This window comes from Elephantulus edwardii, unplaced genomic scaffold (assembly GCF_000299155.1).
Source record: "Elephantulus edwardii isolate Elephantulus edwardi_28Jun2011 unplaced genomic scaffold, EleEdw1.0 scaffold00076, whole genome shotgun sequence".
In the NCBI taxonomy this organism is placed as follows: Eukaryota; Metazoa; Chordata; class Mammalia; order Macroscelidea; family Macroscelididae; genus Elephantulus; species Elephantulus edwardii.
In genome coordinates, this window is record NW_006399826.1 from 14470049 (window position 1) to 14542137 (window position 72089).

The following is a 72089-nucleotide window of genomic DNA, read 5'->3' on the forward strand; positions in this document are numbered from 1 at the left end:
GACTCTAAGGAGAACCTTGGTTGCATATAGGAAAACTTTAAAATAACACAAATTAACTTTCCTGTATTTTCAGAAATAAAAATAATTTATAGTAGACACTGATGACTTGTCTTATGTACTAGGCACTGATTATGTTACGATTCTAGAAGACACTGATTACTTGTCATATGTACTAGGCATTTTGATTATGTTAAGATGATTGATCCCCACAGCAACTCTCCAAGGAAAATACTATTGTTATTCCCATTTTACAAATGGAAATATGGAGACACAGGTGAGCAAGTGGCTTGTCCAGGATCACACAGCCAGTGCGAGGCACAGCATAGATTTGAACCCTCATCAGAACAGTGACTTGAGCTGCAAACACCCGCTGATAGATTGTCTTCTCAGGGCTGGCTGCTGGGTAAAGGAGGGAGATGTGTGCACCAACCGCTTTGCCCCAAAACACAGTATCGGGTGCTGTTAACAGAGGAAAATCATCTGGTAGCTAACAGGTTAGAGAAATTATGTGGTTTCACAGGGATTGTGACCTGGGCTTTGAAGTATGCACAGGAATTGGGGCCAATGATGCAGGAAATAAGTTTCTCTTCCTAGTGGCTGAACAAGAGGCACTGCTATCGCTGTTTTCCCTTAGATACTTTGCAATGTGAAAAACATTTTCACAACTTGAACAATGGGAAAGGTGAATAATATTATCCCACTGAGGCTCCTCAAGATTAAACATCTTGCTCAAGGTCACATGGTGGAGTTAGTGGCTGAGTCAGGACTAGAACTCGATGCTGACTCTGTCATTCTCCACTTGCCATCTCAGGCACATTGTTTGGCTGCAGGTTTTGATTCCTCTAAGTTCTGTTTTGCATTGAGAAAAAGCTGTAGCAGTGACTGGAGACAGCTCTGACTCCTGCACAGCCAGGGCAGGCCCTGGAGTCTCCATGGGCTCCACTGAAGCTTCCGGTTCTGTGGCTTTCACCTCCCTGTCTTATCTTCTTCCATAGTGGGGGTTGCTGAGAAAAACTAAAGGAAACTGGTTATTTGGCATCAAAGAAACCCATATTTGTATCTGCACTTGGCACAGGCATTTTGTGACTGATTTCAGACATTTTGTTGTTGCTCAATTCAATCAAAATGGTTTTTGTGTGTGGTGAAACGATAAGCCAAAACAACAGCTTCGAAGAAGGGAAATGCAGTTGACAGACCAGGTTGGTTTGTCTCCATCATGCCAACTGGTTGGTTGGAAGGATTTTGCACCCTTGCTAATCTCCTCTTACTCCTCTGTGCCAACCTCTGTTCCAGACAGTTTGGATTGTTTATCAGTCCCTGGATATGCTGCACATTTCCCCACTATAGTGCTTACACTGACAAATTTCTACTTTAAAAATCCATCTTCTTGTTTTTTGGGCAGTCAGGTGTCTCTGAAATTCTACCCAAGGGAAACCTGTTTGAAGCCTTTCTCTCCAATAGCCCCAAGGTCTTACTACCTCAATAGAGGTCTCGGGTCTTCCAGTGCTCCATTTGGTATTATGCTGGTATTTGGTATTATACTCTATTTGGTATTGTTGCACCTTGGCCAGACTACCCATTCTGCTCATTAATATGTGTCCTCTGTCTTTATCCACAATGGAAAATTCCAGGAAGTGAGAAATCAAGACTCTCACAAATCTTGCCTAATTTGGGTCTCTTGGACATCCTTTGTTATTGTTGATGAGGCTGGTAATGGAGAGATAAGGTACACTAGGTCAATTCCTGGCATGTGTGTTCTTAGATAAAGTTATCTCTGGCTGCGGATGGGTAAATGAAGCAGATGCCTTGACCTGTTGTTGCTGTTGTTGGGTGCCATTAGATCAACTATAACTCAGAGCAACCCTATAAATAGACCTAAACCTTGCCCTGGATGCATCACGCTCATGGTCTCTGTCATTCTCAAGCTTATTTAAGTAGTCACTGTGTCAGTCCATCCACTTGAGAGTCATCATATCAGCCTCAGTTCATAGTGACCTTCGATGCACGGGACACAATCTCTGCCCAATCATGCACTAACCCCATAATCTCAGCTATACTTAAGCACATCATTTCAGATTCCCCTGGAGAATCTTCCTTTCCTTCATAGACCTCCACTGTTCCAAGCATAATGTCATTTTCCAGAGACTGGTCCTTCTTAATAACATTCCCATACTATGTAAGACAATGCAGATCAAAGCTCATAGCAGTTCAATAGCAAGAAAATGGAAGTCGCCCAAATGTCCCTCAACAAAAGAGTGGACTGAGAAATTGTGGTACATCCACGCAATGGAATACTATGTGGAACTGAGGAACAACAATTCCATAAAATACTAACATGAGAGAGTCTAGAGAGTATTATAGTGAGTGAAATAACTCAGTCATATAAGGACAAATACTGCATAAGACCACTATTGTGAAAATAGAAGGATAACTGAACAAGATATGTATAAATATTCAAAAAGGAAAAGGGAAAGAGAGAAGATGGGACCAGAAAAAGGAGAAGGGGAAAAAAAATCAGAGGCATATTAAAGTTTGGTGAGTGGAAGGCAAAGGGGAAGGAATGGGAAAGATCCAATGGGAATTTGAAAAAACAAGGTGTTAATAGGCATAGATCATAATTCTATAAAATACAATGTATGTGAATTATTGCCTATAAAAAGTATATGTATGAACCACAATTGTATGCAAATCATTTTTTTTTAAGTATGAGACGAAGTCTCAGCATCCTTGCCCATCTGAAGCACTCCAGCTGTGCTTCCGCCAAGTCAGACCTATTCATCCTTCCGGTTATCAGTGGTGGAGTCGATAGTCTTTGCCAACACCACAAGTCAAAGGCACCGATTCCTTACTGGTCTTCCATTATCCAATGTTCACATGAAGAATGAGGCAAGAGTTGGCGCATGCTCCTACTTGCAGCCAATTGGCTGTTGTAAAATAACCAGATTATAAAAAATTGTTTTCATAAACTACCAGTCGCACTGGTAACCTTACAAAAAAATCTTTTCCAGTCACTTCACTCTATAGATGACACACTGGGAGCCAACAAGAGAAACTCTGTCCAAATTCTCACAGAAAGTTATGGATGGAGTTGGGGTCAGGTCCTCAGGCTCTTGATGCCTTGTCTGGGCCCCTTGGCTGATCTCTCATCACGCTACTGGAAACCTCTAGGTTGCCTGGCTTTCTGACATTCTCTAGAGGTAAAGAGTTCCTCTACTGCTTCTTTAGTCACCGTTCTATGATTTTATCGAGCCCTGGGTCAGGGTTTTCTTTCTAGAGCCAACAGAAACTCTGATTACTTTATTAAAAAGAGAAATAGTAAAAAATAAAATAGAAAGAGAAATAAAACTCATTGTAAGCTCATATGCTCAGCCTAGTACAAACCACCGTGGGAAACCTAAGAAATATTAGAAACAGCCTTTACTTACAAGATACATGTGGTATAAGCAAGAAGGTAGGACATGTGCACATGAAATGCTAACAAAAATATACAGCAGTAAGTGATAAATGCCCAAAGTGCATTAACTCGAGAACCACTACCAAAAGAATTCCTCACAAAGAGCTTTTCTGCTGAAGTCAGTGCTGAAGTAATTCTGGATAAAAGCCATCTTTGCTTGTCACATAACAAAGCCAAGGTGTGATGTCATTGTTGAAGAAGGAAATTTCACTAAAGTGTCCAGGCCTGGGGAGCTTGGGAGAGACAGGACTTCACTGATGGACTTCCTGGTGGATAGCCATCAATACTGGCTGCTGCTGTCCCCGCTGAGGCACATCCACAACCTTGACTCAGGCCCAAGATGTGTCAACTAAAAAGGCACCTCTACCTTTTTCTACACTGTGTTTTTTATATTGGTGCGTCTGAAATGTCATAATAACACTCATGACAGAGACTGCTTGGAATATCAGTTTATAGCCCAGATAAAAAGTTGAAACACTCAGAACTGCTTCAATATGTCGATCTACTACAATGAAATGTGCAAGGAGCTAGAGTCAGAAAATCAAAGGGGTCAAACTCCCTCAGCATTGTTTAAGCTTAAGGAACTGAGTAACACATTCAAACCTCGAGATGCAGTACTTATGGATGCTTTAAATGATCCAGGAAGCATTAAAAGAAGATGGAAAGAGTATAGAGTCATTGTACCAAAAGAAATTGGTGGACACAGAAGAATTTCGTAAAACAATGTATGAACAAGAGCCTGTGTTGATGAAGGAAGAAGTTCAAGCTACTCTGAAAGAATTGACCAAAAAAAAGGCTCCAGGAATTGATGGCATACCAATTTTGGTATATTTCAACAAACTGACACTACCCTGGATGTGCTCATCAAGTTGTACCAGAAAATCTGTAGGACAATCACCTGGTCAGTTGACTGGAAGAGATCTATATTTGTTCCAGTCCCAAAGAAAGGTGACCTGACAGAGTGTGGACATTATGAAACAGTATTACTGATATCACATGCAAGCAAAATTCTGCTGGAGTTTTTCCAAAAACAACTGAAACAGCACATCAATAGAGAACTGCCTGAAGTACAAACAGGGTTTAGAAGAGGCCATAGTACTAGGGATATTATAGCTAATGTCAGATAGATCTTGGCTGAATGTAGAGAGTACCAGAGGAATGTTTGTGTTTCATTGACTATACAAAGGTATTTGACTGTGTAGCACAACAAACTGTGTCTGACTCTGAGAAAAATGGGAATCCCAGAACACTTGATCGTGTTAATGCGAAACCTATACTTGGACCAAGAGGCAGTCATCAGAACAATGAAAGGAAACCCTGCATGGTTCAAAATTGGGAAGGGTGTGCTTCAAGGATGTGTCCTATCTCCATATCTTCTCAATCAATGTGTTGAATAGATTATCCAGGAGGCTGTGCTCTATGAGGAGAAATGTGGCATCAGGATTGGAGGTAGACTCATCAACAATCTGCGTTATGCAGATGCCGCAACCCTGCTTGCTGAAACTGAGGAGGACCTAGAGCACTTACTGCAGAAAGTCAAGGGCTGGCAACTTTCAATATAGGTTGAAGCCCAACATCAAGAAAACAATTGAGCCAATTGGCAGCATCATGTTAGCTGGTGGAAAAGATTGAGATTGTTAACAGCTTCAGTTTGCTTGGCTCTACAATCAACACTCTTGATACCAGCAGCCAGGAAATTAAAAGGTGAATTGCATTAGGAAAGTCTGCTGTCAGAGACCTCTCCAAAGTACTAAAGAACAATGATGTCAATCTGAAGACTAAAGTGTGAGTAATACAGGCTATAGTCTTTGCAATTATGTGCTATGCATTAGAAGGCTGGACAATGACTAGGGATTATAGAAAGAGAATTAATGTCTTTGAGCTGTGGTGCTGGAGAAGAGTATTGAATATATCATAGACTGCTAAGAGTACAAACAAGTTCATCCTAGAGAGGGTGAAGCCAGGCTGCTCCTTGGAGGCAAGGACTCTGAAGCTTCTTTGACATACTTTGGACGTGTTGCAAGCTGGATCAATCCTTAGAGAGGGATGTCATGCTTAGAAGGGTGGAGTGACAGTGCAAGAGAGGAAGACCTTTGATGAGATGGATTGATTCAGTGACTGGGTTAATTGAGGTTGGTGTATCAGAGACAATAAGCTTGGCACAGGATAAAGCAGAGTTTAGGGCTGTTGTACATAGGGTCATTGTGAGTCACAGGTGACTGGAGAGCATATAACAACAACAAACAACAATCTATCAGTATATTATTTTTGCTCCATTTTTATTCCATTTGGCAACAAGATCAAGGTGGAGTCCTTATGATAAGGAGATAGTCCAAAACATTCACAGTGGAGTGAAGTTTGACTGTCCTTAGCAATCAAGAATGAAGCATTCACCAAAAATAAATTATGTGGCCCAGACATGTTAAATGTACACTCTACTTGTAGCAAAAGAAACTGGTAGCAACAGAAACATTGGACCTATCTGTTAAAAGGTTCTAATGATACACTAGTCTATTTTAATTAGTTTCCATTGGCATTCTTTAAACAATTAGAGAAAGCTGAGTGCTGAAGAAATAGCTTTCATACTCATTTTTTCAGTATATATATTATATATGTGTGTATAAATGTGTACACGTGTGTGTGTGTGTGTGTGTGTGTGTGTATAGTTGTTATTAGGTGCCATCGAGTTGCCTGCAACTCATAGTGACCCTGTGTACAACAACTCTGAAGCCTGCTCTGTCCTGAGCCAGTCTTACTGACTCAGACACCTACTTCCATTGCCCCAGTTACTGTTATCAATCCATCTCATCCGGAGTCTTCCTCTCCTGCACTGTCCTTCCACTGTTCTGAGCATGATGTCCTTCCCCAAGGATTGGTTCCTCCTGGCCACATGCCCAAAGTATGTGAGACGGAACTTCAAAATCCTAGCCTTCAAGGAGAAACTTGGTTTCACCCTCTCTAAAACAGACCTATTTGTTTTCCTGGCAGTCCACAGACTCTTCTCCAGTACCACAACTCAAAGGCATCAATTCTTCTTCTGTTATCCTTAGTCATTGTCCAACTCTCTGATGCATGGCAGGTAATTGTGAAGACCTTGGTCTCAATCTGTCTGTCACATTAAAATTCAGTTCTCTGAAGATCCAATAGTAATGGCCTAACCTAAACTTGTGCACTACTCCCTTGTGCTGACCTTTTGATCCTTTCCAAAGAACAAACGCACCATGAAGAAAGCACAAGGGTACTCTTTGGAGGCAGGGATAGTGAAGCATCAGCTCACTTTGGGCAGGATGTTGGGAGCAGCCAAGCCTTGGAAAAAGACATCATGTTGGGAAAGGTGGAGGGTCGACAAGAGATCCTCAACGAGATGGATTGACACAGTGACTGTAGCAGTGGACTCAAGTATTTTGAGTGGCTTCCATAAAGGATCAAGCATGACCCTGATTTGGACTTTAAACCTGCAGAACTGTTAAAAAACAAATGTCTGTACTTTCATGGTATTTATATTATAGCAGCACCTGGAAACTAGGACACCCCTGGAAGAAAGAACCTGGTCTTGTCTTTGCTCTTTTCTGTTTCTCCAACTTTCAATGCCGTGTCCTGCACACAGCAGACACTTTAAGCAGATGTGGTGATTAATTGACAGCCAAAGTGCTCCCCTAATTACTTAACATTCTGACAGATGGAAAAGATGACCCAGAGATCGTATCTTTAGAATTTTATTTTTTCTGCAAATGAAAATTTAATGACTGAGGCAAGAGGTTTCCAACCTGAAGACCACTGGCCCCGGGAAGACTGGAGTGTCCTTTGCAAGGAGATTTCAGTTGTTCACATGTGTGCATTTGTTTTCTTAAAAAAAAAATACAGCAAAAGTACAAGGATTATCATCTGGACTTTGACAATGAAAAATATTTTCACTTATTTTACAAGACTTCATACTTAAAAATATCAGGATTCAATTTGAGAAAATGTATGAACAAAATAAGACTTTCACTTGCGGAGTTTTCCTAACAAAGGACAGAAAAAAGTGAGAATGACGAAGTGGAGGCCCCCTGGTCCTCCACCTTTGCTGCGGTCAGCAATGCATTTTTGTTTCATCTGTATTTCTGAGCTGTCTCTAGGAAGGGGTGGGGAGGGCTGAGTTCAAGCTTCCACTGACATGAGATATTTTGGGAGGTGTGAGGAAACCTCTAAGGTCTTCCACTGCTCTGCCACTTCTGGCTTTCTGGAAAAGCTAAGCTGACCGTTTCAGCGTCCCTGGGCATTTTTGCCTCTACCTGTTTCTCTGTGTCTCATCCCCTCTATTATAGGATTAGCATTCAGATTGGATTAGAACTCAGCCTACTCCATTACGACCGCCTGTTAACAGAGAACATCTTTTTTGAGACCTTATTTCCAGACAAGGTCATGTTGACAGGGACCAAGAGTTAGAACTTCAACATCTCATCTGGCAACACAATTTATTGAATCCATTAAAATACATGAGCAAAGGCCGCTGCTCCTCTTTCATTTAGGGACATGGGTTGACACTTCACTTATGCGTAGATGTCTACCATGCATCACACGATGCCCTGTTAGAGCAGAATGCAATATGCACTTTTGTGCCATCAGGAAGCCTGCACAAGAGTCCCCAAAGCTTATCCAATAAGCAAGCAAACATGGGGATACTTGTGCTTACTTACCGATCTATAATAACCAGTTTCACGTGGGTTACACCATATGCTGCCTTCTCATGGTGCTTTGTAAAGGTCCTATCACTTCCTGGTTGAATGGACCTTTCAAACGTCCCAGGATTTAAAATAATATTAATCTTGGATGTCATCTAGTACAGCCTCCACCCCAGAAATTTAGACAGCTTCTACTTGAGTTCTTCCTTTGGCCATGAGCTCACCACTTCCTGTAGATCTTTCTTCCTGCCTGAGTTTCATGACTAGGAGAGTCCCTGGTTTTCAATGTCCTCTGTTACCCTGTTCTTCCCCTGTTAACATGCTCTTCCTTCAGCCTACCGTGTCTGGCTCTAGAAGCTCCTGACCTCATCACTCTTCACCCTTCCACCTACTTGAAACTTAGAACTCTCAATTAGACCTGCTTCTCTAAGTCACTAGCCTACAGTTTATTATATTAATTGCTGTGTGTAGCAGAAATGATTTTTACCCCCTGCCAGATTTCCCCTCAGACTTATTATTGTTCAGAAACCATAAAACTGAAAACTGCATTTTTATGACTCCGAGTGACCTTCAGAATTCCAGACACGGCTGCCTCTTTGCTTGGCTATAATATTTTGGCTCATTAATTCCAGAGGAGATATCCCAATTTATAATTTTATTAAGTTTCTGAGGATTTTAAATACTGTGTTTCTAAATATGATGAACTTCTCTCCACCAAATTTTAATTAGGGAGCATATTAAATCCTCAATTAACACTAGCAGTAATGCATATTTAATGTCCAATAACATTTGATCAAGACCCTTTCAGAGAGGGAAAGGTTACGCTATTACGGCTCCATGGTTCTCGATGACCGATAGAGTAGACACATTTTCTTTTTAGTCTGGCTTCCTTTGCCCAGTAGAATAGAAGTCCATTATACTGTATTGGTCAGGAGCACAATTAACATTCTCATTATTAGCTTTCCCACTGGAGTGATCAAGAGTCTTCTGCCATTTTGTACACAAGAGCACAGCATAGATTTTCTGAACAAGTCAGTTCACAGAGCAGGAAGAAACTTTTCTTTTTAATGATGCAATTTATTCATTTGAGTGGAAATATACCAGGTCTTCTGACCAGTTCATCCTGGTTCAACTCCTGCTTAGAATTTGTTTTTCCAGCCCGGATATATTGAATCAGGATCTACACATAGAATGTACAAATCACTGGGATCTTTTTTACATGTACCCTTCTAATTAAGCCCCGAAATATACAAATGCTCAGTCACCATTTTCTTTGTTCGATGACCTTTGTTCTATTTCAGCATGTTTAGTTCATGACCTTGGTTAGATTCCTCACATTGTTTCATCATTCTTTACCGTCTCTAATCACTAACTTTGACCCTCTAGACTTTGTGAAGATCAGAGTTATACTGTTGTCAGTTTGATCTCATGTAGATAATTTTTTAAAAGATCACATTACAAATAGCATACTTTTTATGAAGGAGCTCTGGTGGCTCAGTGTCAAAGGTCGACTGTTCGAATCCATGACCTGCTCCACAGGAGAAAGATGGCAGTCTCCTCCCGGGCATTTAACTGCCTCTGAAATCCCACTGGAGGGTCAGCTATGGGTTGGTTCCACGTTGACAATACACAACAACAACAATAATTGAGTTCAACTGTTGTTTAAAGATGACTTCATGGAATAATTTTGGCTCAGTGTTGAAAGATTATTTCAGGACAATATATTCAGGGGTTCCTCTCTCCAAATAGGGCTAGTAAGTCTAGTTTCTATAAGAATTTAAAATCAGTTCCATACTTTTTTCTCCTTTTGAATATGATTCATCTAGTAGAGTTTTTATTAGAATCATTCAAAATAGTAACCAGGCATCCATCTCATTCTTCTGCTGTCATGGTACTGGAAGTAGTAATGTTTGAAGGCAATTAGACTTGCTGTCCATTTTCATGAAGGATTTTTTAAATCTATATACCATAAAAGTACCACATTTCCTCTTATTCTAATTCATTTCCTTATGCTTAGGCATAACATATTTAGAGTAGGAGTCTGAACACCCCCCCCCTCAAAAAGGACCAGACAATAACTATTTCCAGATTTACATACCACATATTGTTTCTGTGGAAATTACTCAATTTGCTTTTGTAGCATTAATAGAGATATCACCTCATTTCATTTCCATTGGAAGAGACTCATAGTTGACTGTCCATTGGGTTTCTGAGGTTATAAATCACATGGTCATAAATCACATGCCCATATTTACTCCTGAGCAGCTGCTAGTAGTTTTGAACTGCTAAAGAGGTGTGCCCTTTGGATTAGCACAAGTACTGATGAACAGAGTTCTTTAATAAAGATAGAGTAATTTGTAAATAAATGAGCATATACCTATATGTCAGTGAGACCGATTTATGTTCTAGAGTTTCCCTTCCAGTCAAATCATAGATTGGCTTATAATGCCCCAAAGAAACGTGCTCACAAGCAATTAAACTGTGTGACACCAAACTGTCACCATTTGCTCCAAAATGAAGAGTTCACAAGGAGAAGATAAACTAGATAAACAGAAACAGAACAAACAGAATGGAAATCATGAGAATGTTGACATATTGTAAAAAGTGTAACCAATGCCCTGGAACGTGTATAAAACTGGTTAGATGAAAACATAATTTGCTATGTGAATTTTTGCCTAAATAACAATATAATTGTTCTTTTTAAAGTAAGAGAGAAAGAACCTCTATTTATAGACACTGAAATTTGAACTTCTTATCATGTGTGTAGGTCACAAAATACACAAAAGTACGTTGCATTTTGTTGTTATTTTAATTTTTGTTAAATTTTATTAATTTTAATGAACATTTACAGATTTTGGATTTCCATTCATTCATTGTTGCACTATTTTCTCTACCCCCCACCCCCAGTTCGTTCCTCTTTTTTTCCCCCCTTGAAAGTCTGTTTGAATTGTCCCATTGCCACAGTGCTTGTCAAAGCCAGTTCAGATTAATCTCCTTTATCAATGTGTCCTTTGCCATTCCCTATAAGTCCTCCCTGAGTAAGACTTCACCCTGATTCATAAGGAAAAGGGGATGGCGAATTCTCTTAGCCTGCTGAAAAAGGACGCTGTCGGTTTCAGGGTGAAGATGAGACATTTTTACCTTGTGATTTGTCCCACGGCCATAGTTTGCTCCCATGTTACAATGAGGTCAGGAGATAGAAGGGTCTTATTCCGGCTCTGCCATTAGGTGTACAAGGGACTCTGGGGAAAGGCCCTGGGACCCATTCTTTTCAGCTGTAAAATAAAAGTTTGGCCTAGATGGCAGGTAAGACTTGCTGAAGGATGAGTTCTTTCCCCAACTTTGTCCAGATCCCCTTTTGGGGGCCACAGAGCCCACCAATTCTGTTTTACCTCTTCTTAAAGATATTTCCCCTCTGCTACCAGAAGGCTAATTAGAAGTAGGAAAAGTGTAAAAAGGCAAGTCCAGAAGCATCTGAAGCTAGTGATCTTCAGTTTGGTCAGGCAGTAGGTCTTCATTCTTGCTTTGGCTGGAACACAAGAGATTGCTTCCTGGGGAGCTCTGGTGGCCTAGTGGTAAGGAGCTGCAACTACAATCCCAGAGGTGCACGGTTCGAATCCACCAGATGCTCTGCCAGGGAAGGAGGGACAATCTCCTCCTGTACCAGTCAGATCTGATTTGACAGTACACTCACACAAAAATAATAAAATAAAAATAAAAAATTTTTTTTTAAAAAAAAGAGATTGCTTCCTCTGTTCTCTTTAGAACCTTCCTTCTCTTCACAGCTTCTGAGTCTCCATCCAGAAAACCCCTCCAGAGCCCTCTGGCAATCAGGGGAAATCCATGGAATTCAAAAGCAAACAAGAGCCTTGTTGTGGGATGTGGAGGACACAGCTCATGTCTCCCTCCAACTTCCGGCCCATGGCTACGTTCAAGCTGCTAACAAAACCCACCTAAGCTCATTCTAGCCTCCCATTTGACATGCTGTCTCTCAACAGAGAGATCTCTTCAGAGTCTCCTCCTTTACTCAAAGATCAGCCTTCAGGAGAGAGGCATCATTTGGTCATTTTTGTTGAGGTAAAAACAATGATTGAAACCTTTAAACATTGGAGAAATTCTGAAAGAATTAGACGTTGATAACTCTAAAAGTCAACATCATTATTTGCTTGGCATGTGCTAGGAAGTCTTCATAGTATGGTGCCATAAGAATTCAGGTCAATGCCTTAAACCCATCAAGTCACTTTATGGAAGAAAAACATAGTAATCTGCTTCCATAAACATTCCAGTATTGGGAACGTTGTCAGGGCAGTTCTGCTCTGTCTTCTATGAATCAGAAGGGAGCTCTGTTGGCCTGCTGGAAAGAAACGCCCTGCCAACTCAAAGGTGTGTGCTTCAAATCCACCAGCTGCCCTTTGGGTGAAAAATGGTCAGTCTCTTCCTGTGCTATTTATCGTCTATAAAAATACCCTGGAGGGTCAGCTATGGGTTGGTTCCCACTCGACAGTGCAAAACAGTGAATCAGAATCAACTCATGCGCAATTTTTTTGTTTGTTTGTTTGTTTGTGTTTTTTGAAAGCTATCTTACATGTTGGGCTGCTATAAAGGTTGGTTATTAAGTCCACCAGCCTCTCTGTAGGCAAATGCTGAGGCCATTTGCTCCTTTTAAAATTGACTCCTTAGGGGACCTCATGGAGGGCTGCCCTGACTCAGAATCAAGTCAACAGTAGCTAATTTGGTTTAGGTTTAGTATAGAGTTCTTGGTGGCACAGTTAAATGCTTAGCTACTAACCACAAGGTTGACAGTTCAAATCTACCCAGAGTCACTTTGGTCTGACTGTCTATTTCTGGAAGGTCACAGCCGTTGTAAATCCACTGGAGAGTAATTTTACCCATAGGGTCTTAACAAGTCGGAATCAACTCAATGATTCAATCTTGGGTTCAGTACATGCTAAGCTCTGTGTGTGTTAAGCATGTGTATTTTTCTTCCTGAAATTTTGCCGATAAGGAAATTAAAACTTGAAAGACTAAGTAACTTGCTAACAGTCACATCCTATTAAGTGGCAGAACTGGGATTTGAACCCAAGCAGGCAGACTTGAGACCTGTCACTCTTCCCTTCTGTTGCCTTTGCAGTGGTAAAATTTGGAGAGTCACTAAGCAGAAGAAAAATATTTGGAAGAGCCTGCCTGCGCCACGTATCATGCACACTGTGCAGCCGCCTCTCATTTCCTCTGCAGGAGGTTGTCTGTGCCCTCCAGCCATATGCTCTCCTTGCCTCATTCACAATTTGCCAAGGGGGTGGATTCTTTTTTTCCTACCGAAGTCTAGGAGGTGATTTTCCTCAGAACTGTTGGTTCTACCGCCTCCCTTCCTCTCAGGTTGCCTTGCCATCCTCTGCAGTCTGATTCCATCCAGATGGCCAAATAATAACTTCATTATAAAAATAATTGGTTAACTAAAGCTAATATTTATGGTTCGTACTCAGGTTTTTCTCCCCCCCCCACCCCCGAACATAACAAAAACACAACACTTTCAAATGCCACTGGGGCCATATGTTGTTTCCTATCAGTTCTTGACATCATTTGAGTCGTTTGGTTATTTTAGGGTTTCGTGACTGTGACAGCACAAGGTGGCATTTCAGACAATGTTAGAATCACTGAACAAAGGACTGAGGCTTGGAAGGGACATGCAGGTCATCTGTTTCTTCCTTCCCTGTTTTCTAAGCATAATTTCTACTGAATTTCTGGCTTTAGAGTTCCTTCTATGGAGGTTCCTGAACTAGTAATAGAGAGATGGATTTATGAGGAAATTCTCCCTTCTTCTATATGCCAGTGAATATCTTTTCCTGAAACATTTACCCATGTGTACAGGCTCCACTCTCAGGAACAACACAGAATAGGGATATTAAGATGCAGAGACATTCCAATATTTTAAAACCATGATAATGTCATTTGTTTAGATTTCTCTGCTGTGTGGGGAACATTCTCGATTCCTTCAAATGGCTCTCATATAATTTCTTACTCATTTCTTCCCTCTACACTCCAGGGACCCTCTTACTATGGTGGCCATGATTCTCATCAGTATCCAGACATAATGATCTCATCTAAACCTCACAGCTACCCCTAGGAAGCACATTATAATTCCCATTGTACTGATGAGGAAACTGATACCAAGGCGCATGAAATGACAGTTACAAAATTGATTCCTGAATTCTTTACCGTCTTGTCTTTTTAACTCCTTATTGAAAAACCTTACAATTACTAAATGTCAGAGTCACGCATCAAGCCTAGAACATGTGGCCACAGGGTCTGGATTCTAAATCACCATGCTGTATTCCTGCTTCTCGCTTAAGTAAAAACAAGTTCAAAGACTTGAGACTTTAAAACACAAAACCAAACCACAAACAATACTCCTGAATGCCTAGTTTCATTGCTGGATTCATACTTGAAGCATCTCTGATATTTTTTTTCTATAATTATATTTTATTAATTTTCATAAACATTTACAGAGATTTTGGGCTTCCACTCATTCATTGTTGCACTATTCTCTCTACCCTCCTCCCAGTTTGTTCTTGTCCAAATGCCACAGTGCTTGTCAAAGCCAGTTCTGATTAATCTTCTTTGTCAGTGTATCCTTTGCCATTCCCTATCACTACTCCCTGAGAGAGACTTCACCCTGAGTCATAAGGAAAAGGGGATGGCGTATTCTCTTAGCTACTTCCTGCTGAAAAGGGACGCTGTGGGTTTCAGGGTGAAGATCTTCTCTCACTACTCTAAAGGGCCCCTTTGGCAGTAGGAAACACATAGACTATTATGGAGATTGATTTTGGAATTCAGATGCACTCTTATTGATTGTGCTTGGCTGTACATGTACATATCCTTCAAGATGTATCATGGGGGTGTTGCAACCTAGAAGACACAAATTTGACTAACAAGTTATAAGTACATGAGTCCAAAAATTATGGAAAAGTAAAAGAAAAGATTCTTTCATTGTTTTACAAACCCTCCCCCAGGTCCCCTCCACCATGCAGCCCTCGCTCTAGTCTCCTGTGATGACAGAAATACCCAGTTACATCTCTCTTTTAAACGGTTCTCTCCCTCCTCTGTTTCAGTGCAGTATACATTATGCATCTCTGATATTGGGACTTCCCTTGAGGTTCTCACTTGCTAGTTGAGAACCATGGCTTCCAGGTATTGGGAGTCATCAGGTATCTGATAAGCAAAATTAATCTTTTGAGCAAGAGAGTGTCATAATAAAGTAGTATTTTTTTTAAATCATTTGGCAGTTGTGTTTATTCAGAGAACTGAGTGGAAAGAGAGTAGGCGATTGTATACAAAGGGTGACAAACAGGAAATGAGAGGTTGGGTCAAAATGGCAAACAGAAACGAAACCATCTGATTATCAAAAGGGAAAGAGAGTCACCAAAATCTACAGGCCCAGAAGACTTGGAGGCTGAGAAAGTCCTCATGTCATTGAGTTCAACATCATGAATTTTAAGACTTAACGTTCTGGTTCACTTACAGCTCTGTCACTTACAGCAGTGTGACTGTGGACAAGCTGCTTAATATTTCTGTGCCTCAACTGCCTCATTTACAAAATGAATGTAATAATAATAATAATAATAATACCTCCCTTATTGGGTGATAAATACATATATAGTGAATGCTAAGAGCAGTTTCTGGCTTATATATTCAATAAATGTTCACTATTATTATTTTTATTGGTAGGAAATGATAGGAGCAATGTGTTCCCAGACAGTAAGCTAAGATTTAGAGACTTTGGTCTTAGATGTGGTAAGATTTTTTATCTTCTGCAGGCTACCTTCAGAGTAGAAAGGGGAGAAAAACCACAAAAAAACAAACCCTGCTTTTTCAAAAATGATAGCAGCTTCATTTTCAATCAAAATGACGCTAATTACTGGGTATTGACCCAAGAAGAATTTCTCTTTGATGAACTACATATTGCTCTTCAGAAAACCTAGCCAAATCATCTCAAATACCAGGAAGTGTGGGGTAATGCAGCAAATTGGGGGAAAATGTGTATCAGAAAAAATTATTGCTACAAAAATATTTTCAGTAAGTTTGTTCCCTTTCATAAATAGTGTGAATGGAATGCTGCAGCAATCAGCTGAAAAGCCCAATCCTCTTTGCTGTGGGCTAATTGCTCGTCTGGTTAGTGCAGAATTTAATTTGTGCTATTGTGCAGGCAAGGCTGAGAGCGTGAAATAAACAATGTGTGTTAATTTCACGTTTTCCAGTCTACTTAGCCAAAGAGAAAGCTTAGGCTCCTCTCATGCCTCACTCCACTCCCCTCCCCAACTTCTCCTTAGGGAGCGGAGGGCCTGGAGCTTGAAGACCATTGAGGGTGGGAAATTTGCTGACGGCAGGTGTGAGGTTCTTATTCCACAATGAAAGGCTCAGGAAAGCACAGAAACCCCAGGCAGAGAGGGACACACACCGGGAAGCCCCACCAAATACCCATGGCTGGCATCTAGATCTTTCTCCCAAGATAAATAGGCACATGTGAGTCTCATGCAGAGAGCGCTGGTGGCTTGGTGGTAAAGAAAGGTGTGTGATTTGGTTTACTGCCTCTGACAACCCACTGGAGTGTCAGCTATGGATCTGTACTGTTCAACAGTACACAATGAAAACAAAACCAGGTGCATGCAGCTGGATTTCTGCTCTCAGGTTTGATGCCACCACTGCCTCCTTGCTGGAATAGCTTTCAGGAGACAAACACAGCATTATCAGAGTGACAGCATCCCACTACTTGGGTTCTTTTGATGAGCTGGAGAAGATGCCACCTTCAGGATGTGGTTTGAAGAAATTGGTAATGGAGCTGGAGGAAACATTGGCGATAACTCGATTTTACCTTTTTTTCTTTATGATTGACATCCCTCAGACCCAAGGGGAGAGGCAGTGATTAAATCAAACTAATCCCTCTCTACTCTGGAAAGCACCATATTGACTTGAATTTGTAAAGCACCTTCTTGACTATTTTTATTCTACAGATAAACTGTATGTGAAACTTCATGTCAGCTCTTTTGGGCATGTTGTTAAGAGGGGCCAGTTCTTGGAAAAGGATATCATGTGTTGTAAGGTGGTAGGTCGTCAAAAGAGAGGAGGACCCTCCACAAAGTGGACAGACACAATGACTGTAAAGATGGAGTCAAGTATATGGGAGATGATAAGGACAGCATAGGACACAGCAGGGACAGATCTGCTGTTCCTAAGGTTGCTATGGGTTATGGATGGATGGATGGATGGATGGATAGATAGATAGATAGATAGATAGATAGATAGATAGATAGATAGATAGATAGAAAGATGGAGATAAAGATAGATGAGAGAGAGAGAGAGATTAATACATAGCATACAACAACAACATTCAACAAATAATGATGTATGCTGTCATGAGACCAGAAGAATTGGATGGTACCCAGCTAGTACTACTGAACATTTCAACCAAAGATTCTAAGAATCATCTTGATTTAAAGAGAGGAAAAATTTGACACCCAGGCATTCTGGATCCACTGCGACTGGATGAGCCTCCAAAACTATTGCCTTGAGGGCCTTAAACTATTGCCTGGAACCTTAAACAAAATACTCCCTGGAGCCTTCTTTAAACCAAGCTGCACTCTAGGTTAACTAGTCAATAATGTCTGCCATAAGCATTCTGTTATTTTAAAGATTTACTATCTGGGATTAAGTTTATAACAGAAACGCAAGAGGTTAGGTGGGAAGCTTAAGGAAAAGTGAATTTATGTCAACGGGGAAAGAACAAATTGGAAAAGGAGGGTGAGACTGACTATATAACTTTCACATAATCGATGTCACTGTGTGATATATGTGGAAATTCTTGAATCAGTGCATCTTTGTGATGTATATTTTTAACATCAGGGTTTGGGTGGTTTATTGGGGGTTTGTGTTTTGTTTTGTATTGTTTTAAAAAAGGATAATGAGGTATTGAGGGACTTTCCCAAGGTCACACATCTGAAACTTAAGCTTAGGTCTCTTCACTTGACCTTCTCTTCTCCGTGGTTTACTCATCCATGAAACAAAGGAAATATTTACTGACAAATATGCTTGACAGACTCTGGGAAGGAGGGATAGCCATTTTGTGGCAGTGGAAAGGTATGGCTGTGTAAGCTGAAGATTAGGGAGCAAAGGAGCTTCCTCAATATTGTGATGGCTTTCCTGGTCAAGAGATCTAGGGAAAATTATTAGCACTAGCAATCAAGCACCTAATAGTTATATAATGAGGAGCTCTGGTGGCCTAGCGGTAAGAAGGTGCACTGCAGTCCTGAAGGAGTGCACTTTGAGGCCACCAGCAGCTCCATGGGAGAAGGATGGGCAGTCTCCTCCTGTGCAATTAACTATCTCTGAAAATCTGCCGGAGGACAGGGTACGAACTGGTTCCAACTTGACGGTGCACAATAACAATAGTTATAGAGCACCTACTGTGTGCAAGACACTGAAGCAGAGTTAAGAGGCGGGATGCAAAGCTGGATAAGATGCTGCCTAGGCCTTCTGATGTATCATAAACTCGAGAAGATAATAGCAGGAAATTTCGTGTTAGCATGTAGTAATGCGGCCCTGATTGTGTGGAGTGGGTGCGGCTTAGCATTTGAAAGAAGGTTGGCATCTGTTACTGCAGGCTGGATGGAGTCATCATAAATAAAGGAGATTCATGTAAGAGATGATCCCAAGAAGCATGTCGCTGGCCTCCTGGTGATGAAAAATTGTTAGGTAGGTATAATCAGAGAAAGCATCGGGGATCAGACGGACCTGGGCTGGGCTTTCAATGAGAACGTCTCACAGGAGGAGTTGGGTGAGGACTCCCAGTCCAGAAAAGGCTGAGAATGATGGCACCAGAAAAAGCAGGAAAACAACAAACCTGCTCTCAGTCGTAGTCTGATGCAAAGATCTTAAAAAAGGTTTTTTTATTATTATCATTTTTATTATTATTATCAATTTTAATGAAAATTTACAGAGACTTTGGATTTCCATCCATTCATTGTTGTACTTTTCTCCCTTCTCACCCCTCCCCGCCAGTTCTCTCTTCTCTTTGAAAAGTAAAAAAATACAAACTCTTTCATTGTTATACAATCCTTCCCCCCAAGTCCACTCCACTATGCAGCCTTCATTTTGGACTCCTGTCATAACAATAATACCTAATCACATATCCCTTTTAAACCGTTTTCTCCCTCATCTGTTTCAATGCAGTTTACATAGTTTATCCCATCTTTCTCAGTCACCCCCCCCAACCCTGTTATCAATCGTGTTTTACAACAGTGGCACTATGCAGTATTTGTCCTTTTGTGACTGAGATATTTCGCTGAGCATAATGTCCTCCAGGGCATTCATTTTGTATACTATTTCATGAGTTCCTTGCTTTTCAATGCAGTGTAGTATTCCATTGTGTGAATATACCCAGCGTTTCTCTACCCATTCGTTTGTTGATGGGCACTTAGGTTATTTCCAACTCTTAGCTATTGTGAACAAAGCTGCAATAAACATGGGTATGCATGGAAAGATCCTTTGACTCTGATGACAGACAGACTTTGACATTCAAGGACAGAAAAGATGATTGTTTAATTCTTTGTGCAGCAGAAGTTGGGGGGTGGGGGGCAGCATTGCTGGCAGGATGGAGGTTAGAAAACACCATCATCTAATTTTTCCTTGTGACTCTCCTGGACTGGCCCCCACCCCAGAGGAGACAGTGAGCTACTGGTTGACTCACAGTGGACAGGAGAGGGACATAGGACTGGGGATTTCTCTACTCGGGGGAACCCAAGAAGGCTCTGCCCATCTCAGAACAACCTTATATCCTTAATATATACATGTTGTTGATTGCCTTCAAGTCAAGCACGACTCAGCGACCCTATGAACAAAAGGCCTGAAGCCCCTCTACAACTATGGACATTTTTCAAAGTTCTTAGAGTATCCAGAGGGAGGTTGTTTAGGAAGTGGATGCCACTCCTTCTTCCAACATTCCAATCTTATGGGTTGATGGCTCCTGAAAACCTGGTGTGTGGACATTTAGAGGGGGATATTGAGCTGTTGAGGCAAAATCTGCAGAAAGAGATAAACTCATCACTATTTTTAAGAGGGCATCATCCTGTAGGGAGGTAGAATGAATGACAGCGCCCAGGAGACTCCTTGTCACAGGGATACTGCAGAAGACACATTGAAGAGAAGGCAAGGCCAGAGTAGGAAGAACTCAGATGTCAAATTGTCCACTAGAGAGGTTGCATGGGACACATAGCTCATCACTTCACTGAATGAACCAGCCTGTCTGGCATTTCAAATTCCCTGTTACAAGTGGATTTGTGGTGTGTGTTCCCAGAAAGTTCACTGCTCAAGCACTTCTAAGGTCATAGCTGAAGGTTTTCTTTCCATTTAGGGATTCTAGAGGAACTTCTGGTGGCTTAGTAGTAAGGAATTGCACTGCTAATGCAAGGTACACAGTTCGAACCCACCACCAACTCCTCCATGGGAGCAAAATGAGCAATCAACTTCTGTGTAATTTACTGCTCTGAAAACCCATCAAAGGGTCAACTATGGCTCAGTTCTGACTCTGTGATACACAACAAAGGGATTCTGGAGCTGAGAGGGCTTGGATTCTAACCACTTCTTCATGTCTGGACCTCTGACAATTTGTCAGTAGGAGAATTGTGAGAAGAAACGGCAAAGAGAAAATAACAATGCTGTAGATCAACTGCTTTGTTGTCACTGACAATCTTTGTGACCTCAACTGCTCTGTGCATGTACAGAGCTTCCAAGGGCAAGTGGACCGGCAGTCACTTCTGCTCCCTTCCCCTTCTGTTCTTCAAAAACCAGCTCAGAGATACGGTTCCAAGGAGGTTATTTCCAAGTAGCCCATTCCCACCCTTTCCCCCATTGCCATTGGTTTGGAACCAGCTCACCGCTGACCTTCCAGCGGTTTTTAGAGGCTGTAAATCACACGATAGGTTGTTGAGTCTTTCTCCTGTGGAGCCGCTGGTGGATTCGAACTGCCAGAGAGGCGACCCTTTACATTAGCAGTAAAACTCTCTCTGGACTGCACCACCAGAGCTCTCTTGTTTCTGCATTATCCAGGTCCAGTCTGAGAAAGCTTGCATGTGTGGAGTATCCACTCTCTAAAAGCCATGAGCAACATGATTGCAGTGCCTGGTGACTCCCTGTGTGTCAAGAGGCGAACTGTGTGCCTCAGAATTTTCAGTGGCTGATAAGGTTCAAATAAATAAGCACATTTTTCTTCCCAGGTACCTCTGAGTGGATTTTAACGGCCAACCTTTCAGTCAGCAGCAAATGTATTAACTATTTGTACCACCTAGAGGGGCCTAGCATTTATCATGGATTTTTCTCACTTATGTTCATAACAAGCTTCTGACCTAGAACTCCCCCTAGTTACATCCCTATTTACTGGTGGGAAAATTGGAACACAAGAAGTTAAAGAATTTGAGTTCAGGTCACTTGATTCCATAGTTTGGACTCTGAATCACTGTTTTCTAGTACTTCCTACAGCCCTGAGTGAGTGTACTCATTCTTTGATATTAAAGCTATTTTAGATTATGACTTCACACGCTAGACTCTGTGGGAATATAAAAAAACCACTGAGATATAGATATAGATATTGCTCATATTCAAACCTAGACTGGTAACATATTTAAATGTTAAAACATAGCCCATGCATGCATTCCTTCTGTCTTAATATCGACAGATAATTTTTAGGCATCCACGGTGTAAACTGTTAACATCCTTCATTGCTAACCCAAGGCTTGGAAGGTTGTTTCTCTCTAGAGGAACCTCGAAAGAAAAGCCTGATGATCCACTAGAATAACCGCAGAAAACCTTATGGAGCAGACTTCTGCCCTGACATATGGGGTCACTATAAATTGTAACTGGCCAATAACAACTGGTATTGCTGGTTTGTGCCAGGTATTGTAATGAGCTCTTCAGACACTTCTGTGGACCAGAAAGGTCTCAGGCTCTTCCCCACCACAGCTAACTTCCCACAATGGGACTTAGTCCCTTAGTCCTTAAAGAAGTAAGTTTGCAAAGGTCTATAAAATGTACATCTATTTTATCCTCTCCTGGTTGTAGACTTTTCAGGATGTTTGGAAAACTCTTTATATTGTGGATTAGGACTTCTAGAGTTCGTCCAAGCTTTTCTTTAAGGAAATGTATAGTCCTTGGTTTTAGTCCTACGTCCATGATCCATTTTGAGTTCGATTTTGTGTGTGGAGTGAGGTGTGGGTCTTGCTTGAGTTTTCTACAGGTAGTTTTCCAATTTTGCCAGCACCACTTGTTAAAAAGGCAGTCATTTCCCCACTTACCTGAGAAATAAGGTAAGAGGCATCTCAATCCCTGGTTTCAAATCCTACTACACTGCCATGGTGGTGGTCAAGACAGAGTGGTACTGGTATAATGACAGACACATATCAATGGTATAGAATAGAAAATCCAGAAATCATCCCATCTACCTATGGTCAATTGATTTTTTTTGTGCCTATATGTCAGAGACGTGCAATTGGCACAGGACAGAGCAGAGTTTAGGGATGTTGTACATAGGGTTGCTATGAGTCGCAAGTGACTCGATGACATGTAACAACAACCACAGCATTTCTAATGATGTCATATGCAGCACCACCCTTAGCCTGGCCTCTTGCTCTGTCCTTTCCTCCTCTGAATCTGATGCTGTACCTCAGGGACTATGTGGCTCCTGGTTCAGGTCCCCAAACCCTTGACTGTCAGAAGCCCTCCTCCTGGAGCACAGCTTCAGCGTGGTTATTTCCCCCTCCCTAGCCACTGTGGGCGCTAGGATCTGGGAAGTCTGTAAATTGTATACATTATTTCCTTTCTGATTAGGTGAATAAATAACTTGATTGAGACGCGCCTCTTTTGGAGGTTGATGCTGGCAGGCTGCCAGGAGTGGGAGCAGCTGGCAACAAAGGGCCAGGAGCAGACAGTTGTGGGGAGGCCTGGACTGGCAAGGACTGGCCAGAAACAGAGAAAGCAGCTTCTCCTGTCTGCCCCGGGGGACACAAGGATCAGGTTAGGGCTGCCTTTCTGAGCCCTGGGACATCGCTCACCGTTGTCCCTTGCGTTTCTGGGGAACAGCTTCACTTGGTAGGAGTGTACACAAGCTCAGAGCAGCAGACAACAGTAAGACTCCGTGGGGAAACTCCGTCAAGGCTGGTTCCTCTTCTAAAAATGGCCTCGGAAACAAGATAGCACAACCTTGCTTGCTGAAAGGGAAGAAGGCTTGAGACACGTGCTCTATTAAATCAAAGACGACAGCCTCCACTATGGATCACACGCCAACATCAGGAAAACAAAAGTCCTTACCACCGGACGGATAGGCAGCATCATGACAGACGGAGAATCCCAACTTAGGTGCATATGTTAAATTTGTTTGCCAGCCCCAGGTGTAGCTGTGAGGAGCTGTGGTGTGTGGAGGTGAAGAGTTCTGCTGCTAACCAAAAGGTTGGCAGTTTGAACCACTCCCAGGGATAAAGACGTGGCAGGAAGAGAGACGGGGCAGTCTGGTTCTCTGTTTCTATAAAGATTTACAGCCTTGGAAAGCCCACAGGGCAGTTCCTCTCTGTCACTGCCAGTCTGAATCCAACCCGGAGCTGCAAGTATTTGATAATGGTAGATACTGAGAGTTAAGATACTAGAAAAGAGCTCACAGTGCTCTTCCTGCCTGCTGGTTAGTGCACAGATGAAAGGATATTTCTTCCAGTGCAGACATGGTGACCGCAAGAATTCCCAGGAGCAAGATTACTCACCCCAGGGCCACTCAGCATGACCTTACATTGGATTTCCAAACCTGTAAATCTTGACAGGAGGAGACTGCCTGTCTTTCTCCCATTGGAGCAACTGGTAGATTTGAACCGCCGACCTTTTGGTTAATAGCCCAATCCATACTCTGCATAGGATTTTCATCCTTGGAGAAGGACATGCTGCTCAGAAGGACGGATGGACAGCGCAGGAGAGAGAGAGAGAGACCCCAGATGAGATGCATTGATACAGTAACTGGGGTAATGGGGGGTTGGTGTGTCAGAATTAGTGAGACTGACCCAGGACAGGGAAGGGCTCAGAGCTGCTGTGCACAGGGTCACTATGCATAGCAGGCAACTCAACCAATAACATTCTATGACAGGTCTGGAAGCAGGAGTGGCATCCACTTCCTAAACAACATGCGTCCGGAAACTCTATGGACTTTGATAAATGTCGATAGTCGTAGAGGGGCTCCCAGCCTTTTGTTCATAGGGTCACTATGAGTCGTGCTCGACATGAAGGCAATTAACAACAACATACTTTGTAAAACTGGGTACTGTTCAGCTGTGAGAGAGGTTTTGGGCAAAGATCTCATCCCTAGGTTCAGGAGACTATACCATTAAATTGTCATGAGACTTTGAACCAATTCACTGAGGCAATGTGGGTTTTCTGATCTGTTGAATTAAGGACTATAAAAATACTACAAATGGCTTCCATATATATCCTTAAATACGTGTATGGAACTTACTCATGTATTTAGCTCTGATTTCTTGCATCTGTGCGATGAGTTGTTATTGTTATTGTGTACTGTTGAGTTGGAACTGACCCGTCATTGACCAGTGGGTTTTTAGAGGCAGTAAACCTCACAGTAGAAGATCATTTGTCCTCCCACAGAGCAGCTGGTGGATTTGAACCAAGGTTCTTTCAGTTGCCCGTGCAATTCCTTACCACTAAGCTACCAGAGCTCCCTGTGAGTTAAGCAGTGCAGTGGAATCATTCCTGATGAGGAATCTGAACTGGATCAGCTTACCTTTTCATTACTAAGAGTTTTGAGTTCAAAAGTTTGTACCTTGACCCCTGCATAAGATTTTTTTCCCCTAATGTGGGACCAAGGAATCTCATGTTTCCCAGTCTAATGAATAAAAACAGGCAAATGTGTTCACATGAGATTGTAACAAAGAAAACCCACAAGGCTTACTCTCCAAAGCTTCCTGGTGGAGAGATTTCCCAGGATGATGCTGTGTGCTCTTTGGCAAGACTGTCCTTCTACTTCTGTGAGGGTCACGGTACTTGACTCTTAGTGGTGCTGCCCTGCCGATTTCTTGCCATACTTGAGACTAACCTCACCTTGTATATCAATGGTCCTAGCCATAAGATCCTTCGAGATGGCAGGAACTGTCGTCTGTTTCAAGGCTGAAATGTTCTGGACTTTTTAGTTCAGCCCCAGGTAAGGACTCCGTTCAAGTACTTCCAGCAGTGACGTGATTACATCAACTGAGATCACAGTGCCCCTTAGAGGAAAAGGACAGCTCATTTGTTCTCCTTTCTTTCTTTTTAATTCAGTGCTTAGAGAGGTGCAGTCACTCATGCTGATGTTCAGCAATCAGGACACCCCACTATGCCACGTATCCCCTGTTGGGAGAAGTGCCCTTTGCGCATTATCCATGAGAGTGCCTACAGGAAGCCCGCGTGGACTTAAGCTGAGTTTGAACCATGTGCTTTATTGTGGAAAGAATTCCATCCCAGAAGACAGCTCACGCTAACTGCAGCCCAGATAGCACTTGGCTTCCACATTGCTGGCCTCAGTTTCCTCATCGAGTCATGAGATAATCAGTTCAGAGCAGGGGTTCTCATGGAGCAAAGGTCAGCTGCTCCACATCGCCTGGGTCTGTGCTCATGATGGCAGATCCTGGTCTCTTCGGTCTATTCAAACAGAGTAGTAAGAGTGGGGGCAGGAGGCCAAAGTTGGCACCACAACACACTTAGCAGACAATTGCTAAGCATACCGAAGCTGAACAAGCAATAGACTGATGAGCTCTAAGTTTCTGGTGTACAATTTGGGAGATATAAATACTGCGCAGTACACAGGGAACACTAGCGGGGAACAGACATATATTTGCAGCTTGATTTTTTTTTCTTTTCTGTCCCCCTCCATGTGTCCCAGTTCTATTTAGAAAGTGGATGCATTTGAGAAAGCCAGTCAATCGTAGCGGCCACTAAAATCACAGGCTTGTCATAAAGTTTCCTCCAGGCTGTTCAGGAGCGTGAAGCCCCTAATGGTGGGCTTAGAGGGAAGAGAGCCTGCTCTGTTCTGGGAGAGCGAGCGAGTCCCTATAAACAGCAGTCCCGGAATTATCCTCCAGCACCCGCGCTATTATAAAGAAGAGCTGACACAGCACAGTCCGGGGGATGCTGAGTGTAGTGCAATAATCACCGAGGCAGGCAGGCTAAATGCAAAGAGAATATTTCCACAAGCAGCACCTGTACTGAGCAGTCATCCGCTATTTTTAGAGTCACTGCAGAAAACAGAGGGATGTTTGGAGAGAGTCCCGAAGGGCACCTGTCAGGAGGAAGGGGGAGAGGTTCTGGCATGTCCTTTCTGGCTAATTCTTGGCAATTGAGTCATTATCAGCCTGGCTAGTCCGTCTTTGATGGTTTGGGTTGGATTTTTATCTGTTACTCTGAGGTTAGGTAGGGACATAAGGGTGAAGGAATGAGAGGAAGGAAAAGGAAACATAATGGATTAGAGATGCTTTTGGTGGCCAAACACTTCTTGAATAAGTTGTATGATTTGAATTCCACAAGAATAAAGGAACAGTTTTATTTTGAAGCCTTACAAAGCAGGAATGCATGGCAAGTATTTGTTTCTGTGTTTTTATGCAGCTGCAGTGTTGTCGTCCTGGTTGAGATCTGTCCTTGTTCATAAATAAGTCATATCATTTAATACTGCACACACGTCAGTAAATATCCTTGGCTAGAACCTAGCACGTGAAGGCTGGGGCCATTTGAAGAAAATATCAGTGACTCAGAGTGTCAGCTCCCCTTTTTGAGTAAAGAATAACAAGGAACACTTAGTGAGGGCTCACAGAAACATTTCCCAGGGTGAGCCAATTGAAAATTGGCTAATGACATCAACTTCACACACAAGGGTAGAATGAGACTTGCACATCATGCTCTGACACGTGCAATTTCCCATCAAAGCAAGTGCAATCGATCTGGTAAATGTTACGCATTTGTTTGACCTTTCAGGTAGATTCATAACATTTCAGGTCAGCAAATGTCATTTTATGAGCAATCTCCTCCTTTTCTCTCATTTACTATGAAGTTCTCTTATTTCTTGTTCAACTTCTCAAGGAATTAATAGTTGGGCTATACGGACTATAATGAGTTTTCTGTGTAAACCTCTCCTTTTTATGTATAGGAGTGGGGAGAAGGTTTATCAAGGTTTTGATACTTTATCAAGTATTATTATCTCTTTTCAAGATCACATAGTTATTTGCCCCTGAACCCTGGTTACCTGAACCTAGTGCTTTCTCTACTTTATCAGAGACCTCAAGCAACCTAGAGTTGGAAGACCCTTCAGTGTCATCCAGCCTAGCCCAGTATTCCCAATGCTTGAATTGCTAAACTGAAAGTCACTCAAACCTTTTACTCATCGTTTATGAGAAGAATAAAAAAAAAAAATAGACAAGCGATGTAGAGGCCAAGTGAAACAATTTTATAATGGTCCTGCTTCAAAACAAAACAAAAACAAACTTTTCACCTAGCTGTGTCCTGATACACAGTAGTGATGAGGTTGGTAATTCAGAACTTGTGGCCTCGTAAGAATCTACAGAGTAAACCAATTATGATGGGAAGCAAGCTGTGTTTTGTTGTTTTTCTGCATAAATACCAATACTTGGTAGGAGGAGCAGCATCCACCTCCATAATAGCTTGCCTCCGGAAACCCTATGAACTTGGAGAGAGGATAGAAGGACACACAAGCGTTGAGGACTCTCCTTCATAGGGTCGCTATGAGTCACCTGCGACTCGACGACACTTAACAACCCGACACTTAACAACAACAACAAATACCAATATTCTCCTTAATGTTTTCAACTTAGGCAAACACATTGAGATCGTAGGAAGAATTACCTTAATGGAATGATAATTTACAAAGTTGTGAAACAGTAGAATTTGCTTTTCCAATACCTACTCTTATCGTTCCCTAGAAGTGACCCCTTGTGATAAACATCATTCGGCAGAGTCTAACTCCCAGCCATGAGGCTTGCCTCTCCTCTTACTAGATATTTGTGGAACAATTGTTATCAAGTTTGGGAAGTATTTAAAAAAAAAGAAGGGGAAATGGAAGCCTAAGAAATACAAATCACTCAATGACTCACACTTCTCTGTTCTGCTTGTCTTTATTTCCATCATGACCATTTCCAGTTCTGCCTTATACTGGGATGAGCCCCATAATATTGTCATTTTATTTTTTGTTTATCAAGCTGTCAAATACCAGTAATTTCATAAAATCCTATACAATACCATAGGGATGTGCTTTCCTGGGGCCTGAGGTTGCCCTATGGTCTCCAAAGTCTCCCTTTTTCAAAGTGACTTTGCCAAGTAGCCACTCCATGAGTTAAGGTCCTCGTCTTAGTGGACTTCTTGGTTAAAACAGTATTAATACACAGATATGGGGAGCTCTGGTGGCCTATTGGTAAAAAGCTGAGAGGCAATTCCAAAGGCACTTAGTTCAAACCCACCAGCTGCAGAATAAGGATGGGCAGTCTTCTCCAGTGTAATTTACTGCTTCTGAAAACCCAGCTGTGGGTTGGTTCTAATTTGATGCTGCACAACAGTAATGACAACACGCAGCCTGGCTTTCGTTTGCACCTCCCACTACCAGAACTGCACTGTGGGACCTTCCAATTCAGCACTAATAGGTATTGAAAAGTAGCAGCTGCCTCTTTCCACTTCCATGTCCTCTTCTTTGGGATTTCTCCTGCACACTGCAAAACACGTGTATTGGAGATTTCAAATTCAATGACAGTGAGGAGAAGACCAAAAAAGAAAGTGTGGACAAGACACAATCTGAAAGCCCTGCAATTAGTGTGTGTCCATCAAACTGTAGTAAACTCAAAAAAAATATCACCCTGACCATGTTAAAACACCACTTGGGCCATAAGAACATTTCCGTTAGTTCCTGTTGAATCACTGTAAACTACTGTTACCTTTCAGAACTCTAGGTAGAAACCATTGCCATCTGGTACAGCCCCACTCGTGGTGACCACAGATGTGTTTGCATAGAAGTTGTGTTTCATACAATTTGCACTGGCTATTTGGGGAAGTAGATCACCCAACCTTGCTTCCAAGGCATCTCCACCAGGCCAAAACCCACTTCTGTGGAGTTGGTTCAGACTCCTACCGACTCCCTGTGGTTTCTGAGGCTGTAAATCTCAAGGGAGGAGCCTACCTAGCCTTCTCCCAAGTATAGCACCTGAGTGCTATATTTGCACCACCCCGGTACTTGGTGAAGTCACGTGATAGACATGGGATGCCCCTTCTCCAGGCATCCATCAGATCAACTATGAAGGCAGTCACTTACATCTTCTACTTGCAAAGTCAATTTAACCCAAGTGTTCTCACTCTTCACTCTTGTCTCCTCCCAGGAAATCCTTAATAGCATCTCCAGATCCTTCACTTATCTTTCCTCTTTGTTCCAGTCCTCTAAAAGCAAAGGCGTCAAGGAAGTTAGAGTCTATTGAACTTCATCCTGAACTCATTCCATCATGTTGCACTCTCCTAGCTTTTGCAGGACGCCCTCCACAGCCCCTCACCCTATGCTGTCACCCTATCCCCCAAGCAACTCCAGCAAGTCTTGGAATGAAGACTGGCAGCAAATTGACATTCCCTGCCTGGGCTGAGAATAGAATGCAATTAGCCGGGGAAGGTTGTGAAATTTGTTTTTAAAATGCTATGAATATTTTTGCCTCCTAACCCTCACCTCCATGACATCCCCCCTTCCAGCATCTCCCCAAAGTGCCCCCACCTCCAGCAACCCCTTCGTGTAGAGCCTTTGCAAAAGTAAGGTATGACCTTTAGATTGAGACGTTCTCTGTTGCAAGAGTTTGGAATATGTTTCAACACGGTAACTCGAGATCTATTTACTAAACTGTTTGGCACATTCAGCACGTACTGGGTGAATCGTTGGCAGGACTGTGGTACGGTTTTCACTCTTCCCTGATGCATTACTAGACATAAGGTCATCCCAGTCTAGCAAAGATGGGTGCTGCACAGGGCTCATTACCTCGCAGCAAGCCAGCCAAATGAGACCGTGGGATGTTTTCTCTTCATCATTCAAGCTTGAAAGGAAACTGTCAGCCTCCACTTGCTCTTAAAGCAATGAAAATTTAGGTGACAGCGCTCTCATTAGCTCAATGGAAATGAAAGTTTCTGGGCAAAGATCTCCCTCTTTTGTAGCATATTAAAAACTCAACTTCGAGCTGCAATCCAGGAGCCAGGGCATGTGGTGGGTATGAGTTGGGGAAAGGGAGGTGACTGTATTCATGACACATTCTGTATTCCAGAAACTTCTGAGCACAAACAACTTGTAAGCTGTGGGGGAAATAGGTAAGTCTGAGATAGTTACAGGCTTCCAGTGATTCACCTTTGTTGGGAAATGGACATTTCTAGAATACTCTGTTTGTTTGCATGACTATATGAGGATATTATTATTACACAAGTAAATAGTCTTCTTCCTTGGAAAAACTCATGCAGAAGTGCCAAGTGTAAATTCTGATCCTTAGACTTACCACTGCAGAAAAAGGTTTGGTTAATATTTGATGAACCACTTGGATCATGCACACAGGATTATGGAAGACCCAATAATTGCATACATTTGTACAGCACCATAGTCTATGGAAGCAGAGTGCATTATTTTCCCATTTGAGCCTTGTAATAATCTTGTTTAATAGTGTCAGTAGATATTGAGTTTCGGGAATTTTTTTAATAGAAAATCTTAGGCATATTAAAACTGAAAATGACCGCCGGTATAATTTTAATCAGCAGATGCTGGTAAGGATGTTTCCTGAATCATAGAGGGGTCTGATGACAAAACTGGAGCCACCCTCACAATTCTCCAATGTCTTGTTACCCTTACCCCCATTACCCACCTATAAAGTTTGAATCAGCAACTAGGTAGGAGTGGAGGTTCGTAAATTTGTTTTTTAAGGATACTCCAAGTCATTCCAAGTCACATCCCTGGTTGACACCACTTTTCTAGCCCCTTGTTTTGTCCAGGCAGAAATGGACAATGAATACAGTGATTGGACTGGTTCAAAGTCATATCCAATGGCAAAATCTTCATTCAAACCCAAGTATCCTATCACTTAATTGATTTGTTTTTATTTCACACCTTCCTACCACCTTTCTCCTATCCTTGGGAAAGGATATCACACTTGCAAAGGTGGAAGGTAAAGGAAGGAAAGGAAGACCCTCAACGAGATGGATTGATGTAGTGACTGTAACGGGGGCTTGAGTATGCCAGAGGTAATCAGGATGGCACAGGGTAGGGCAGAGTTCAGATCCGTTTGTTCACAGGGTCAATATGAGTCAAGTCATCAGCACTTAACAACAAAAATCACCTTTCAGGTACTGCTAAAATGGTGCTGTTGATTTCAGACCATTTTCTTCTTGACAGTCTGAATGAAAATGGTAAGAGATATACTAAAATAGACTAGATTTGGATAAAGTTCCAAGCCCTACAATTTAAATACACATGCATTTCTACCTGAATATGTGTTGCTCGCAGGTTTTGTTCCTTACCTCAAGATTTGGTTCATATTCTGGACTGTTTGCACCTTTTCTGAACTACAAAAATATTCCTTTGAATTTGGGGATCACATCATCAACAACACAAAATAAACCAGTAATGAAGAGAAAGAATTCCAGAAAGAAGGAGCATTATCTGGGGAAGAGATGCAAAAGTGTTCCTCTCCGCATTTCTTTGCCCTTTTTTTCAAAGCCCTATCTAGTAATCCCAACCTCACACCTCCAAACCAGAGAAAGGAAGGGCCCCTTGGCTTGTTCACAGCAAGAGCTCTCTCTATTAGATTCTAATCTACTTGTCAACATGGCATTGAATGTGTGCCGAATTCTTGTTCTTATGATACCTGAAAAGGGGCCCTGGTGGTGCAGATTAAAGCACTAACCTGCAACTAGAAACAGCCGCGGTTTGAAACAACAGCTACTCCATGATGAAGCAATATGCTTTTCTCAATATCCGTCTTGAGGTGATTTTACTTATAAATGAAGCCAGACTTCTAAGCTTACCTCATTTACATTCCTGGTTGGATAATAAACCTAGATCAGGTTTTTCAAACTCTCTTACCCTCAGTTCATGCCTGTGAAAGAGAGAGGTGCATAAAGTCTCATTCAAACCTCTCTCAGCTTGCATTTTTCCATTCTAATTTTGGCGTAGAGTGTAACATAGTGGTTAAAGGTGAAGTGTCGGAGGACAAAGCATTTCTTTTCCTTACAGACTTTGTTTCTCATTTACTATTTGTTCTTTAGCTGTGTTTGTTGCCACCTGGTCCAGTTCACAGCAATGAAAGGTTTCCTCGTTCTGCCTGCCTTCATGAACCTCGGGATGTCTGAGTCCATTACGGTGACTGTCGTGATGCTCATCCTATTGAAATGTCCCTGATTTTCATTAGCTGATTTTCATTAGTCCTCTACTTAATCAACCATGACATCCTTTTTTTAGAGATCAGCTTTTCCTGAGGATGTGTCCAGAGAAGTAGGCAAATCAAAGTTTTCCCATCCTTGCTTCTAAGAACATTTCTATTCTATTTCTTCTTCTTCTGTTGTTGTTGTTATCGTCATCAACAACTGTAGGAGGCATCTAGTCAATGACAACTCATAGTAACTCTATGAGCAACAGATCTGATCATTATTCTATCCTAAATCATCCACATGGTATCTCCCACGCTCAAGTTCATTGTTGCAGGCACTGTATCAGTCCACCTCACTGAGGGTGGTGCTCTCTTTCACTGAAAGACCGATTTATCAATTCCTTTTGAAACCCATCATGTATTTTCTCTTTATACATTAAGAAGCCCCTGGGGAAGGAGAGAGTAGAGAGTTAACTAGCCCTATTCTAGAGAAAAGATCCTCTGGTTAAAATATTTTTTATTTGAATAAAGATGTTAGCACCATAGTTTCCTATTATAAGTGGTTCTATCTATTTTGTAGCAACTATAGTTTTACTGATATCTTTATCACCTAAAGCATATGCATTCAGAGTCTTTTTCCAAAATTTAGAATCTGGAAACCCACTTTATCATTTTATCAATCAGGTGTGCTCTGTGTTTACCTAGGTTACAAAGGTGGAATTAAAGAAGGAAAGCACGAGAACTAGTTTAAAGGAAGTTCTGAATGAGAAACATAATATTAAGGAAATATTATGCTGTCCACATTTTTCTGAAATAAAAACAAGGTCATAATTGGATAAATACATATTCATATATGGAGACTGGAAAGAATGTTCAAAACAGAAGGACCATAAAATTCAGCAAGTGTGGCTACCATCCATAGGAACTTAAAGAGAACAAAATGGGAGGGAGAATATTGCTCTCTTAAACAAAAGTTCTGAGCTTTCTGTTTGCTATGCTTCTCAGTTCCCCTTCATCCCAGGTCTGACTTCCTCCACCCCTTTATGTTGCTTCTGTGACTACAAGTGGCTTTTCTTCCTGAAGAGGACCATGTCTGCACAGCTGGAAGGGACTGTGACACCCCCACACACAAGACCCCCAGTTAGCATGTCCTGGGGTGGGGAACAGCTTGTGAGCCCGGTCGGACGTCTGTGCTGTGAACTGTCATCTCTCAGTCTCCCTACGCTGCTGTTGATCAATAGCAACCAAACAGCAGGAACAATGTATAGCAAAGCCTTGAAAAGCAGCGCTGGGACTAAAATCAGCCCCATCAGAACATTTCAGAGCTGTACTCGGACCAAGATAACGCGCTGCTATAGCTATCCTTACACTCAGAGAAGAGGACCAAGCTTTGAGATTCATGATGTCCCTGAACCTCTCTCAGGCACCAAGTCAACTCTTCAGAGAGGTATTAGGGCATCACAAAGTGAGTAGCAAAACAAAAGTCCTAAATTGGTTCAAGAATAAATCCCCAGAAAATCTCCCTCCTCTTGCCTTACCCGAACCCGTCGGAGTCCACGTTATATAAGGAGCACATGCTTAGCTCTAAAGATGGAAAGCTGCTGAGGAATGATGGTGGGGCCTTGGGGGAGGGGCCGGCTGGCTTGTATGAAAAGCAAAAGAGTTATGGAAAGCACATTGCAAGTCTTGTTATTTTTCTTCTAATATGTTCCAAACCCAAACAAACTAGAAGAAAAAAAAAGAATGTGTGCAAAAGCAAACCTTAAACCATTTTGCGAATCCCACCCTAGATTTCACATTTCTCCAGTGAGGCTCACATTCCTTTATTCGGATTCCAAAAGTAGAGATAATTTGTTCCAAATGTTTCTCAAGCCGACCAGCAAAAGGGCCTAACGATTTTTCCAGAGCTGGAGAAAACTGTGAAATCTTCTACACTCTAATGGAGCATTCAAAGCAAAAGAAAGTGGAGAGGGAGAAAAGGAGAAGGTGAGGGGGCCAGGGAAGAGAAATGTTTTGATGGTCTGTTTGTTTACTTTATAACAGCTACGGCTCCTTTACAAGGAAAAGGTCTGGAGAGATATGTTGACTGCCAATGGCTTATTTCCCTTGGCAAGGTGGTGTCTCTTCTGTATCATGGAGCAGATTATGATGGAGAAATCAGCCGTGCAGTAATCTATTTCTTGTAAGGTGGTGAGCACGCTCATTTCAGAGTCCTTGGAGATGGCGTGTGTATTTGGTATATTTGGCATATGGTGTATTTGACATATGCTGCTGATGCACCCTGTTCTTGGAGATGACACAATCCCTCTTTTACAGACCTTCAGGCAACTGTTGTTTTAGGTAATAAGGAGCAGGAACTGACTCACAACTGACCCTCTAGCAGATTTTCAGAAGCTCTAAATTGCACGGAAAGAGATTGCTCACATTTCTCCATGAGAAACCTGTGGATTTGAACCACATGCCTCTGGGTTGGCAGCACAACTCCTTACCACTAAGTCACTAGAGCTTCTTTTCAGGCAACTGTCTGCAAATGACAATTCCCCCAATTAATGAAGAAGACCATGTTCCAATGTTGCTTCCACTTGGAAATGAAGTGGAGGTTGACAGCTGGGTGAATTCTAAGGAGAAGTTGAGGTTCGGTGAACGTGGAAGGAAAACATATCCTCACTCTGTCAGCCAACTACCAGGCTCTATTGTCATCCAGTAGTTTAATGAGTGTATGCCTTGTCTCCATTCTAAGAGTCTTGAATTCCATGCATGTGAAAGTATATTTTTCTCTCTGTCTCTCCCATTGTACCCTGTATGGTGCTTAGACTATAACGGTGGTTGATTTGGAGAAACAGCAGACAGACTGAGATGAGTGATAAACTGGAGTTTACTAAATTTGCACAGAGCTGAATAAAACTTAAAGTTACCTGGGCAGATTGTTCTCATTTTAAGTTGGCACAACTTGCAGTAAATGTTATCTCTGATAAGGAGATCTGATTGCACAATGGTTACGTTCCCAGCTGTTCACTGAAAGGCCAGTGACTCAAACCCATCAGAGGATCCATAGGAGAAAAACTTGACAATCTGTCCTCATAAAGATCACAGCCTAGGAATGCCAGTGAGGCAGCTTTAGATGAAGGTCATCAGGAGACAGGCCAGTGAGCTCTGATGACTTGGTGGTAAGGAGCTGTACTTTCTGTCATCGGAAAGGCATGTGGTTCGAATTCACCAGCTACTCCATGAAAGAAGGATGGACAGTCTCCTCCTATGTGATTTGTTGTTGTTGTTGTAGTTAAGTGTCGTCGAGTCCTAGGTGACTCATAGCGACCCTATGAACAAAAGACCTGGACACGTGTATAACTTTCATCCTTTCTCCAGGTTCATACTCACTGGAGGGTCAGATAGGAAACAGTCCCTATTCAACAATGTGTAACAACAACTACTCAGATCAGACCCTGAAGCAGGGCATCATTCTTAGTAAAGCAGAATATCGGTGAAAAGGAGGAAGACCCTCAATGAGATGGATTAATGCAATGATGATGCCAGTGGCCTCAAGCACAGCTGTGCCTTGTTCCATTGTACATCTGCTCATTATGCTGACTTGACAACATGCAACCATATGAGTCAGAATCAACTCAACAACACAATTATTATTACTATCACTGTGGTTACCTTTCGGAGGTTATATAATATGTGCTAGACACAGTGACAAGTGCTGTGTAGACAGAATCTCCTTTAATCTTTGTAACAGCTCTTCAAAGAAGAAATTATTATTTTACAATTGAGGAAACTGAGGCTTAAAGAATTCAGTAACTTTGGATTTCAGTTCTGAAGCTGAGTCAGAGACTCAAGAGATCAAGAGATGAGCCTGGGTATGTGCTGAGACCTAGAAAGTAAACATAATCTTTGGATACAAGCTGAGAGCTAATGTCCAAGTCAGTTCACTCTGTGGGGTCAAGCACAGGACCCACAAGTCCAAAGGCACAGTTGTTAACTCTCAGTATTTGTGTTGCAACAAGACAGATTTTCTCTTGGCTTCCAACTCTGCCACTATGCCTGGCCAGCTGGACTTGAGATTATGCAATTGGTCACAGACAAAAGAAAGTGGGTGGCTCCAAGTGTAAAACTCATCACTAGACTTTGAAGCAGCATTTCAGGGCATGTAGCCATCTGATGGGAAACTGGAAACAACATTTCTGTACATGAGTGATGATGATGCATCGTAGCTGGGATCTAAGGTTGGGGAAAGGACAAGGAACATTAGGCATGACACTCATCTTTGAGAGGGGACTTAATGGATAAAGCAGAACACTCACCCGTCCGGAGTAGGACACTGAAACATACAGATGGATGTCATGAGTGAGCACACACACAAAAAATGTTTTTCAAGCTTTGTACACAGAATGTAAAGTCATGGGTGTGAGAAGACCAGGCATATCCTTTCTTGCCTACTGAAAGCCATCATTCATTACTCATCCTTGGACCCCTGCACTCTTCACCTGAAGCTGTTCCAATTGTCTGAAATGTTTTGTTGAAGAAAGAGCGTTGCATTTGAAATAAAAAGACCACGGTTCTACTGCTACTTAAAGTTACAGAGGCTGTCTCTCTGGGTCTCCAGTTCTTGTGCTAGAAGATAGGAACTCTCTGCCTTACTGAACCCACAGAAATGTCATGGGGGCAAAATTACATGCACACTTACATAACACACTGAAATGTTTCATGCCTTGTATAAAAGTATACTATTAAAATGTGTTGTAATATGTTATAAAACCCAAGGAGCATAGAAATAAATTACTAGCTCAAATTATTGGTAGAAATTTCTGTGCCCAAATTCTGTGAGACATCACTTTTACCACGAAACAGTTTGCACAGCTTAAGAAAAGGTAAAATTAGCAGGTGTGTTTGGTTTATTGGGCAAGTTGGACTGAGTAAGATGCAAGAAAAGACTGAAGTTCGTTTTCCTCCAGCTCTTGGTTTCTCCATCTTTGGGAACTGGTGATCTGGCAGAGCATGTAGTTTTGTTTTGTTTTCCTGCATCATTTTCACAAATCACCACATCTTCTCATTTTCAGAGGTTAGAATGTTGGGTTTCAGTTTTTTTCTTTCCTTCCGCCAGAGCTCAGGAAGAAGTCAAAGAAAGAAGTGAGGACCTAATCTGGTATCTTTTTATCATTCTGTCTCTTCTCCTGCTTGATGGTTTCTGTTTCTGCACGCATGTATGTAAGATCGATTACACTGAGAAAAAGGACCCAGTCTCTAGTGGTGAGTTCTCTTACTCCTCCACCTCGGTCTCTTTCTTTCTATGGCAGATGAACACTTAACAGACTGTCTCATGGGACACTTTTGTAGGTATTTTGTTGACGTTTTCCTTGCTGAGTTCCATCTACAATTGCTTCTAGAAACACCTGAGCAATTTTGAACCTGCCTCCTCATTTGAGTTGCTAGTTGCAAGACAAATTCGAATTTTTCTGCTGTGGATTCCTCCTCCTGGCAAAGTTCTTGGACAAGATCCTTTCTAAAAAGCCCAGGCCTAACTTCTATAGGATGCTGCAGCCTTTGACATTTTCAGATAGGAGGTGGGCACCAGACTTTGTGTCCTCCAAAATCCATGGGATAAGGATGAAGTTCTCTGATGTTTTTCTAGAAGGCCCCTGGCCTTTATGGGGTGTTGAGGGAGAGGAGCCGTAGCTCTTTGAAAGCTTTTCCACAGAATTAGTTTCGCTGCAGTCTTCTCACTCTTAAGGTCCTATGTTACATGGTGAGTTAAGGGAGCTCTGGTAGCCTAGTAGCAAGAAGCTGCACTGCAATCCCGAAGGCATGTGGTTGGAGGCCACCAGCTCCTCTGTGGATGGTCAGTCTCCTCCTGTGTGATTAACTGCCTCTGGGAGGGTCAGCTGTGGGTCAGTTCTGATGCTTCAGTTCACAGCACAACAGCAGGGAGAACAGCGGACTACAAGCTGCAGGCAGAGCCAGTGTACGCCCACTGTTCAAGTAAGCTTCCTTCTGGTCCTTGTCAAGTAGCCCTCCTTAGAATGTGTGAACACCTCACTCCGCTTGCTCTGAGACATGACGCCCTTGTGTTTTTCAAACACAAGCTCATGTTATGATTTTGTGGATATAATCTATACACAGTGGCCTAGAGGCAAGAAGCTGCACCACAATCCCGAAGGTACAGGGTTCGAGGCCACCAGCTACTCCATAGGAGAAGGATGATGGGCAATCTCCTCCCACATGATTAAAATGCCTCTGAAAACCTGCTAGAGAGTCAGCTATGGGTCAATTCCAGCTTGATGGTATATAATAACAACAACAATATCTATATCTATCTATCTACTATCTTCATCTATCTACTATCTATCATTGTCTATCTTTATCTATTATAGATAGGTATAATTATCTCTGATATACTTGAACCCATTACTGTAGTCATTGTGCCAATCCATATCATTGGGGGTCTTTGTTTATTTTGCTGACCCTCCCCCGACTCCCCCACATCTTTCCAAGAATGACATCCCTTTCTAAGGGATAATCTCTCTTAGCAGCATATCCAAAGTATAGGAGATGGCCCTTCATCATCTTTGCCTCCAAGGAGCATTTTGGATACACATTCTCCAAGACGTGTCTGTTCGTTCTTTTGGCAGTCTGTAGGATATTCCCACAGACATTCTCCTCCAACATAACAGCTCAAAGACATCAGTTCTTTCGCTGTCATCTTTATTGTCCAGTTCTCAAATGTGCAGCAGGTCATTGAAAAGACCGCGGCCCATACTCATGTTTATCGTGGCTTTGTTCACAATAGCAAGGAGTTGGAAGCAAGCTAAGTGCCCATCAACAAATGAATGGATAGAGAAGCTGTGGTATATTCACACAATGGAATACTACACTGCATTGAAAAACAAGGAACTCATGCAATATTATTCAAAATGGGTGACCCTGGAGGACATTATGCTGAGTGAAATATCTCAGTCACAAAAGGACAAATACTGCATGGTGCCACTGTTGTCAAATAGGACTGACATCGGGGTTGGGAGGAGACTGAGAAAGATGGGTTCAATAATGTATACTGTATTAAAACAAATAAGGGAGAAAGCTGTTTAAAAGGGATATGTGATTAGGCATTTTTGTCATGACAGGAGTCCAGAGTGAAGGGTGCATAATGGAGTGGACCTGGGGGACGGTTTGTAAAACAATGAAAGAATTTTTCTTTTACTTTTCCAAGAGGGTAGTGTACTAGGGGAGAGGGTTGGGAGGGGGAGAAAGTGCAACAATGAATGAATGGATGGATGGATGGAAACCCAAAGTCTCTGTAAATTTTCATTGAAATTAATAACTTTTAAAAAAAAAGAAAAGAGAAAAATAAAAACAAGAAAAGAAAAGGCAAGACCAGACTGTAGCCTGAATCAGGCCACCTTGGTCTTCAAGCTGACATCATTGCTTTTAAGTATTTTGGAAAGGTCCCTGACAGCAGACTTGCCCAATGCAATACATTTCCTGATCTCCTGATTGTAGGTTCCAAGGCTTCTCATTGTAGAACCAAGTAAGATGACATCATTGACAATTTCAGTCTTTTCTCCATCTATCATGATGTTGTCCATTGGCCGCGTGGTGAGGACTTTTATTTTATGTTGAGATGTGGTCTATACCCAAGGCTGTAGTTGTTCATTGATCTTTTGCAGCAAGCATTTCAAATCCTCCTCCCTCTCAGCAAGTGAAATTGTACCATTTGCATGATGCAGGTTGATGATGAGTCTTCCCCTATGCTCCTGATGCCACATTCCTCTTCACAGAGTCCAGCTTCATGAATTATTTGCTCAACATACATACTGAATAGATAGATAGATACAGACAAAGTATCCCTGGTCTAGGAATATATTTTGCCTGAGCACAGTCAAGTGTTCTGGGATTCGCATTCTTCTCCATGTAAATCACAGTGGTAAGCAACTGCACTGCAGACCCAAAGGCACACGGTTCACATTCACCAGCGGCTTTACGGGAGAAGGATGGGCAGTCTCTTCTGAGAGTGCGATTAACTGCCTCTGAAAAATCGCTGCAGAGTCAGTTGTGGGTTTGCATAGACCAAGACATAAACAGAAATTCTGGTAATCTCTGCTTTCAACCAGGATCCATCTAACATCTGCAGTGATATTGCTGGTACTACAACCTCTTCTAAATCTCACTTGAATTTCTGGAAGTTCCCTATCACTGCACCATTCTAGCTATTTTTTAATGATCTTCACCCATATTTTGCCTGTGTGTAATATTAAAGATATTGGTATATAATTTCTACATTCTGTTGGGTCACTGTTCTTGGGAATGGGAACAAATGTAGCTCTCTTCCAGTCAGTTGACTAGGCAGCTGTCCTCCAAGTACCCTGGCACAGATTGGTTGGTACATCCAGGGCTATGTGTGTCAGTTGAAACATGTCAATTGGTATTCCATCAGTTCCTGGCCTGGATACCATTTAATTTTATTGTACACAGGTCACCATGAAATAGGGGCCAACTCTACAGCACCTAACAGCAATGAGTGGGTGCTGTGCAAACTTCAAAGAAGGTCAGCTCCACTCGATTCTTTCAAGATACATCCATGATGGTGGAAGTAAGGGAATAAGGCCAATGTACACATAGTCAACACTAAGGGAGAATGAAGAACTCAAAGAGGAAGATAAAGTTTCAAGGTTAATGCAAAGACGTTCACTCCTATTGACTGCTGCCATCCTGATCCATGGAAGACTTTCTGAAGTGATAGCTCCTGTAGTCAGCCCATAACTTAAATTAGAATCCAAGTACTGGCAGCAATTTGGGTAACACAAACTTGCACAGGGACAATAGCATAAAGAAGGATGGAGGAGGGAGAATGTGCAGGATGAATTTCTCAGCCACATTTCTCAAGAGTTAACCCACCTTTGGGATCAAGTGTAGCCCTTCCAATCCTCCCTATTAAACTTTCCATTTCAAAGTTCTCTCCTCAAGAATTCGTAAAAGCACAGCTGGGACGAACTGACTGAAGTCTCCTGAGTGACACAGAGTCTGGCAATTAAACATTCAGCAAGGCTTTTTCCAACTCAATTCTGCTTTTCTTTCTCTTTGCTAATAACAGAGTTTAGGGAGGCTTGCAGTTTCTGGTTATCTACTTCCCTGGCCAAATTATACTCCCAAATGTATCAGTATCTACTAGGGAATCACCACCATTGACAGAAAAAGAAAATTATTTACCTTCTCAAAGGATCAAGCAGAGTGGTCTGGAACAGAGAGATGAAAAGATTGGGGGGGATAAATGTCTTATTTATAGTCCTAAAATGCAGAGACTCAGTGACTGAGCATCTCTGAGAATGAATGTGTAGGAGTCACTGCAGTGAGAAAGAGATAATCGAGAAGGCACAATGCAGGGAAGGGCTACTTTATCTAGAAGGCATTTTCTAGGGACATTTACTTGAAATTCAAAGCATAGTTCAATGCCATTTATTTTGCATTGATAGTATAATTTATATTCTACAGAATACATAAAAACAACAGTTCTTCCCCAACTACTGGTCTTGAGAAAAGTTGTGAAACCAGTAAATTGTGATGACTTTCCCCGTGGTTCGTGAGACTCACTGAGTTCTACACCACACTAGAGGCCAGAGGACCACACTCCTGGAGTCCACCCATCCTTAATGTGCCTTGTTAAAAAGAGAGAAAAGAATAATGCCTGTGTTTGTCTGGGTACCAGGACCTTGATTCCATGGGGATGGCGGTGGTGGCCCTCATCAAGCAGCTCCCCACTCGTGGTGATTCCATGCACAACAAAATGAAATTCTGCCCAGCCCTGCTCCATCACCCAATGGCAGGTCATGGATTAGACCATTGTGATCCACTGGGCTTTCGTTGGCTAGTTTGTAGGAGTAATTCTCAATTCTTTTCCTCTTACTTAAGTGGTTCTTTAGAAACCTATGCAACATCGTCGTTCCACACAAGTCTCCACCACCAGGCAGGTGGTAGGTGTATATGAGGGGCACTGGTTGGGAATAGAAATCCCATGTCTCCCACAGGAACAGTGAGAATTCTACCACTGAGTCACCAATACCTCGGATCCATCAATTTCATAAATGACCATTGGGTATCAGTTACTGAGAAAGGAACTAGGCCCACCCAGTCCCAATACCGATTAACAGTACTATAGAAAGGGTTCTAGAACTTGACAAAAATATCTATTGAGATTGACTGATCTCAATTTTAAAATGAAAAACAGAGCTTGGTGCATCCAGTTGTATATGTAATGCAATGCAAAGATACTTGGCAAGTCTTGACCTCTCAGTTTCTTCTTATGAAATGTAGTACTTTAAAAAGGGGTAAAGGGAACATTTCTGGTTTCTTCTACTTCCTATTTATTAGAACCTCCATTGTCTATGCCCCTTGAGGGCGGCCAATGTGGAATTGTTTGCTTTAGGATTTGTAAGTCTAATCGGCAGAAGAGCTAATGCACAAATTTAATCACAGCCTTTACCACCTTCATGTAAATGCATGTCGGCATTATCAGGACTCCACAGAGCCATTGCATTTTGCTTTGCATATTGAATAAGAACAATTTCAGCCTTTCTAAAAAAGATGTTTTAAACACTTGAAAGTAGAGCTAGGGATCATAAGAATATTTGTGAATAGTATGCAATAAACATACGTAACATATCTGTGAAGATTTACTCACATAGAATCCGCCACCACTCAAACTCCAGCAACTTCCTTTATTATGGGGGAAGCTACCAAATTCCCTGGGTCATACAAATAGTTACCATTCTTGGAGATAACCAAAAGATTAGTGGTTTACGTCTACCCTGAAGCACCTCGGAAGAAAGGCCTGGAGATCAACTTCTGAAAATCAACCATTGAAAACCCTTGGAAATCAGTAATTGAAAACATAGAGTAGAACAGTTCTACCCTAGCACACATGAGTCAGAATCATCTCAGTGACAACTGGTACCAAATGCCTGCTTTATCTACTAAAGAATAAGATAGAAGCAAGTCTTTACATGTGCTGAGCATAATATCATGTAAGAAAAATGACCTCTATGGGTCTGTCTTGGCCTGCAGATTTCCTATAGAACTTTGGAGATCAGCTTTGAGGTGTCCTGTTGATGATTCTTGACATTTAGAGCCCACTTTGCCCTGATGACAACTTTCTTTTATCTCTAAACTGGACAGCAAAAAGAGCACCTCTACCTCTTGTTATGAGGAGTAGATGGATGTCATGGATTCCATTCTGCTGGGGTCTATAATTATTGCCTGTGGAAGGAGTAGTCAAGCAATAGATGATGTGTTACATTGAACAAATCTGCGGGAAACAAAATACTTCTTTAAAGTATAAAACCCCCCAGAGATAGCACTTTGAGGACTGAGGTATGCCTGACCCAAACTATAATATTTTCAATTGCATCATGTGCATATAAAATCTAGACAACAGATAAGGAAGACTGAAGAAGTGATGCCTTCGAATTGTGGCATTGGTAAATATAAAATATAGTATGGATTGCTAGAATAACAAACAGATCTGTCTTGTAAGAAGTGTAGCCAACTTGTTCCTTAGAAGGCAGGTTGGTGAGACTTTGTCTTGCTTACACTGGACATGTTATCAAGAGAGCTCTACCCCTGGAGGAAGATGTCATGCTTGATAAGTTAGAGTCAGTGAAAAATAGAAAGACTTCAGAGGAGACAGACCAGCACAGTGACAAGAGTAATGGGCTCAAACATAGCAGCAGTTGTGATGAAGGCACAGAACCACACACTGTTTTGTTCTGTTGTATAGAAAATGGATGTGGATTGAAACCAACTGGACAGCCCCTAAGAACAAGTACAAAAGAGGCTTTAAATGAAAAAAAAAAATTATGGTTGATAAATTGTTGTTAGGTGTCATCAAGTCAAGTATGGCTCTTAGTGTCTCTATAGACAGTAGATCTGGACACTTCCTATCCTGTGTCATAGTCATCATTTCTGGCATACTTGAGCCTATTGCAGGAGTCACTGTGTCAGTCTATCTCATCAAGAGCGTTCCTCTTTCACTGACCCTCCACCTTTCCAAACATAATGTCCATCTCTAAGGAATAGCATCTCTTAGCAATATACTCATTTTTGCCTAATGAAACATTCTGGCTGCACTTTCTCTAAGACTTATCTGTTTGTTCTTTTGGCAGTCCATGGGATATTCAGCACTCATCTCTAGCACCACAACTCAAAGGCATCAATTCTTCTTCTTTCATCCTTATTCACTAGCCTGCTCTCAGATGCATAACAAGTGAAAAGACTATTCTTTGAAAAGATCATGTTCTCAACCAGGCACACCTTAGTCCTTAAAAGGACATCATTGCTCCTCAGTAATTTGGAGATATTTCTCACTGCTGGTACCCAGTGTGTTGACTGTATATCCAAGTAAGATGAAGTCATTCATGTTTCAGTCTTTTCTCCATCTGTCATGAGGTTACCTATTGGTGCAGTGGTGAGAATTGTGTTTTCTTTATGCTAAACTGTAATTCATAATGAAGGCCGTTGTCTTTGATCTTCTGCAGCAAGTTCTTGAAGTCTTCCTCATTTTGAGCAAGCAAGGTTGTGTCATCTGCATAACACAGGTTGTTGATGGGTCTTCCTCTGACCCTGATGCCACATTATTCATAGAGTCCAGCACGTTGAATGATTTACTCAGCATTCAGACAGTGGAGAAAGGATACAACCCTGATAATTACAGTTGGTGGTCATTGGAGAAGGGTACTGAACACCCCATGGATGGCCAAGAGAATAAACAGATAGATCTTGGAGAGAGTGCAGCCAGAGTGCTCTTTGGAGACAAGAATGATGAAGCTTTGCCTTGCATACTTTGGGCATGTTGCTAGGAGGGGCGATTCCTTGGAGAGGGACATAGTGCTGGGATGGGTGGAGGAGCAGCAAAGGAGAGGAACCCTCAACCAGGTGAATTGACACAGTGACCTTGCAATGGGCTGTTGGGGGTCAGAAAACATGAGGATGGCGCAGGATAGAACAGGGTTCAGATTTTTTGTTCATAGGGTCACTGTGAGTCATACTCGACTCAATGGCACCTAACAATGACAAAAGTCTTTATTTAAGAAGACATGGAAATTCGGAGTAGATTCTATAAAAATGTCTTCCAAGGGAGCTGGAATTATTTTGAGCTCTGAAGTAAAAATAAGTAACCCTGAGCTCCCTGGAAAACTTGCCTTGGCTGACTGAGTCATTTCTCCCAGGGGTCTAGGCGGCCAAGGATTTACTGCTCCTCATTTGTACAGAGCCCTCTCCCAGGCAGGGAAGGAGGAGCCGCTCCTGGACTCCCTGAATAAACCGCTCATTTCGGAGGAAGGTGCTAAACTCTGCTGAGTCCTTGGCCAGAAGAGGTAGATGCAGCCCTGGGATTCAGCAGCATCTTTGCAAGCTTAATGGGGCGATAACGAGGAGAAAATGGCTTAATCTCAGTTTTGGCCTCCTTCTCGACAAGGTGGTTGGAACCAGAGAGACTGTAACTCTGGAAAACCTACTAATAAAATATAGGGTGTTTTGGTTTTTGGTGGTTTTTTTTTTTAACCCTGGTTGGTTTTGGCTGAGGTCAAGACACCCTAAAGAAACAAGTACCTGCCAGCGTGAGCTTTGAAAATGCACCAATTAATTAGAAAAGTGAGAAATAAGAGACACAGCAAACACCACCTGAACAGTCACTTTTGTCTTGCTTTATTTGTAAGGAAAAAAGATTTAGGTGAAGATGATTTTTATAAGTAAGTACCTGTGTATCTGAATGGTGCAAATGTCCTCTGAGCAGCAGCTTCACTGGATATAAAAGGTGAGGGAGAGACCCCTGAAAAATAGAGCTTCTGGAGGAAGCAGCAGGGGACGCTCATTAGCATCAGCCTGCCATGGTTAATAATTCTGTGGTGGGCAGGAGGTTGACCAGATGATCTCTAAGGGCCCTTTCTCACTCTGAGATTCCAAGATGCTGATATTTATAGTGCAATATGAAGAACCTATAAATCGACTGCGCTCGGAAGGTGTGCTTTATAATGTCTCTTTTATTTCATCGGCTGTCCCCGTGGATCTTGCCTCCTTCCCTCTGTTACCTCAAGGCCAACAAAGCAGAAAGAGTGCTTCATCCATCCCCCGGTAGCAGCTGGAGGATACGCATTGGCCTCGGGCCCTGGACAGATGCTCTGGGACCGTCCCTTTGGCCCCATATTTCACATGGAAATGTAGCAGTAACTGCCTAGGACGGTTCCCAGCTTCCTCCACTCCTAAAGCCAAATCCACAACAACCTGGAAGCCGGGCTCCTTCACCAAGCAGCCTCCACATTGCCACCCAGTCCAAACACACAGAGACTCTAAATCATCGACAGTTGATTGGCCAGCAAGGAGTTAGTGAGCATATCTCTGCCTACTTCTGAGTGACGAGTCATTAAAAGGTTCAGTGGTAGAATTCTCCCCTTTTATGCTAAGACTGAATTCCGTTCCTGGCCTTGTTACCTTCTTAGGCATCTAGTGTCCTCCTGTCAGTGGAAGCTTGTGTGGGTTTGTTTGTTATTTTGGTTTGGGAGAATATTTTTTTTTTATGCTGAATATACTTCAGCACAACCTCTACTATCAACAGTCATGGGAATGGCGCAGGACTGGACAGAACTTCTTTCCATTGTGCACAGGGTCACCATAAGCCAGGGGCCAATTTAGCAGCAGCTTACAACCACCGCCTTTGGGTTTGCCATTGAAGGTACTCTGAGGAAAGGGAGATACATCTCCACACCCAAGATATTTATAGCTTCATTATCTCACTCACTCACTCACTCTCATGGAGCTGCTTCCAACTCGGAGCAACTCTCCATTGGGATTATGAGGCTGAAATCTTAGTGAAGAAGATATTATGCCTCTTTCTCCCTCAGAGCAGCTGGTGAGAGTATAAAGACTTCCACGTGTAGTCTTGGTCAGCAGTGCGGCCCAGTATGGTCTATGCTACTATTGTTGTTTAGAGCTATCAAGTCAAGTGCGACCCGTAGCAACCCTATAAATAACAGTTCTGAACCTTGTTCTAGCTTGTGTCATCCTCATCATCTCTGATATTCTTTTTTTTGTATAATTTTATTTTACTCTCTCTCTCCCTCTCTCTCTGTGTGTGTGTGTGTGTACCATCAAAATGGATTTGACTGGTACAGGAGGAGATTGTCCCTCCTTCTCCAGCAGAGCATCTGTTGGATTTGAACCATGCACCTCTGGGATTGCAGTGCAGCTTCTTAACACTAGGTGACCAGACTCCCATCTATGATATTCTTGAGTACATTTGCTTCAGTGACTGTGTTAATCCATCTCATTGAGAATCTTCCTCTCTTTTGCGTAACCTTCCATCTTTCCAAGTATGAAGTCCCTCTCCAAAGAATAGCCTCTCCTACCAACATAATATGTGAGATAAAGCTTTGTCATCTTTGACTCCAAGGGGCACACTGGCTACACTTTCTCCGAAATATAGTTGTTTTTCTTTTGGCAGTCCATGAGATATTCAGTACTCTTCTGCAACATTATAACTCAAAGGTTTCAATTCTTCTTCTCTCATCTTTATTCATCGTCCAGTCTTCAGATGTATAGCAAGAGATTAAAAAGACACAGACATCTTAGTCTTCAAAATGACATTATTGCTCCTTAGTGATTTGGAGATGTCCCTGACAACAGACTTGGCCAATGCAATAATTCTCCTGATTTCCTGACTACTGATATCAGGTATGTTGATTGTGGATCCAAATAAGATCAAATCAGTGTTAACTTCAGTCTTTTCTTGATTTATCATGATGTTGCTTATTGAGCCAGTTGGTGAAGACTTTTGTCTTCTTGATGTTGAAACACAATCCATATTGAAGGCTGTAGTCTATGATCTTCTGCAGCAAGTGTTTCAAACCCTCTTCACTTTCAGCAAGAAAAGTTGCATCATTTACATAATGTGGGTGGTTGATGAGTCTTTCTCTGTTCTTGATCTTACATTCTTCTTTATAGAGTCCAGCTTCACAAATTATTTGCTCAGTATACAGATTGATTAGATAAGGAGAAAGAACCCAGCCCTGATGCACACCTTTCTTGATTTTAAACCATGTTACAATCTCTTGCTTTTTTTGGACAACAGCTTTTTGGTCTAGGTATGGGTTTTGCATGAGCACAATTAAGTGTTCTGTGATCCCCACTCAATGTTAGCTATAATTTATTATGACCTACACAATTCAAATGTCTTTGCATAGTCAATAAAACACAAATGGACATTCTTCTGGTATATTTTGTTTTCAGCCAGGATCCATCTGACATCAGGAGTGACATCCCTGGTGCCATGACCTCTTTTAAACCTGGCTTGAACTTCTAGCACTTCTCTGTCAATGTATTGTCCTAGCCATTTTGCTAATTTTGCTTACATGTTTGATAATTTCCACATTCCACTAGAGCCTCTTATTTATAGCCTACTTTAAAAAGCAACTTAGATTGTATAACCAAATTGTATGGATTCCGTTTTAAGTGAGAGAGAAACTCAGAACACAGAATCTGAAACTAAAAAGAGTAGTCAGAAAATCCTTTGGAGAGAAGGGTCACTTGAACAGCGCTTTGAAGGATGATGAGGGACAAAAATAGAAAACTTGGTGAAGATCACAGTCAGCTAGGAGAACACTATTCAAAAGGTCTTTGCAAATGGCTTCAAACTAATTATTATTTTAAGTTTGGTTGTTGTTGCTGTTAAGTGTGGTAGAGTTGAGTATGACTCATAGTGACCCTGCAACAATAGATCTGAACCCTGTCCTATCCTGTTTATTCTCCTCCTCACTGACATACTTGAACCCATTGCTGTCAATCTACCTGGTTGAGAGTCTTCCTCTGTTTTGCTCGGCCTCCACCTTTCCAAGCATGATGTTTCTTTCCAAGGGATCTCCTCTCCTAATAATATACCCAAAGTATGTAAGGTAGAAGTTATTAATCAGTTCCTCTGCCCTAACTTGTTTCCTGCCTATACTGTTCCAGGCTTTATATATTGTTGAATTCTTCCATGTACCCACAACCTTATGGGAGGGTATGTATGAGAAATACGGCTCTGTGTTGGTAAAAACGTGGATCTATGCCTCTACTTTGGATGAAAACATGCACTGAAGCGAGGTAGCAATGTTTTGGTAATAAGATTCTAGTAACCATGTAGTCTGATAAGCAAAGACACAGGGGACCTATTTAGGTTCCTAATCCTCCAGGGTACTATCCCAACATACAGACTACCTGCTAGATTCACTTTATTTGTGCAAGAGTTGGACCCATCCCACTTTGCTAGCCATCAAAGAAAAATAATTTGTTATCCTAATCGACAAAGCCACTTGTTACAATCAGAGGCAAAGAAAGCTGAAAATCTACAGTAAAAAAGTATAGGTTCCTGATTAGAGACTTTCAAATGCTAACTACCTCCTGAGTCCCTTTTTTTTTTTTAATTAAGTAACTATAAATGTTAACCAACCCTCAATTACCTTAAGATGTCAGTTGGAAGAGACTAATGCAAGTGCACATATAAGCACATCCTGCTGTGTGTGATACAAAATGCATTATGGAGTTAAATGATGGACAAAATAGCAAGAGAAAGAACATGACATACACTGTGTGTATTAAAAGGACTATTAGCTGAGTAATGTTGCTTTTGTTGTTGTGTGCTATCAAGTCAATCATGTCAGGACTGACTCATAGCTGATCCTCCAGCAGGTTTTCAGAGACTATAAATTGCATAGAAGGAGATAGCCCATCTTTTCCACTAGAAGCAGCTGGTAGATTAGAACCTCAGGCTTGCTGCTCAAAGGGTCGCTCTAAGTTATACCCAACTCAGCAGCGAGTAGCACCCACCACCACGACTTCCACCTTTGAGTTGGCAGCACAATTGTGGATAGAAAGGAGAGAATGAGTAGTCTAGCCAGATATTTAGCAGACTGGTAATACTTTGGATCTAGGCTGACTGAGCAGGTTTGATGGGGTAGTCTATGCATAGACTGTGGATAGATTGTTTGGGTTTGTGGTGTTGGAGTTCTTTTTTGGGAGGACAATAATTTATTCAAAGATTTTTTGCAAAGTAAAAGGGTGCATTTGAGCAAAAGAAAGGGAGACCTTCACTGAGAGAAATTGATCCAGTGGCTGCAACAATAGACTCAAATATGTTAGAGATGATGAAAATGGCACAGACACAGCATTCACATCTGTTGTTTATAGAGTTCACTATGAATCGAACTCAATGCAACAGTACCAAACACTAAGAACAGCAGGTTCTTTATAAAGAGTCATTTCATCAGATGCCAGAGATTTGCCTCTGCTCTGGTTCTCCTGGGCACCCCAAAGATTACTTCACGGGAAGTGGGAACTGTCGACTTGGTAGGCCCCCAGAGCATCCTAGAAAGGAAACACCCTCTGACTTCACGGCTGTGAAACCCACCAGAGGGGCATTCTGTGTCAGGATCAACCTGATAGCAAATAATCCCCACAGAGTTTATAATCTAGTGACGGATAAAATATTAACAAACTTCTCGGAAAAATTACTGCCACTGGGAACATTGCTGATGCTATAAGGTTAGGGTATGTGGACAAGACTTAGCTTGACAAGAGAGCTTAGTCTGAGAGCATAAAGATGAGAGAGCCAGAGATAGAGGGCATCAGAGAGTGTTTGGGAAGCAGGAACAATGGGGGAGTCTCACAAAATACAAGAGAGATGTAGGCTTGTGAGACAAGGTGGAGAATGAGGGAGAGAGGTGCTTTACAGTCAAGACTGGGGAAGCAGACAGGGTAGATCCGGTAGCAGAATGGTTAAACAGTTGACAACTAACTAAAAAGCTGGCAGTTCAAACTTGCCCAGCAGCTTTAAAGCAGGAGGACTTGGGTGATCTATGTCTGTAAAGGCCACAGCCAAGGAAAACCTTATGGGGCAGTTCTCCTGTTTCATGGGGTCACTGTGAGGCAAACTCACCTCAATGGCACTTAACGAGAGCAAGACCTACTAACAGGACAGAACAGGTTCTAGAGCTAAAATCTCTCCAGCTGCCAAAAGGCCATGCATTGACCTTCTTTCTGCAAGACCTGACGACTGTGGCTGCCTGGCAGGAGGCCTGAGCAGTGTGTTCACTGCATGATGACAACTCCTACCTGAGCTGGTTCTACTGGATATTTTTTCTTCAGTTCTTTTGTCTGTCTTTGAGTCTCTTGTTTTTATCTTATAAACAAAGCCTGACCCAGCTCCAAAGGAAGCCTTCAAAGCTCCCTTCATTTATTGAGTGTGTCTCGTAGCCTGGTGGTAAAGAGTTGTGTGACCAATCCACTGGCATGTGATTCAAATCCACCAGACACCCTGCAGGAGAAGAATGTGCAGTCCCCTTCCAGGTGGGAGTGAAAACCTGTTGGAAGGTCAGCTGTGAGTCACCACTCAGTGGCACACAACAAACGAGTAACACATAGTCCCTGTTAGTGCTCTGAGCCCCCGCATTCAAAGTGAACCTTGTACAGGAGGCGAGTATGTCTACTTGGGGTTTATTCTAGATGTTGCTTCAGGTGGGCCCCAGGCGATCCGTAACACCATGGCTCAGGTGTACGACAGGCCCTATTGATTGGTCTTGGTTTCTCATATGTCACCTCACTATCCCTGTCTTCAGTGACCCTCGCCTGCGTTACAGTAACACATGGAGCATTTGCAATGCCGAGAGCCTGGAGAACACAATTCAGCGTCTCCTCCATCCAATTAAAATGTTCTACTATCTTTCCTTTTTATCTCGCCTTTGTAATTGGATTCCCAGTTTCTCAATTTTCATGGCAGCAAAGGGAGGGGTGAAAATAATAGCGAGCATCTGATAAAAATAAAATGCTATGATTTAATTTCTGCTGAAAGACTCCTCTCTGGCCTTTATGAGGCCTTCAAAAGGGTTTCCGAGTCCCTAGCCCTGTAATATTGTGGCTCTGAGATTCCTTCCGGGTAATCAAAGGGTCTTAGAAATTACAAGTACCATGAGGCCAGAGAACGCTAAAGAGCTTGGCTGTATCAGATGTGTGGATGATCCAGTAGGGACAATTTGTAAGGTGGTGACAACAATATCTGATCATATGAGACCTAGGGCATCTTAAAACTATGGTTCCCGGAGTGGAGCCCAGGGGACTTCCAAGCTATCCTCTCATGAGAAAGTAAATAGCTGTGATGAAATTGTCCGCAAAAACAGCTATGATTTACAGACCCAGGAAATGCCATCAACTATAATATTTGGATTTGTGACTTAGAATGAAAAGAATTAAAATATATAAAAGCCTATGGTGTAAACACATATATCTGATCTAAATAAATATAAGCTATTCAATTCAATTACACTCTATTGTTGTTTTCAGGTAACATTAAGTTATTTCAACTTACAGCAACCTTACGTATAATGAGATGTTGCCTAGTGCTGCACCATCCTCCCCTCCCAGTCCATGCGAGGTTTGAGCCCAAGGTTGAAACCTCTGTGTAAACTCTTCTCATTGAGTCTGTCTCTGTTGGCTGACTTGACCAAGCATGATGTCCTTCTCCAGAGATCATATGGATCTCTGCTATATCTCCCATTAATACGAGTCATTGCTCACCCCATAAGATACTAGTTGTAGGGAAGTTTTGTGTCTCAGTATTAGAATTCTTGTCTTCTATGTGGGAGGCCTGGGTTCAATTTCTATATCTCATTCACAGCCACTCGCAGTGGAGATCCGTATTGTAGACGCTGAACACACTTCAGTGGAGCTCTCAAAGAAGAAAAGTCTGGGAATCTAGCTCTGAAGTTTAACCAATGAAAACCCCATGAATCACAAAGGTCCAACCCACAACCAAACATGAGGAAAGCACAGGCTTGGGAAACATTTTGTCTCCTTGTGCCTGGAATCACTGTAAATCACAGTTGACTCAATGACAGCTACTGTGCTAACAAAGATATAAACAAGTAAATATTTTGGATGTAAAGAAGAGCTGGCAAATCTCAGAAATATTGTCAAGAGGAAGGTGTCAACAAGCAGTTTTACTCTCTGTGAGACCAGGAGAGATTGGAGCATAGAAGCAGTTGCCAGGCCAGCAATGGAATGACATGAGAAAACCCTCTAAAAGAATGCCACTCTCTGCTTTTCCCCACATACAAAAGAGTAGACCTGGTTCTTTTATTCATTCATTTTAAAATGCATTACCAAGAATTTCCTCTGTACCAAGAACTCTTAGTAGGTTCCAGGAAGATAAAAATAAAAATGGGCAGAGCTTCCCTGTAATGATGACATTTCAGGCATCAAATGGACAGGTGTTCAGGAAAGAAGCTCACTCGAATCAGGTCATACACACAATACCTTCTACTGCCCTGCTAGAGCTCAGCCTTAATTCTCTTTTGTTCATTCTCTGCTATTTCTGTCCCTAGACAAACCTCTCCCACAAGCCTGTCTCTTCTGGAGTTAACCGATGAGATTCATCCATTTCTGTTGTCTGCTTTGTTCATTTACAATCCAGGAATGGAATGAAAATTATTCCATTGCAGGTCCATCCATACTTTGTTTATTCAATCTGCTGCAGTGGCTCTGGAGATTATTCTTGATTTTGGGCAAAGCAGTGAGTCCTGTATGTGTCTCCTAGACCTTTCATGTGAGTGTTAATCTAGAAGAGAGATTGTAGAACTATTGGAAACAAGCATCTTCAATGTTACTAGAAGTTGTCAAGCGGCTCTCCAAGCTGGTGGCACCAATTTACACTTCTAATAACAGTAAATTAGAGTTCCCATCAACCTGTATCCATGCCAATACTTGGAATTGTCAGGCTTTAAAATGTTTGCCAATACCATGGGTGAGAAACAGTGTCTCATTATAGTTTAAATTGTGGAGTTTTTGATGATGGAGAATCGAACTTTGATGCACACATCAATCAGTGATTTGTATATATTCTGTAAATTATCTATTCACACATGTTATCATCTTTCCTGATTGGTTGTCTTTTTCTTACCAAATTTTACAAGTTTGTTGGTGTTGTTATGTGCTGTTGAGTTGCAGGTGACTCATAGCAATCTTATATACAAGAGCTTTGAACCTTGCCCTGTCCTGAGCCAGTCTCTTTGTCTCCAACAGACCTAATCCCCTTTCTCCAGTCACTGAGTCAGTCCATCTCATCCTGGGTCTTGCTTTTATGAGTTACATACATCTTTTCTGAGTCTGGCTGAAAAACCATTTTCTTCATGGGTTCTTTCAATAACAAGAATTTTAAAATTTAATAAAGACATCAATATTAAGACATCATAATGGCATCTCCTGCTAACATTTTTATTTTGTTTTCCATATTTTAATTCTTAGTATGTTTAATATGTATTTGTATTCATGATAAAAAAATAGAGATCTAAGATCTGACTTTTTAATTTCTCTTTTAATAACCCTGATATAGCCCTGGTCTGTGCATTGTTGTACAGAGGTAACTCATGGTTGCAGTGATGTTAAACATTGTGACACTGATGTGTCAAATGTGATAATGGTTACCCATGGTGGACAGTGTTTGCTGGAGTTTCCCAAAAAGCAAGCTTGGAAGCAGGAGTGGCATCCACTTCTGAAATAGCTAGTTGAAAAGACTAAGTAAATGTTCTTTCCCAGCTGTTTTATACCCAACCCTTAGGGACCAGTTATACCACTTTAATCTTGGTTTGTGAGATACGTATAGAAATTATTTATAAAGTTGTGCCTTTACAATATTTAGGCCTTTTACCCATTGATGTACATGTAAATGAATGTTTGAAGGAGTCCTGGTGCTACAATCATTAAGCTAAGCTATCAACCAAAAGGATGGTGGTTTGAGCCCATTGGGCACTCTGTGGGAGAAAAGACCTTTGTCCTGTAGAGTCACTGTGGGTCCAAATCAACTCAGCAGCACACACCAATAAATAAAAGTTTAGATTTCTCAAAACCCTTGTATAGAGCTCATCTTACTTGGATTAGATGTCTGCAAGCCCCAATGCCAAAAGGCAAACCCCATTTCCCTTCTGATCTCTCTTCTTCTCCAGGGCTAGTTTCCTCACTATTAAACAAAGATATAACAGACCAACTGGAAGGTCACTGTGAATTTGAACATCCCATATCCATGATTGTGAGTCTGAACATCCTACGTCCATGATTGTGATCATAGATTCTCCCGTTCTTTCCAAAGCTTCAATTTTCGACACCATCTCCTACTGCTGGACCTTGAAAGTCCTATTTGCAACAGAATATTTGATTCAATAAAGTCTTTTCCACTTCTTAACTGCTGTCATTGTACATGCTGCTTAGCAAGGTTGGGAGATGGTAGGACAGTAATGGTTTGCTCCAATTTATAAATAAGAAAAGTGTGACCCAGACAGGTAAGGGAATGGAGAGGTGCAGAACAAAGATGGATAACTCCAGTTCTCAAAGTTTGCTCAGGTGTCTGTTTCGTGTATCATGCTGCTTCCATTGCCTTCAAATGTAGACTAGTTTTATGGCTCTAGGAGGTACAGTGGCTGGAAAGAGCCATGGTGAACCAATGATCATCCATGTAGCTGCTAACTGAAAAATTGGTGGTTCCAACCTTCCAGCTGCTTTGCAGGGGAAAGGTGTGGCAGTCTGCTTCTCTAAATAAAGACTTACAGTCTGAGTAACTGTATGGGGAAGTTCTTTCTACTCTTTCCTGTTGGCCAAATATGAGCTGGAATTGACTGGATTGTGATGGGGTTTGGCCAAGGCTCTGCTATTTATTAACATGGCAATTCAGCTTTAATTGACTGAAGTGCTATCTCAGAGGTTCTGACCTGTACTTGGCTCCTGCTGGCCTCTCCTGTCATTGATGACCTTGTTGCTGATTCAGGAGAACAGGTTGAACCGGCAGCATAAGCTGTGCTGTCTTGAGATGGTTTATAATAGTTTCCCTGTGTTCTGCCCAATTTCTCCACGTGCATTTCAATTTCTTGTTTATAAAAGGTGCATCATGTTCCCTGTCTATGCAGACACAGCAGATCACATTTGCACGACAAGTTCACTGGGAAACGTTACTTGATCAAAAACACATGACTCAGCCTGAGAAGTAGAAGTCACATGATGGGGAGAGCTGAGAGGTGTTCTAGGGATGCCCTATCCCCCTTTGGAGTCAGATGAAAACCTCAGAGTGCACCTAAGGTGGTATTTAGTGTCCATTGTCCATGTTGCAGGCTTTGAAACAGATTCTGTTGCTTAAAAATGTTGACACAATCTTTTCTTCTCTGTTCTTTGTTTCTATTAACTGGCTTCATTCCAACTTCCTCCTGGGGATGAATGGAAATATATCCGTGGCCCTCCTAGGTAGACCAGCACAATAATTCCAGAACAAGCCAAGATCAAGCAGACACAGGCAAGAACAGCCCTCTGCAGGTTGCACTGGGCATTCCCATTCTCACACCCTGGGCGGGAAGTGCAGTGGGTTGTGGAAACTTGCACAAACAGAGCCCATCTCATTTACAGCCCTCTTCTCTCCCAGGCATGGCCCCAAAAGTTTCTCTTGAATTATCCACAGTGCTGTCATCTCTAGATTGTAAAAAAATTAAAAGGCAAGAAGGGGAACTCAGAGGAAGGTTAAGAGAACCAACTAGGCATAACTTAACAGAATGAAAATGCCAAGGGGACCTGCAAGCCGTCTCTAAGTACTTTAGGCACCTAGGTAAATTGACAAAAGACAGCATAGAAATCCTTCAGTGGTGGGAAGCAGTGACTGCTTAAAGGAGAGAAATCAGAAATCCTCAAAAGCATCACAGTGCAGTGAGCACATAAGAAGGAAGCCCTGGGCTGCACAAGAGTTCAGTGCTTGGTTACTAACTGAAAGGTTAGTAATTCGAACCCAGCTAATGACTCCATTGGAGAAAGACATGGCCATTTGCTCCTGAAAATACTATAGCCTAAGAAAGTCTGTGGAGAAATTCTACTCTGTAGCATAAGTGTCTATGAGTCAAAATCATGGCAACAACACCCTGACTACAACAACCACAATAAACATCTACTGTGCCTAGACTTTGGCCATGAAAATGTAAGACAAAAGCAAAATAAGCCAAGACTCTGACAGCAGAGCTAAAACAACAGAATACATAACCATGAACAAAGGAGAGAGAGTACAACTGATATATTGTGGCCAGTGGTGACCAGATAGCCAGAGAGATGTGTGCGAAGTACACTTAGAGGATTTTTCCGAAGAGAATGAATGTCACTTAAGTGAGGTGGGGTGGGGGGGAGCTAGGAAAAGCTCGAGCAATCATGACATGTGGTATTGAGATGCTCCTCACAATTGCTGGCTCTGAGTGCCCCCAAACACACCTCTGCTCAGATTGGGTTGATTATGAAACAAACACACTCATAGTTCAAGGTCACAAAGGCAGCGTATTCATCACAATGAGGGAAATTCCTTGGGACGAGAACATGGTCCAGCCTGCCCACTGCAAGACCGCCTGGCTCTGCGCACCTGGTGATTAGGAGGCTCCATTTAAATCCAGATATCCGGGCAGCAATCAATAGTGAGAGCACGAGGGGCATGCGGCTGGCCTGCTTTACGTGACCGGTCACACATTAGGTGCCTAATTGATGTGGCTTCTCAGGACGGGTGATGGTGCTGATGGGAGATGCACACTGCTTTCCTATTACTAAGCTTAGTGGGTTCATCTTGTGATTTCTGCCTCACTTCCATCCCGGTGTTATTTAAATAAGACCCTAATAGGAGATTTATTTATCTCAAGAAAAAGATTTATCCGGGAGGGGGGGAAAAAATCCACCGAGACACAGCAGTTCGCTTTTCAGAGGCACCATAATAAAGAAGACAATAGCAATATTTTTACTCTTTAGGTCGATACAATTATAAGATGGGAGAAAGCAAGAAGCAAAAAATATAAATTTCACACTCAGTGACCTAGTAATTTGTCAGTCATTTTCTGCATTAAACCTAATGCATCCTCTGGGACTGAGACAGAGTATCCCAGAGAAACATCCATGTTCTGGCCTGGCCTCGCGCCTAACCCCCCATCCACCCCTCCATTCTTCTAAGCTCTTTATCCTTTTTTTTTCCTGTGGGTCTTACTGTCTTTGTTTTCACAGTTTCTATGACTTTCTAATGAAAATTCCATTTGGTCTTTTATTCTGGTATTGTTGCCAAAAATGTCCTCTCCTCTCCTCTCCCACCAACCAAAAGCTTTCTAGTTTTGTTTTTTTGTTGTTTTTTTTTTAATGGGGACAAAAATGGAGTCTCCTTGTCTAAAGATTTACAGCCTCTGAGACTCAATGGGGAGTCATCACGAGTCAGTGAGTTCGGTGGTTAGTATGAGGCAATAGGAAATCTTGACAGTCATTGATATGCCTTTGCCAAAACCCCAAAAAGAGAAAGATAATTGATGCCTTTGAGCTGTGGTGCTGGAGAAGAGTGTTGAATATATCAAGGACTGCTAGGAGAACAAACAGATTTGTCCTAGAGAGGGTGAAGCCGGAGTGCTCCTTGGAGTTAAGGATTCTGAAGCTTCATCTGACATACTTTGGGCATGTTGCAAGGAGGGACTGGTCCTTGGAGAGGGACATCATGTTTGGGAGAGTGGAGGGATGGCGCAAGAGAGGATGACCCTCAATGAGATGGATCGATTTTGTGAGTGGAGTGGTGGGAATGAGTGTGTTTGAGACGGTGAGATTGGCACAGGATAGAATGGTGTTTAGGGCTCTTGTACATAGGGTCGCTATGAGTCACAAGCGACTTGATGGCACATGAAAACAACAACAACATCATCCTACCTTGGTTTCCAGCCCATTAATATCCTCCCCCACCCTACCCCCACCCTCTCCACCACCCCAGTAAAGCCCTTCTTAACTGCAGTTCTAGACCAATTGCCTTTGGGTTGACCTCAGCTCATGGCACTCAAAGGATCACTATGAAGTGATGCACCTGCGGTTTTTCAGTTCTGATTTTTTTCGAAAGTTAGATCACCAGGCTTTTATTTTGAGGCTCTTCAAGGTGGACTTGAATAGTCAGCCATGTGGTTAGCAAAGAATATGTTAACCCTTGCAGGGTACCCAGACTCTTTGCTCTACGGACATTCTCCGAATCCAGTAAAGGTTGGGACCCAAGATGGACCACCCCCTCCCATTAAGACTTGGTGTTGGTGTGTGCCATCCAGTTCCTGTCGACCCATGGTTATTCTTTCATCCTTGTTATTTTTATGTCTGTCTGTCTTTCAGCAATTATTTGCCTGCTGCTGAGGGTAAATTGTATGTAAAGACAGATGTGGTCTCTGTTCTTAGTGGCTCCTATTTGCCATGGAATGCCACCCATAGTTATTTCCAAATGAAACTGAGGGAAATACAGGGATCCATGAGGACAGGTCAGAGAGGGCTTAGTCTACACGGTGGTGGACTCCGAAAAGATCTCACCAAGAGAGAGATCGTCTAACTGAATCTAAGGTTAAGAGGAGGTATTAAGGTGAAAGTTGGTGATAGTGAAAGAGACCAAGATGCAGGAGGAATAAATTCTTCTAGGAAGAGAAAACAACACAATCCAAAGCAGAAGGGAGGGTCATCTGGGGAAGGAATTGAGAGGGGGGGGAAATAAAATATGACTACAATAGGCTAATGTAGTTGACTCAGGTACACAGAGAAGGAACGATGTTACACTGATAAACCACAGAAAATGTGGGACTTCTGTAAATCATTTAATGCTGATTTTATAAAATTCTTTGGTAAGATGGAAAGGTTAGCATTCACTGTCTTGCTCAGTTGTGTCAACAGTAAATATTTCTGATGGGGACCTTGCCATGGCCTATTTTACTGCAATTTTGCTGCAGAATGAATTTATTATTTATTTATTTAGTCATTTATTTATTTATTTATTTAATTTATTTTGCAGAAATTCTCAAGCAGAACTTTCAGATTAAAAACTGCTATCATCTTTGAATTATCCACGCATGCATGCACGATCTCTGTGGCTGGGGCCATGCATGTTATTTCTTTTCACCACTAGATAGGATAGAAAGAAGACACATAGTTTGGAGGCCTTCTGGGGCTGAGTATCAAGAAAATGAAATATTTGGGAGAAGCTGAGTATGCTATGTCTGTATAAAGGCCAAGACTAGTGATTGTCTTCAGTCAAACTTCCCAGGCTAAATATTTCCTTCTCATTGCCATTGAGTTGGAACTGACCCATAACTGGCCCTCCACTGGGTTTCTGATGCTATAAATGGCATGGAAGGAGATTACCCCTCTTTTTCCAACAATCCACTGGTAGATTCGAACCGTCAAAGAGGCACGGCGGTTGGATTAGCAGAGCAACTCGCTATTAAACAGAGGCTCCTGGATTATCCACCCCTTTATATTAGTCCCTCTATAGCAATGATTTTGAGGACTGGTGCTGCTGCATTCTAGTGTACAAAGGGTCAGTTAGAACTGACAGGCTGACACCAAACTGTAACAACAAATATGACTGCCTTACTCAAAGTCCTAGATACATTTATGTTCAATGGACTGGTTAAATACGTTGCTAATGGCTTTTCTCCCTTTCTGAAAAAGATGAATGAGAGATCTTCCAAGAAACAAACAGTGGGTAGGGATGATGGGAGAATCTCAGCATAACTGATCTCTTCCATCATGAGAAAGGTACAACTCTCAATGTCATTAGAACATGGAAGGTCTTTAAGGTAATTTTCTGGAAGGAGTAGGGTTGAGGTGAACTAGCAAGTGAATGAGTAATTGTTCTCTTTAGCATCGATACTAAGTAAATATAAAGACAAATTGCTTCAGCTATAACCAGTAGAAGTCGCTGATTCAAGCTTATCCAAGCTATTGATATTCCTGGCTCTCTAGTCCAACTTGTTAGTGTTCTATTTACCTAATCAATGGACTTCAAGAATCCCCAGTGAATCAATCAGCAAAACGTCAAGACAAGAGAAGCAGGTTGATTTCTGAAGAACCTCGAGGACTAAGCAGGGCCTTCTGATGCACCTGCTTCTGGGTTATTGGTAAAAAGTTAACTGGGATTCATCTCTTCACTTAACACTTTCACCCATCTTGAGTAATATCTACTGAGTGATCAGGGTAAGAGGTAAACCATTGGGGGACAATTTTGTCCTGGGAAGACTTAGCAGAAACAAGCACTTAAGCAAGTCCTTGGATCTCAGAGAGGTAACCTGTGTCCTCTATGGGTCACCAAACCTGAAGATGCCTGTAAATCCACTACTCTGGTAAAAGATTGATAGGGTCAGGTGAGGTGAAAATCAAACAGGATGTTTGCCGGATCCCATGCTGTGTACTAGCCACCCAAAGCCTTCGCTCATGGGTGCCTTACTGGATCCATGGTTCCACAGAGTGACTCGGCCTCCACATTGTGTCACATTGAAACCAAATTAAAAAAACAAAATCTTTGCCTTGAAGCTAATTCAGAGGCTGATAACAACCCTATAGAACAGAGTAGAATCACCCAGAGGGCACCCTGGGTTGTGATCTTACAGAAGCCGGCTACCACATTGTTCGGCCACAGAGCAGCTGGTGGGTTCCAGCCGCTGACCTTTGGCTCAGACACTTAACCACTTGACCCCCTGGACTCCTTATTACTCATTGCTATCGAATCACAACTGACTCACAGCTGCTCCTCCCATGGGTTTTCAGAGGCTGTAAATCACACAAGAGGAGACTACTCATCCTTCCACTGGTGGATTAAAGTCACTAGAGAGGCATTATTTTTGGGTCAGCAGAGGGTCTCCTATGCGCAGCTCCTAATAAAATAAAAAATTCAGTTGCGTGTATTGTGAAGAATCTACTAAGAAAGTAATTTAAGGGTGCCAGTGACTGAGCCCTTCCAGACTACTTTTTCAAAGTGTTCTTAGATGTCCTCCACTCAGATCCATCTTATAACAACCTCACATGTAACAGAACTAACAGTCCCTAGTCCTGCACCTTCTTAATGAGAGTTTATATGGTTGAGTCTGTGATTGTGGCTATTGGGTCAACCCCCCTCCCAGAAGATTTCTTTCCTTTTCTTTGGCCCTCTCCTTTTCTAGTAATGTGTCCACATCATACAATGTTCTGTTGTGAGCCATGAGGGGTTTTGATTGGCTTATTTCCAGAAGGAGTATGTGTGTATAAAGAGTTGTAGTGTCAACCCAAAGGCAGGCTCTTCTAAACCACCAGCTGCTCCGGAGGAAAAATATGAGCCATCTCCTCCTGTTGTGATTTACATCCTCTGAAAACCTGTTGGAGTGTCAGCTATGAGTCAATTCCCAGTCAGGGATACATAACAGCAATAACATTTGCAGAAGTAGATTTCCAATCCTTTCTTCTAGTCTGTTTTAATCTGGAAGCTCTACTGAAGCCTGACCAGTGTGAGTGACCCTCCTGCTATTTAAAATACTGGTGCAGCTTCCAGCATCAGGGCAACATGCAAGCTACCATAGTACAGCAAACTGACAGACAGGTGGTAGCTCAAAGAAATAGGTTATCTTTTTTAAAAAAAAAAAAAAAAAAACAAAAAAAAAAAAAAAAAAAAACCCAAGTCATTTTCTAGCTTTTTTTCAACAGAAAAAAAGTCAAAATTTTTCATTAGTCCATTAATGTCTCAATAACCCTTTCCCCCCAGAACACCTGTAACTTTGGGAATAATATGTATGTGCTCTCTACAACAATCTTAATCAAATGGAAGGAAAAGCAAAATGCTAATAATTTTTAGTCTAACACCATGCCACCCTGAATACACGGGCTCTTGTCCAATCTGTGAAGATAAGTAGGATCAGACTTCTTTAGTACTTGGATGGGAGACCACCTAAAATACTGGTTGCTGTAGGATTTTTAGGAAGCAGTGGTGGCCTAGTGGTAAGGAGCTGTGCTGTCAACCCCAAGGCAGGCTGTTCAAAACCTTTAGCTGCTCACTCCACTTGGGAAAAATGAACAGTCTCCTCCAGGGCAAAGCACGGCCTCTAGAAACCTGCTGGAGTGTAAGCTGTGAGTTGCCTCCAACTCTCAGTACATAACAGTATTTTACATAGCAGGTAGTGGTGAAAATAATGAGAAGGAAAACTGATATGTGCAAGTCACATGATTTGTACTTCCTAAATGTTTTGTTGACCTCAAAGACTTAATAAGACTTTAGGTTGAAAAGACATACATTTATAAAGTTTATTGATTGGCACAGGATAGAACAGGGTTTAGGGCTAATGTACATAGGGTCACTATGAGGCACAGGAGACTCAATAACACATAACAACAACAACAACATTAAGAACTGTTTACTAAGCAAAGCAAACATTCTTACTGTGTGTCACTGACTTGGAACTGACCCATGGAAATAGCTTATCTTAAATGGCTCCCTGTTGATAGACTGGAGGGGAGTGGTAAAAAACGGCACTGCAATCCCTAAGGAACAGGGTTTGAATCCACCGGTGCTCCACAGGAGAAGGGTGGGCAGTCTCCTCGCATGTGATTAACTGCCTCTGAAAACCCACTGGAGGTTTGGCTATGGGTTGCTTCTGAATTGACGGGGCACAGCAAGCAACATAATGTGTGAAGAGCCGTATAATGCAGGCTCTAATCCCACAGATGTAAGAAACTCTTCTTCTGACTCGAAGAAGAGGTTGGAGTATTCTTGGTGAGGGGACATGGTGACTCTTGACTCCCATGCAGTAAGTACTATGTCATTGCCTACTTAAGACTGTCCTTGGCTTTAGTCAAGAGAACTTCCTCCAAACCCCTAAATGTTGTTGTTTAAATACTCTCACCACGTCCAAGATCACTGGATGGACTGACCAGCGAGCCAAGCCAAGTTAGGATATTAGACAACAGTCAGAACAGACTTAACGTCCTGAAGAAGTGACAGTCGGGGAAGTTCACAAGGGTAAATCATTCTTAATGAGGAACTGAACACAGGAGCCTGAGAGGCCAGAGGCAAAGAGAAGATCGAGGATGGCAAATGAGACGTGACTGGAGCAGGCAGAACAATCTGGGACTGCTGTGGGCATCTGAAGGGGTTTGTGATACACTTTAGACTTCAGATTACATTGTTGTTCTTGTTTATGTGCCATTGAGTCTCCTGCGACTCATATCGACCTTATGTACAACAGCTCTGAAGCCTACCTTGTCCTGAGCCAGTCTCCCTGACTCCAACACAGTCAACCCCCATGGCCCCAGTTACTGTGTCAATCCATCTCTTTTGTGATCTTCCTCTCCTGTGCTGTCCTTCCATGCTGAGCATCAGAGAGCTGGACAATGACTAAGGATGACAGAAAAAGAATTGATACCTTTGAGTTGTGGTGCTGGAGAAGAGTATTGAACATACCATGGACCACCAAGAATACAAATAAGTCTGTCCCGGAGAGGGTGAAACCAACTTTCTCCTTAGAGGCTAGGATTTTGAAGCTCCATCTCACATACTTTGAGCACATGGCCAGGAGGGACCAGTAGGTCTTTGTAGAAAGACATCATGCTCGGAAGGGTGAACTGACGTGCAGACTACTTTCAAATCTGTCAAAGCCAAACTGAGCTCAATGTGATTGTCCCAAAATCCAACAGGACAGGCTCTCTCAGTCCCCAAGCATGTCTCTTACCTCTTCCAAATCTCAGTTTACAAATCTGTTCAATGAGAATAGCATGAGTGGTGTTTGGAACGACTTTTATTGGAAATGAGTGAGATAATAGACACATAACAGCTTTGTGTCCTATGAGAGCTACTCTTCTAACTGATTTATTAAATTTCCAATAATCAATTCTCTATAGGGGTTCTGGTTAACCAGCAGAGTCCAGTCAACAGACTTTTATCTTATTTTCAGAATGTCTCTGGAGAACCGTAGATACCATGGAACACATCTGTCACATTAGCTTCAGCAAAAGCAATTAAACTAATTAGATGTGAGGGTCAGACCAAGAATAATGTGGAAAGGGTCAAATCTGGGACCACAAAGTTGGTTTCCCCTCGGTCCTAGCTAAGGGAAATCAAACGTAGGCCCAAAGATTGACAACACAGAAATCAAGATAGGGTTTAGGAAAGATATAATTAGTGGCTTGAATCATAATAATTAGTGGTCTGGATCACTGGCTCTCAAGTTTGACTGGCTGTCACTAGGATTAGAGCAGAGCTAAAAATAAATACATAGATCTAGCCATACACTAATTAATTAAATAAGGTAAGACATATATGCAGAGCAGATTATCTGAGAGGCTGGGCTCTATGAGGAAAAGCGTGGTGTTAGGATTAGTGGACGATCTATCAACAATCTGCATTATGCAGATGATACAACCCTGCTCGCTGAAACTGAGGAGAACCTCATGCACTTACTGCAGAGGGTCAAGGACTGCAGCCTTCAATATGGACTGAGGCTCAATGTCAAGAAGACAAAAATTCTCACCACTGGACCAATCAGTAGCATCAGGATGGATGGCGAAGAGATTGAGATTGTTCACAGCTTCAGTTTGCTCGGCTCCACAGTCAACACTCTTGGCACCAGTAGCCAGGAAATAAAAAAACGTATTGCAATGGGAAAGTCTGCAGTTAGGGACCTCTCTAAAGTACTCAAGAGCAGCGGTGTCTCTCTGGAGACTAAGGTGCGCCTGATACAGGCCATGGTTTTTGCAATCACTTGTTATGCATCAGAGAGTTGGACAATGACTAGGGAGGATATAAGGAGAATTGACGCCTTTGAGCTGTGGTGCTGGAGAAGAGTATTGAATGTACCATGAACTGCCAAGAAAACAAACAGATTCATCCTAGAGAGGATTAAACCAGGCTGCTCCTTGGAGGCAAGGATTCTGGGGCTTCGTCTGACATACTTTGGACATGTTGTAAGGAGAGACAGGTCTTTAGAGAGGGACATCATGCTGGGTAGAGTAGAGGGACAGCGCAGGAGGGGAAGACCCTCTATGAAATGGATTGATTCAGTGACTGGGGTAATCGGGATGGGTGTGTGAGAGGCAATGCGATTGGCACAGGATAGAGTACGGTTTAGGGCTGTGGTACATAGGGTCGCTATGAGTCGCAAACAACTCGACGGCACATAACAACAACAACAACAAGGTAAGACACAATAAATCAGAATCTATGAGTTGTTTCTGGATACTGTGTTTTTTCAAAGTTCCCTCAGAGATGGAAATCATGGGCCAGCCTGGTCCAGAAAGCGAAGTCTGTAGACCAGGTTTTGGGAGCAGTTGTAAGAAGCAATTAGCCCATTGGGTTGAAGGTGGTAGATACTCGTTTGGACTACCCCAGGGACGCCAGGCACTGACCCAGGAGTAAGGTTAGTGTGGGACAAGTGACGCTGGCCTGGTGATGTGGTCGGCTTGCTGGTTTTCACAGGTTTATTTATGTTCTGGAAAGAACATAAAGAACAGCAGTTCAGAGTGCTGTATCGGCCAAGCCGTTTATGGAGAGAGGAAAAGCTATAGTGTTAGGAAGAGAATGTTGGAGAAGCCGGTGTGTGCCAGCTCTCAGATGACCACGTCTTCCTCTCAAACCCTTAGACGTTCTGCCCTGAGGCTGTAGGCCTGGGACCCATGCATGCTTTCCTTTTGCTGTTACTAAGTCAGAACTTGAGGAGGAGGAGGAAGAAGAGGGGAAAAGGACAGCCCAGAGCCTGGGGATCCGGGTCCTCTCAGGGGCTCGTGTTTTGAGGAGTGCCAGGGAGGAGCTGGCCTGCCAGACTGAGTCTCTGGGAAGGACATGGTCTTCATGCCTTGGGGAAAGGATCCGATCCTGCCACATCTCAGGAGACGTCTAGAAAGCCCTCATGTCCAAGATAAAGCTTGTGGTAACCACAAAAGACAGAAGTCTCCTTAGAGACAGGGCAGTGCGTGTGCGAATCAGCACAGAGGAGGCGGCCGGGGCCACATCATTTCCCAATCAAGGTACCTGATTGGGTACGTCTTCATTTTAAGCGAGAAATGAAAATGGACTCTCTGAAATCCAGAGAGAGCGAGGCACAGAAAAGCTAGTTGTCAATCATCTGTTTGCCAGTGACGTGCCAAAATGAGGGCTTCCCACTAAAAAAGGAAAGAAAAGGGGGTTTGAAACTAAACAAAACCACTTAGCAAGTGTCAGCTCTGACTTGTGGAGAACCCATGAGTGTCAGAACACAGCTGTGCTCCAGAGAGGTTTCAGCAACTTGTCAAAAGCAGATCACCTGGCCTTTCTTCTGACCTCAGAACACCAGCCTTTTTGTGAGCAGGAGACCTCATTGTTTGCTCACCTAGGATCTTCCCACATTGAAGTCTCCAATTCTCTACCAGTGTGACCGAACTGCTTTGCTTTGGGAAGGGAATCGATGCTAGAAGCAAGCGTTGTGTCCCTGGCCTGTTCACCATGGCCATCAATTACTTCTACAGCCCCACTCTCTAATGGGTTTATGTGGCCAGTGATGAATGGCTCTTAGACACCAGCCTGGTTTTTTTGTTGTGACAGATGATGCCTCAGTTACTTTTCACTTCTGCTGCTGGAGCTTCATGTCCATGAAGGACAAGTACTGAAGCCTCTTCTTACTGCCCCAGCAGTAGGTCTGTTTGTCCAGGCTGCCCTTTCTGGAAGCCTGCTCCACATAAGACACTGTGAACTGTGACGCCCTATCTCTGTCTTGTGTGACTCTTTTGTGAATGCCATACCTGCAAGGGTTCAGATGGTGCGCTGTTAAGTGGGGATGTTGGTAAGAATCCTCAGAGCTCCATTTGTCTGCCAAAACCACACCCAGTCCCACCACATCAAGTGGATCCTGGCTCATGTCAACCCTGTATCAAGTTTCTGAGTAGATGTCAGCAAGAGAGAAGGACCTGCAAACAAATGGACTGCAGCATTTGGGTAGATGTGTAGGAAAGGATTTTAGGCATGAGGAAGACAAGGTCTTTAAAACAAACAAAAAAAAATGTGATTTGAGTGAAAGTTTTATAAAGCAAATTTCCTTCCCATTAAATAGTTCTTAGATTGTATTTCATGACACTCAGGATAATCTCCTCCCTCTCCCCACTCTCCCCACTTCTTCCTTGTGTTTCCCATTTGTCCTTCTTTTGTACCCCTTCCTGCCTTCTGAATCTTATACTTGGACAAACGCTGCACTTGTGATCTTGTGAGCGATTGTTCTAAAGCATGTTTCTCCTTGGTATTACTGATCCCTTAGAGGCCAGTTGTTTGTCTGGAAATTGACTAACAGTGATGTTCCTGGCTTGAAATGTGACCATGGGTCCCAGATTCAAAGTTCTCCAAGTCTCTATCAGGCAAGCAGGCATGGCCTTTTCTAGCATTTTGAATGTCTTTCTCCACTCACTACTATCAAGTGGCTTCCAACTCATATTGATCCTCCATCGGGTTTCCTAGTCTATAAATCACAACTTTAGGAGACTATCTTTATCCCAGGGAGCAGCTGACAGATTCTAACCATCCATGATACATTGACTTTGAGTTAGTGATAAAACTCACTAAAGACTAACCATTAGTCGTTGTGTGCCATCGAGTCGGAACCCACCCATAGCTGACCCTCCAGCAGGCTTTCAGAGGCAGTAATCACAAGATTGCCCAGAGGCCCACCAGTTTGGAGTTGAGTTCCACAGTCCCTCCCTTGTGATGCCTATCAGATGGCTTAACAGTCTGACCACAGTCCCAGACCCCTTCTAGTTCTTCTGGTCTCAGGGTCAGAGACACTGAAATTCATGTCATCCATTGAATAAATAACCTGATTTCTCCACTGTTCTTTGCTCTGGCTGGGAAGACTCAGTAGTCACAAATGAGATGACCTCTTGCAAGTTTTTATGATCCCAGTCAATACTCACCAAAATAGGCTGCAAGAACATTGTTTTTGTGGATTATGTTATACCAGTCGCCTTGATATTCCTGAGATCATAGTCCTAAGCTCACAGGCCTACCAGTCTATTTCCTCCAGGTGTTCTGCATTAGGTAAGAAGCTTTTATAATTTCTCTCCATTTGCTCTGCTCCATCCATGAATCAAGTCACTGTGCATAAAGATATATATGTAGAAATGTCCTCTGCCAAACCTCTGTGTGGGTGATTGTAGTCTCATTTAAAAGCGAGGCCTTAAAAAGGGTTGATTTCAGCTGAAATGAAAGACCAGGCAGAGGGAGAAAGTAAACTGGAAAGGTAATCTGAAATCAGACCATGAAGCATGCAAGCAAGTCAGCCCTTTAAGGTTTCCTTCCAAAGTGGGACAAAGGGTCTGGGCTCCATTCCCTTCCTCCTTCTCAGCCCCCAGTTAATGGCTAACCCTGCAGCGGGTACGTGAGTGTAGAGTGTCCAGTGCTGGGTCTCCCTTCTCCAGGGAGGACAGAAGGAGCAGGGCTCCTTGGACGGGGTAGGACTGCATACCTTGGCTCTCTAGGGCGCACCTCTGTGATCAGGTGCTTATCTCCAGGTGTTCGCCTGCAGGGAGATCATGAGAAATCAACACCAATCAGGGCAGTTTCCTTGGAAGCTGAAATTATCTCGCAGGCATCTCGGAGCAGGTGCAGGGCTATTTTGGGCCAGCAATCACTGCATGCAGAGGAGGGAGCGTCATCTCTCCAAATGCAGGAGGCAGCAGCAGCCTAGAGAGCCCCAATTATGGTGAGCGCTCCCAGCTTCTGGTCTATGGCTGGAGAATCGGCGAATCAAGGACAAAGTCCCAGCCTCGCTTCCACTGTCTGACCCCCAGCGAGGGCTCTTTTTCAGTGAGGAAATGATAAGGCCTCAGCTTCCTCATTCAGAAGCAGCTTCCCTCATCTATAGCAAGGAAGGAAAGGAAGGAGCTCACATCTTTTAGTTTGGAATTCAGTAACCCCCCCCCCCCCCCCCCCCTCTGCTCCCCACAACAAAAACCACACACATGCAATTGTGACTCAAAATTTTGGTCTAGATTTCTCTCATATTGTTCTCTGACCCCTACCAGATGTCTTCATTTTATCTCAGACATTCAGAACCTGCCTCTAGACCTTTGTCCAAACTACACACTACCTCCTCCCTTCCTCTTTATACTTTTTCTGTTTATCCAAGCTTCCTTCATTATTAAGGTGTCTTTCTTCCTCCAGATTTCCCCAGGAGTCCCACCAGACCCACACAGGTCCCCCTCGTCTATGCTGTGTCTACATTGCCATCGCTGAAAATACAGAACCCAACAGGTCATCTCTATGCTCTTTTCATTGGCTAATAATAAACCTTTGCTGGGTTGACTTAAAGACTTAATGCTCCTCTACTTTTTTTTTAGGATTTCTCCTATCATAGTTTCTAGGACAAAAGATTAGGCACTAAGTGACCACTTTTAAAAATAAACCAAAATTAAAAACAACAGACATTTCTGTAGAGCTGATTCAAGTTCATGGTGACCCTAAGTGTATCAAGGTAGAACTGTGCACCACAGGATTTTCAAGAACTGGTATTTTTCTTTTTTTTTTTGGGGGGGGGGGAACACCAAACATTACCAGGCCTTTTATTCTAAGACTTCTCTGAGTGGACTTGAACATCGAGCCTTTTGCATACTTTGCTACTAACCACATACACCAGCGAGAAACCCTTTAATGCTACTAGTCTGACTCTTATTCTCTCCTGATTCTCCAGCACTCCACAGCCCTGGCTCACCCTTCCTTATTCCCCTCCAAGTCCTCTCTTGCCATCTGGGTCTTCAATGCTAGCTGTAATCACAGTCAACCCCACAGTGGGTAGGAATTCAGTCTCTTCTAAAATTTTGTGGCAGATTAGCCCTGATGCACTAAACAACCCGTTTCTGAGGACAGAAGTTGTGTCTTATATCTGTACCAAGCTGTACCCTGGCTCCCAGTAGTTAACACAGTAAGTGGATGTTCCGTGCATGTTTCGTTAATCTAAAGGGTTCCAGGTGGAGATCTAGGATTAAAGGAAAGCGGCTGGCCTGTTACACATTAAGCCAAAGATTGTTGTTGTGTGTACCATAGAGTCAAAACTGACTCATAGCTGACCCTCTAGTGGGTTTTCGGAGACAGTTGATGGCACAGGAGATTGCCCACCGGCTGGTGGCCTTGAACCACGAGCCTTTGAGATTGCAGCACAGCTTCTTGCCACTAGGATTACAGCACAGGAAATGCCCTGGGCAGGCCTACTCCATCCTAAAAGGCCTCTATGATTCAACATAGGAGACACAACAAGAGCTGACAGAGAGTTTAAAATATCAGCTTCCAGGACAGGAAAGGCGACCTCGTAGTATGTGTGTCGCAAGTGGAAAATGTGTCCAAAGCAATCTTTCTCCCCGACTCTGCCTCCACCAGCCCTCATTTCTCCAGTCCTTTCTTCGTTGTCTCCCTTCCAATATTTAAACTTAAAGAACAGAACTGTTTGCAATAAATGCTGGAACTCATCAGCAGGCTCTCACCTCCTGAAGGGTGATAGCTCTTTGTGTCTCCTGTCAGACCACCCAGCTGAATATGCTGTCTCCATCCCCTGAAACTTGATAGTGTGCATGTCCATCCGATCCAGTTCTGATAGGATGGCATTGCCCCGGGAGGCCAGCTCTGTGTGTGTGGGTTCCTTCTTTGATTAGAAACCCCTTGATAGCAGCAGCTGTTCTCATTCACTCTCCCTCTCCCTTCCCCTGTCCTCAACCCAC